Source organism: Triticum aestivum, chromosome 3A (assembly GCF_018294505.1).
Source record: "Triticum aestivum cultivar Chinese Spring chromosome 3A, IWGSC CS RefSeq v2.1, whole genome shotgun sequence".
Classification (NCBI taxonomy): Eukaryota; Viridiplantae; Streptophyta; class Magnoliopsida; order Poales; family Poaceae; genus Triticum; species Triticum aestivum.
This window is the reverse complement of record NC_057800.1, coordinates 171,421,597-171,493,685: the sequence shown is the minus strand read 5'-3', so window position 1 is coordinate 171,493,685 and position 72,089 is coordinate 171,421,597. Positions and strand designations below refer to the sequence as shown.

General features: G+C 46.3%; 2 protein-coding genes across 2 annotated transcripts; one reads left to right on the top strand and one right to left on the bottom strand.

Moving 5' to 3' along the window:
* Positions 1-39,014: 39,014 nt before the first annotated feature.
* LOC123060844 (40S ribosomal protein S15a-5) lies at positions 39,015-44,514 on the top strand. Its single transcript, XM_044483701.1, has 3 exons — positions 39,015-39,319; positions 40,501-40,661; positions 44,113-44,514. Exons 1-3 carry the CDS (start codon positions 39,190-39,192, stop codon positions 44,209-44,211), a joined length of 390 nt encoding a protein of 129 aa, XP_044339636.1. The 5' UTR covers positions 39,015-39,189; the 3' UTR covers positions 44,212-44,514.
* Positions 44,515-45,592: 1,078 nt separating this feature from the next.
* On the bottom strand, positions 45,593-46,617 carry LOC123058187 (CASP-like protein 1C1). Its single transcript, XM_044480993.1, has 3 exons — positions 46,336-46,617; positions 46,132-46,234; positions 45,593-46,042 (listed from the first exon to the last, which is right to left on the bottom strand). Exons 1-3 carry the CDS (start codon positions 46,488-46,490, stop codon positions 45,830-45,832), a joined length of 471 nt encoding a protein of 156 aa, XP_044336928.1. The 5' UTR covers positions 46,491-46,617; the 3' UTR covers positions 45,593-45,829.
* Positions 46,618-72,089: the final 25,472 nt, after the last annotated feature.

The following is a 72,089-nucleotide window of genomic DNA, read 5'->3' as shown; positions in this document are numbered from 1 at the left end:
ATTCCTCAGGTCCAGAAATTTGTTTTAGAATTTTTGGGGTTCCAGATCTTGTGCTAGATACAGATTACTACAGACTGTTCTGCTTTTGACAAATTCTGTTTTTCGTGTGTTGTTTGCTTATTTTGATGAATCTATGGCTAGTAAAATAGTTTATGAACCATAGAGAAGTTGGAATACAGTAGGTATAACACCCATATAAATAAAGAATGAGTTCATTACAGTACCTTGAAGTGGTATTTTGTTTTCTTTCGCTAACGGAGCTCATGAGATTTTCTACTTTAAGTTTTGTGTTGTGAAGTTTTCAAGTTTTGGGTAAGGATTCGATGGACTATGGAATAAGAAGTGGCAAGAGCCTAAGCTTGGGGATGCCCCAGAAGGCATCCCCTCTTTCGTCTTCATTCATTGGTAACTTTACTTGGAGCTATATTTTTATTCGCCACATGATATGTGTTTTGCTTGGAGCGTCATTTTATTTCATTATGTTTTGCTTGCTGTTTGAATAAAATACCAAGATCTGGAAATCTTAAATGTTAGGGAGTCTTCACATAGTTGCATAATTATTCGACTACTCATTGATCTTCACTTATATCTTTCAGAGTAGTTTGTCGTTTGTTCTAGTGCTTCACTTATATCTTTTTAGAGCACGGTGGTGGTATTATAGAAATAGATGAACTCTCATGCTTCACTTATATCATTTTGAGAGTTTTAAATAGCATGGTAATTTGCTTAAATAATCCTAATATGCTAGGCATCCAAGAATAGTAAAAACTTCCATATAGAGTATTGAATACTAAGAGAAGTTTGATGCTTGATGACTGTTCTGAGATATGGAGATGGTGATATTAGAGTCATGCTAGTTGAGTAGTTGTGAATTTGAGGAATACTTGTGTTGAAGTTTGTGATTCCCGTAGCATGCACGTATGGTGAACCGTTATGTGATGAAGTCGGAACATGATTTATTAATTGATTGTCCTCCTTATGAGTGGCGGTCGGGGACGAGCGATGGTCTTTTCCTACCAATCTATCCCCCTAGGAGCATGCGCGTAATACTTTGCTTTGATAACTTGTAGATTTTTGCAATAAGTATGTGAGTTCTTTATGACTAATGTTGAGTCCATGGATTATATGCACTCTCACCCTTCCACCATTGCTAGCCTCTCTAATACCGTGCACCTTTCGCCGGTATCATACACCCACCATATACAAACAGCCACCATACCTACCTATTATGGCATTTCCATAGCCATTCCGAGATATATTGCCATGCAACTTCCCACCGTTCCATTATTATGACACGCTTCATCATTGTCATATTGCTTTGCATGATCATGTAGTTGACATCGTATTTGTGGCAAAGCCACCATTCATAATTCTTTCATACATGTCACTCATGCATCATTGCATATCCCGGTACATCGCCGGAGGCATTCATATAGAGTCATATTTTGTTCTAAGTATCGAGTTGTAATTCTTGAGTCGTAAGAAAAATAAAAGTGTGATGATCATCATTATTAGAGCATTGTCCCAGTGAGGAAAGGATGATGGAGACTATGATTCCCCCATAAGTCGGGATGAGACTCCGGACGAAAAAAAGAGGCCAAAGAAGCCCAAATAAAAAAAGAGGCCATAAAAAAGATAGAAGGCCCAAATAAAAAAAGAGAGAGAAGGCCCAAATAAAAAAATAAAAAAATGAGAGAAAAAGAGAGAAGGGGCAATGCTACTATCCTTTTACCACACTTGTGCTTCAAAGTAGCACCATGATCTTCATGATAGAGAGTCTCCTATGTTGTCACTTTCATATACTAGTGGGAATTTTACATTATAGAACTTGGCTTGTATATTCCAATGATGGGCTTCCTCAAAATTGCCCTAGGTCTTCGTGAGCAAGCAAGTTGGATGCACACCCACTTAGTTCTTTTGTCGAGCTTTCATACACTTATAGCTCTAGTGCATCCGTTGCATGGCAATCCCTACTCACTCACATTAATATATATTAATGGGCATCTCCATAGCCCGTTGATACGCCTAGTTGATGTGAGACTATCTTCTCCTTTTCGTCTTCTCCACAACCACCATTCTATTCCACCTATAGTGCTATATCCATGGCTCACGCTCATGTATTGGTGAAGTTGAAAAAGTTTGAGAACATCAAAAGTATGAAACAATTGCTTGGCTTGTCATCGGGGTTGTGCATGATTTAAATATTTTGTGTGGTGAATATGGAGCATAGCCAGACTATATGATATTGTAGGGATAGCTTTCTTTAGCCATGTTATTTTGAGAAGACATAATTGCTTAGTTAGTATGCTTGAAGCATTGTCATTTTTATGCCAATATGAACTTTTATCTTGAATCTTATGGATCTGAATATTCATGCCACAATTAAGAAGAATTACATTGAAATTATGCCAAGTAGCACTCCACATCAAAAATTTTGTTTTTATCATTTTCCTACTCGAGGACGAGCAGGAATTAAGCTTGGGGATGCTGATACATCTCCAACGTATCTATAATTTTTGATTGCTCCATGCTATATTATTTACTGTTTTGGATGTTTATTGGCTTTATTATACACTTTTATATCATTTTTGGGACTAACCTATTAACCCAGAGCCCAGTGCCAGTTTCTGTTTCTGTTTTTACCCTATTTTAGGGTTTGAAGAAAAGGAAAACCAAACGGAGTCCAATTGACCTGAAACTTCATGGAACTCATTTTTGGAAGGAAATAAGCCCAGAAGACTTGGAGTGCACGTCGGGGGATCTGCGAGGAGGTCACGAAGCAGGGGGGCGCGCCCACCCCCCTGGGCGCGCCCTCCACCCTCGTGAGCCCCTCATGGCCTCCCTGACGTACTTCTTCCGCCTATATATATCCATATACCCTAAAAACATCCGTGAGCACAATAGATCGGGAGTTCCGCCGCCAGAAGCCTCCGTAGCCACCGAAAGCCAATGTAGACCCGTTCCGGCACCCTGCCGGAGGGGGCAATCTCTCTCCGGTGGCCATCTTCATCATCCCGGTGCTCTCCATGACGAGGAGGGAGTAGTTCTCCCTCGGGGCTGAGGGTATGTACCAGTAGATATGTGTTTGATCTCTCTCTCTCTCGTGTTCTTGAGGTGATACGATCTTGATGTATCGTGAGCTTTGCTATTATATTTGGATCCTATGATTATCTGATTGAGTCTTTAAAGATTTGAGAGCACTTGATGTATGTCTTGCCGTGGATATCTGTGGTGACAATGGGATATCACGTGATTCACTTGATGTATGTTTTGGTGATCAACTTGCGGGTTCCGCCCATGAACCTATGCATAGGGGTTGGCACACGTTTTCGTCATGATTCTCCAGTAGAAACTTTGGGGCACTCTTTGAGGTCCTTTGTGTTGGTTGGATAGATGAATATGAGATTGTGTGATGCATATCGTATAATCATACCCACGGATACTTGAGGTGACATTGGAGTATCTAGGTGACATTAGGGTTTTGGTTGATTTGTGTCTTAAGGTGTTATTCTAGTATGAACTGTAGGGTTGTTTGTGACACTTATAGGAATAGCCCAACAGATTGATTGGAAAGAATAACTTTGAGGTGGTTTCGTACCCTACCATAATCTCTTCGTTCGTTCTCTGCTATTAGTGACTTTGGAGTGACTCTTTGTTGCATGTTGAGGGATAGTTATGTGATCCAATTATGTTAGTATTGTTGAGGGAACTTGCACTAGCGAAAGTATGAACCCTAGGCCTTGTTTCAACGCATTGCAATACCGTTTACGCTCACTTTTATCATTCGTTACCTTGCTGTTTTTATATTTTCATATTACAAAAACTATTATCTACTATCCATATACCACTTGTATCACCATCTCTTCGCCGAACTAGTGCACATATACAATTTACCATTGTATTGGGTGTGTTGGGGACACAAGAGACTCTTTGTTATTTGGTTGCAGGGTTGCTTGAGAGAGACCATCTTCATCCTATGCCTCCTCTGGATTGATAAACCTTAGGTCATCCACTTGAGGGAAATTTGCTATTGTCCTACAAACCTCTGCACTTGGAGGCCCAACAACGTCTACAAGAAGAAGGTTGTGTAGTAGACATCACCGGATAGTGTTCGGGAGATAACACCTGTGGCAACTCCGGCCCTTGATCTGGAGCAGATCGCACCGTCCGAGGACGGGTTGATGGACCCCGCCACGGAGTCCGCACACTCAGCGGCGATAGAGCCTAATACTGACTTCACCTCCTACGAGACCTGTGTTGCCGGATCCTTGGATTCGTCCCCGGCCAGGGGCTCCGAACTGCCTGCCTCCGTGCCTATCGAATCTGATTGGGCACCGATCATGGAGTTTACCTCCGCGGATATCTTTTAGCACTCACCCTTGGGCGACATGCTAAATTCATTGAGGTCTCTCTCCTTGTCAGGAGACCCTTGACTGAACTATGTCCGGCTTGAGTGGGAAGCAGACGACGAAGAAATTCGTTCCCCACCCACCACCCGCTTAATAGCCACTGTCGATGACTTAACCGATATGCTTGATTTCAACTCCGAAGACATCAACGGTATGGACGATGATGCAGGAGAGGAACAGGAACCACCGCCCACAGGGCGCTGGACAGCCACTTCATCACACGATATATACATGGTGGATACACCCAAAGAAAACAATGACGAGGAATGGAAGGATGCAGCGGAGGATAATCCCCTCGAGAACAACCAAAGCGATGACGTAGGCACCGCTCCAAATCCCGCCTCGGCAAAAACAACAATAACACTGCAAGAAAGAATAATACCCCGATCGACTCCAAAGCAAACGACGACCACATGGACCCAGCAACAGAGCAGGATGAACCAGCGGACGGCGAACATAGTACGGAGCCGCTGTCCGATCACGGCGACGCCGAGGGTAAAGCTCATCAACCTGTCTCCCGAGAGGAGAACAGTCTGGACGACGATGCACACATCATCCCGGAAAGGCACTTGGAGCAAGAGGACCTCCATAGAAGGCTTATTGCCACCGCGAGGAGTCTGAAGAAGCAGAAGCAAAGGCTTAAGGCCGCGCAAAATACACTCAACAATAGATGGAACAAAGTGCTCGACACTGAAGAAAAGTACGGTGGCAGCCGCCACACAAAGAGCTATCCAAAGTGCAAGCTGCTTTAGGGCCTATACAACCGAAAAATAAAACGGTCGATTAGCCGGATCGACCACCCCGTGGCCGCGATAGGGCGGCTAACGATGTCGCACTTAAGTCAGCACACGATTTACGTGAGGACATGCGCCAAAAAGCCGGTATGACCAGGTCCATCTACGGATCTAGGAAGCGTGCTCTGACACAGAATCAAAACCGAACACTACAACCGTCAGAATGCCATGACACATCCAAATACAGGGGTGTCGCGCACCCCTATGCTTCACCGATGAGGTTCTGGATCATGAATTTCCAGAAGGATTCAAACCCATGAACATAGAGGCATACGATGGAACGATAGACCCTGGGGTCTGGATTGAGGACTTTATCCTTCATATCCACATGGCTCGCGGAGATGATCTCCACGCCATCAAATACTTGCCCCTCAAGTTGAAAGGACCAGCTCGGCACTGGCTGAAGAGCCTCCCCGAAAACTCAATTGGAAGTTGGGAAGAGCTCAAAGATGCTTTTAGGGCTAATTTTCAAGGGACCTATGTTCGACCTACGGATGCAGACGATTTAAGTCATATAATTCAACAGCCCGGAGAGTCAGCCCGAAAGCTTTGGAACAGATTCCTCACTAAGAAGAATCTAATTGTTGACTGCCCGAACGCCGAAGCCTTAGCGGCTTTCAAACACAGTATCTGAGACGAATGGCTCGCCAGACACCTCGGCCAGGAAAAACCGAGGACAATGGCAGCCCTAACAAGCCTTACGACCCGCTTTGAGCGGGCAGAGATAGTTAGCTGGCCCATAGCGGCACCAGCAACCCAGGCACATCCGAAGTCAGGGATGGCAATGGAAAACCACGATACAATAAAAGCAAGCGTCGAAACAATGAAGACAGCCCAGACAACACGGTGGTAAACGCCGGATTCAAGAGCTCTCGACCCGGTCAACAGAAAAAGCCATTTAAAGGCAGCAGAGATGGACCGTCCAGCCTAAACAAGATTCTAGACAGATTATGTCAGATTCATGGCACCTCCGACAAACCCGCAAATCACACCAACAGAGAATGCTGCATCTTCAAGCAGGTCGGCAAGCAAAATGCCGAACACAAGGGGAGGGAGACACCACGCAAAGACGAGGATGAGGCTCGCCAGCTGAACACTGGGGGACAGAAAAAATTCCCACCAGAGGTCAAAACAGTGAACATGATTCATGTAACGAAGAGGAGGAGCAAACGCGCACTCCGAGATGTATGCACCGTCGAGCCCGTCACCCCCAAGTTCAACCCTTGGTCGGCCTGCTCGATCACTTTTGATCGCAGGGATCACCCGACAAGTATCCGGCACCAATAACTGACTGCCGCCGTCCATAAGGACTCGGGTGAGATGGTATCTGTCAATTATTGGGTCTAGTACCAAGGCAGCTGATCCTCCGTGCCGGAAACTGACTGTCATGATAAAGCGCGAGACTGGTCAACCACTCGAGGACTCAGCGGAATCTTCGCGATTCCTCGGCATTAACGAAGGACCGGTTTCCCGGTCATGTATGTACGGCACCGTATTCGGATAAGCGCAGAAGTACCAGGGGCTATATAGTTGCCCCACTGTCAAGCTCCTATGCCTAAGTGAAAGTGTTAAAGCAATATAGTCCGATTGCCTTGTTCGTCATGCTATCACCTCCTTAATGGACCAAGACGTTGGATCAAGTGTGAATACGCGCTTTTCCGAACACCCTCGCATTATATGTGTGGGGGCTGAAGCCGAAGACAGCAAACTTTCAGGTTATATACATACATAAAACGGCCGCACAGGAGGCATCATAATACTTTCAGGCAAAAGTATAAACACAGCCTTTATAATCCAAATAGCATTGTTTTTACAATTGGGATACATGTCACTCGAACATGATACTCTTCGAGCACTGAGCCTCTATTAAACGAGCGCCTTCTAGGACTTCTACAAAATAGTGCTCGGCCGAGCCCTGCTCTACGGCCGGACCCTGGGTTGCAATAGCGGTGGCATCCATCTCAGCCCAGTATGTCTTAACTCAGGTAAGAGCCATCCGCACATCCTCTATGCACGCCGACCTCTTTACAGCATCGATATGCGGCACAACACCAAGGAATCGTTACACTAAACCAAAATAACTATTCGGCCTTGGTCCTTCCGGCCAAAGATGATCCACGACAAACCTCATGGCAATCCCGGACAACCTATGGAGCTCATCCCACTCGGCCATTTGCTCATTTAACAGCAGCAGACGCGTTGGAGCACTGAACTGCGACTAGAACAACTTTTCCACTTCGTGATCTTTTTGATCTTTGAAAAACTCAGTCGCATCAACAACACTCATTGCCAGGTCCGAATACGCGTCTGCAGCACTCCATAATTGATCCAGAGGGGCATACTTCGGATCTCCGAACTTCGTCCGCAACAAAAGGGCTTCCCAGCCGTGATATCTCCGGCTTGACAAAGCTCCTCTTTCGCCGCTCTGATTTTAGAGCGGGTCTCCTTGGATGCTACCATGGTTTTCTCCAGGTCCGCTGCTTTCGCTTGGCTTTCCTTTTCAAGAATCTCATACCGGTCGGTGGCATCCTTCAGCTCAATGGCCATCTTGGCTATTTTATCTTCGCTCTGGCGATGAGCATTCCGTTCAGCTCTTAACTCTTCGGCCGCCTTTAGGGCGGACGCATCACTCCTCCTGGCTTGTTCCTTGGCTCGGGCAAGTTCTGCCCGAAGGGTCTCCACGGCGGTAGCTCCATCTGCAGTCATAGCATATTATAGATACTAGCATCATGCTCCTCTTAATATTTGTTAACCACCCAAAAATACATACCCTGTGCCTCATCAAGCCACTTGTTCACAAGCGCGATGTCAGCATCTGCCGCTTCAAGTTGCCGGCTAAGTCCGGCAAACTCAGCAGTCCGGCCAGCCATCGGACCGTCAGCCGCCTGCACATGAAAGCAGCGCGATGATTACTTGGGACTACGATCCTCTGTTTGCCGCCTCTAGACAGCAACCAGAATCTCAGGGGCTACTATCTGTATAGAGCACACCTAGCGTGTGTGGTACCGTCAATTTTTTATATATATATTACTTTGCGTACCTCAAAGCCTCTTAGCAGGCTCATAAAAGCTTCATGCAACCCACTTTTGGCGGATGAGATCCTCTCAACCACCGTACCCATTAAAGTACGATGCTCCTCTGAGATAGCCGGTTGCTCCAAAAGACCCATCAGCACGTCCGGTTGTGCACCGGACAATCCCAGACTCTTTCGGTTGCTCTCCTTAGAAGCCGAATACTCCAGACTTCAGGTGGCCAAAGGGTTACCTTCTGGCCTCGGCGGATCAGGAGAAATCCTCCGTGATGACACCTTAGGGTCGTCCGCCCCAGGAGGTGGGGAGACAGGGGGAGGCGTTTCGCTCTCCATCATCTCCGGAAGAAGATTCCCCGAAGACGAACTCTATTGAGAAGGGCTACGAGCAGGACTAAAAGATATATGTCTTGGTTATTGTCCTCGGAGATAAAGCATGATATATTTACCAAAAGTACTCTTGATTCACTTACAGCTTGGTGGACGGCTGGCCCCCTCGCGGGCACTGTGCCGTAAGGACGCCCTCTGGGGTAGGGCCCCCTAGCAAAGGTTTCTTCCCTCATTTGGAAACTTTCGTTTCCGAGTCATCAGAGGCAGTCCTTTTTCTTCCTTGGGGAGAGGGGATTCTAGATTCTTCTCCCCGACTATCCTCCTTCGTAGAGACACTAATTCCCTCGGTTTGGATGAGTAATGCGTGAGGCCCGCTTTTGGCTTCTTTATCCCTCCCTTTATCTTCCCCTGATGGCACTTGATAAAGTGCGTGCTCAAGCATCCTGGCTAGTACAGGATCCGGTGAGCCTTCGGGAAGGGGGGCCGAACACCTGATCATCTTCGCCTTTCTTATCCAGTCCTGGCCAAGAGCAATTTTTTCAGAATGATGTTATGACAAATGAAAAGACGACGTGTTCGGCCACAGAATTACTTACATGGGTATCTGGACGATTGCAGTTTAGACCCGCATCCTCAGTGGTGTCCGGACACTTTATTCATGATCCGGAAAGCAATCCATACATCCCTTCAAGCGTCATGCCGAAGAATTGCTGAATAGTTCGCGGTCCTTCCGGGTTGAACTCCCACATATGGAGAGATCGACGTTGGCATGGCAGGACCCGACAAACTAGCATAACTTGCATTACCTTGACGAGACTGACATCCCTCCTGAGGAGATCTCGGATGCGACTTTGCAATGTCGACATGTCATTAACTGGCCCCCAGTCCAGCCCCTTGTTGACCCATGACGCCAGTTGTGGCGGGGGGGCCGAATGGAAGGCGGGGGCGGCTACCCACTTAGTACTTCGGGGAGCTGTGATGTAAAACCACTCCCGCTGCCATAAGTTGGACACCTCCGGGAAGGAACCCTTTGGCCATGGGGCATCGGCGCCTTTGCTTATTATGGCACCTTCGCATTCTGCGTGTCGCCCATCGATCATCTTCGGCTTCACATTGAAGGTCTTGAGCCATAAGCTGAAGTGTGGGGTGATGCGGAGGAAGGCCTCGCACACGGCGATAAACGACGAGATGTGAAGGATGGAATCTGGGGCTAGATCGTGGAAATCGAGCCCGTAATAGAACATAAGCCCTCTAACAAAGGGATCGAGACTAAAGCCTAGCCCTCGGAGGAAGTGGGAAACAAATACGACACTCTCGTTGGGTTCGGGAGTGGGGATGAGCTACTCTTGAGCGGGCAGCCTGTGCGAGATTTCGGCGGTCAGATACCTGGCTTCTCTTAGCTTCTTGATGTCCTCCTTTGTGATAGAAGAGGCCATCCACCGGCCTTGAAGGTTGGATCCGGACAAGGTTGAAGGTCCGAAGCGCTTAGCCTGAGCCTTGGGTGTTGGAACAAGGTGGGGGAAGGTTGAAGGTGGGGGAAGGGAAGGATCGAGCGCGAGAAGAAAAGGACAGGATTTGGCCCCTTTATAAAGAGCATGAATATCAAGCGTCCTCCGCGTGGCCGTTCAGAACTTGCGTAAAATCGAGGAGTCATACCTGCAGGCGCGGTTGGGTTACCCATACCCGTATTGATGAGAATCCCGTGATAAGGGGACACGATCTCTGCTTCGACAAGACATGCCAAGAAAATTGCCTCGCAATATGTGTAGTAGCTGGTTGAGAAAAACGGTTCGAATAATGACCGAGCCATGGCGCGATGTCACGCTATGAAAAGTTGTCAGCAGATTAGATTTGTGGAAATAATATACTCTCTACAGTGGTATGTGGAATTTGTTTTGCGGAGCTGGACACGATCCTTGTGTTCAAAAACTTCTATGGAGTATTCGGAGAAGGAACCCGCCTTGCAATGCCGAAGACAATCAGCGCGTTGGACTCATCGTCATTGAAGCCTGGTTCAGGGGCTACTAAGGGAGTCCTGGATTAGGGGGTCCTCGGACAGCCGGACTATATCCTTCAGCCGGACTGTTGGATTATGAAGATACAAGATTCAAGACTTCGTCCTGTGTCCGGGTGGGACTCTCCTTTGCGTGGAGGCAAGCTTGGCAATTCGGATATGTAGATCTCCTCCCTTGTAACCATCTCGGTGTAACCCTAGCCCCCTCCGGTGTCTATATAAACTGGAGGGTTTAATCCGTAGGACAAAAACAATCATAATCATAGACTAGCTTCTAGGTTTTAGCCTCTACGGTCTCATGGTAGATCAACTCTTGTAATACTCATATCATCAAGATCAATCAAGCAGGAAGTAGGGTATTACCTCCATCGAGAGGGCACGAACCTGGGTAAACATTGTGTATCCTGCCTCCTATTACCATCTGCCTTAGACGCACAGTTCATGACCCCCCACCCGAGATCCGCCGGTTCTGACACCGACAGGTACGTGGACACACTCTCCCCTCTCGTTGCTATGCATCACCATGATCTTGCATGTGCGTAGGAATTTTTTTGAAATTACTATGTTCCCCAACAAATATTAGAGACCTATTCTACACAGCTCCAAAATTCCTAAAACTTCACGGAAGTTATTTTTGGAATTAATAAAAAAATACTGGAGAAAGAATCCACCAGAGGGGGCCCACAGCATGGCCACGAGGGTGGGGGCATGCCCTACCCCTTGGGCGCGCCCCCTGCCTCATGGGCCCCCTGGTGGTCCTCTGATGCCCATCTTCCGCTATATGAGGTCTTTCGTCCGGAAAAAATGATAAGCAAGCTTTCGAGAAGAAACTCCTCCGCCACGAGGGGAACCTTTGTGGAACCAATCTAGGGCTCCAACGAAGCTGTTCTACCGGGGAAACTTCCCTCCGGGAGGGGGAAATCATCACCATCGTCATCACCAACGATCATCTCATCAGGAGGGGGTCAATCTCCATCAACATCTTCACCAGCACCATCTCATCTCAAACCCTAGTTCATCTCTTGTATCCAATCTTTGTATCCAAACCTCAGATTGGTACCTGTGGGTTGCTAGTAGTGTTGATTACTCCTTGTAGTTAATGCTAGTTGGTTTACTTGGTGGAAGATCATATGTTCAGATCCATTATGCATATTAATACCCCTGAACATGAATATGCTTTGTGAGTAGTTACGTTTGTTCCTGAGGACATGGGAGAAGTCTTGCTATAAGTAGTCATGTGAATTTGGTATTCGTTCGATATTTTGATGAGATGTATGTTGTCATCCCTCTAGTGGTGTCATGTGAACGTCGACTACATGACACTTCACCATTGTTTGGGCCTAGAGGGAGGCATTGGGAAGTAATAAGTAGATGATGGGTTGCTAGAGTGGCAGAAGCTTAAACCCTAGTTTATGCGTTGCTTCGTAAGGGGCTGATTTGGATCCATATGTTTCATGCTATGGTTAGGTTTACCTTAATACTTCTGTTGTAGTTGCAGATGCTTGCAATGGGGGTTAATCATAAGTGGGATGCTTGTCCAAGTAAGGACAGTACCCAAGCACCGGTCCACCCACATATAAAATTATCAAAGTACCGAACGCAAATCATATGGACGTGATGAAAACTAGCTTGACGATAATTCCCATGTGTCCTCGGGAGTGTTTTCCTTTATATAAGAGTTTGCCCAGGCTTGTCCTTTGCTACAAAAAGGATTGGGCCATCTTGCTGCACCTTATTTACTTTTATTACTTGCTACTCGTTACAAATTACCTTATCACAAAACTATCTGTTACCGATAATTTCAGTGCTTGCAGAGAATACCTTACTGAAAACTGCTTATCATTTCCTTCTGCTCCTCGTTGGGTTCGACACTCTTACTTATCGAAAAGGCTACGATAGATCCCCTACACTTGTCGGTCATCAAGACTCTTTTCTGGCGCCGTTGCCGGGGAGTGAAGCGCCTTTGGTAGGTGGAATTTGGTAAGGAAAATTTTATATAGTGTGCTGAAATTTACTGTCACTTGTTACTATGGAACATAATCCTTTGAGGGGCTTGTTCGGGGTATCTTCACCCTGACCAGTAGAGCAAAGAGTTGCTCCTCAACCTACTGAACCTACTGAAAATGCTTTGAAATTCCTTCGGGTATGATAGAGAAACTGCTAGCTAATCCTTTCACAGGTGATGGAACATTACATCCTGATTTGCACCTAATCTATGTGGATGAAGTTTGTGGATTATTTTAGCTTGCAGGTATGCCCGATGATGTTATCAAGAAGAAGGTCTTCCCTTTATCTTTGAAGGGAGAGGCATTGACATGGTATAGGCTATGTGATGATATGGGATCATGGAACTACCAACGATTGAAAATGGAATTTCATCAGAAGTTTTATCCTATGCATCTTGTCCATCGTGATCATAATTATATATATAATTTTTGGCCTCGCGAAGGAGAGAGCATCGCTCAATCTTGGGGGAGGCTTAAGTCAATGTTATATTCATGCCCCAATCATGAGCTCTCAAAAGAAATGATTATTCAAAAAATTTATGCTCGGCTTTCTCTCAGTAATCGCTCCATGCTCGATACTTCTTGTACTGGATCTTTTATGATGAAGACTATTGAATTCAAATGGGATTTATTGGAAAGAATTAAACGCAACTCTGAAGATTAGGACCTCGACGAAGGTAAGGAGTCAGGTATAACACCTAAGTTTAATTGTGTCTTTTATGGATACCGATGCTTTCCGTGAATTTAGCACTAAATATGGACTTGACTCTGAGATAGTAGCTTCTTTTTGTGAATCCTTTGCTACTCATGTTGATCTCCCTAAGGAGAAGTGTTTTAAATATAATCCTCCCATTGAAGTAAAAGTAGTTGCACCTATTAAAGTTGAAGAAAAGACTATCACTTATAATGATCCTGTTGTTCCTGCTGCTTATATTGAGAAACCACCTTTCCCTGTTAGAATAAAGGATCATGCTAAAGCTTCAACCGTGGTTAACAAAAGTAATATTAAGACACCTAAACCCCCTGAGCAAATTAAAGTTGAACCTAGTATTTCTATGGTTAAAGATCTCTTGGCCGATAATATTGATGGGCATGTTATTTACTTCTGCAATGAAGCTGCTAGAATTGCTAGACCTGATGCTAAAAATAAACATAGACCTGTTGTAGGCATGCCTGTTATTTCCGTTAAAATAGGAGATCATTGTTATCATGGCTTATGTGATATGGGTGCTAGTGAAGTGCAATACCTCATTCCTTATACAAAGAAATTATGCATGATATTGCACCTGCTGAGATAGAAGAGATAGATGTTACAATTAAGCTTGCCAATAGAGATACTATTTCACCAGTTGGGATTGTTAGAGATGTTGAAGTCTTGTGTGGGAAAGTTAAATATCCTGCTGATTTTCTTGTTCTTGGTTCCCCACAAGATGACTTTTGTCCCATTATATTTGGTAGACCCTTCTTGAATACTGTTAATGCTAAGATAGACTGCAATAAGGATATTGTTTCTGTTGGTTTAGGGGATATGTCTCATGAGTTTAATTTTGCTAAATTTAGTAGACAACCCCGTGATGAGGAATTGCCTAGTAAAGATGAAATTATTGGTCTTGCTTCTATTGTCGTGCCTCCTACTGATCCTTTAGAACAATATTTGCTAGACCATGAAAATGACATGTTCATGAATGAAAGAAGGGAAATAGATGAAGTATTCTTTAAACAAGGACCTATTTTGAAACACAACTTGCCTGTTGAAATCCTAGGGGATACTCCTCCACCCAAGGGTGATCCCGTGTTTGAGCTTAAACCATTGCCTGATACTCTTAAATATGCTTATCTTGATGAAAAGAAGATATATCATGTTATTATTAGTGCTAACCTATCAGAGCATGAAGAAGAGAAATTATTGAAAACTCTGAAGAAGCAATGTGCTGCTATTGGATATACTCTTGATGATCTTAAGGGCATTAGTCCCACTCCATGTCAACACAAAATAAATTTGGAGAAAGACGCCAAACCAGTTATTGATCACCAATGACGGCTAAATCCTAAGATGAAAGAAGTGGTAAGAAAGGAAATATTAAAGCTCCTTGAAGCAGGTATAATTTATCCCGTTGCTGATAGTCAGTGGGTAAGTCTTGTCCATTGTGTCCCTAAGAAGGGAGGTATTACTTTCGTTCCTAATGATAAAGATGAATTGATTCCACAAAGAATTATTACAGGTTATAGGATGCTGATTGATTTTCGCAAATTAAATAAAGCTACTAAAAAGATCATTACCCTTTGCCTTTCATTGATTAAATGCTAGAAAGATTATCCAAACATACACATTTTTGCTTTCTAGATGGTTACTCTGGTTTCTCTCAAATACCTGTGTCAGCTGATGATCAAGAAAAGACTACTTTTACTTGCCCTTTCGGTACCTTTGCTTATAGACGTATGCCTTTTGGTTTATGTAATGCACCTGCTACCTTTCAAAGATGCATGATGGCTATATTCTCTGACTTTTGTGAAAAGATTTGTGAAGTTTTCATGGATGATTTCTCTGTTTATGGATCATGTTTTGATGATTGCTTGAGCAACCTTGATCGAGTTTTGCAGAGATGTGAAGAAACTAACCTTGTCTTGAATTGGGAGAAGTGCCACTTTATGGTTAATGAAGGTATTGTCTTGGGGCATAAAATTTCTAAAAGAGGTATTGAAGTTGACAAAGCTAAAGTTGATGCTATTGAAAAGATGCCGTGTCCCAAGGACATCAAAGGTATAAGAAGTTTCCTTGGTCATGCCGGTTTTTATAAGTGGTTCATTAAGGACTTCTCAAAAATTTCCCGGCCTCTGACTAACCTATTACAAAAAGATATTCCTTTTGTCTTTGATGATGATTGTGTAGAAGCATTTGAAATACTTAAGAAAGCCTTGATTTCTGCACCTATTGTCCAGCCACCTAATTGGAATTTACCCTTTGAAATCATGTGTGATGCTAGTGACTATCCTGTAGGTGTTGTTCTAGGACAAAGAGTTGATGAAAAATTAAATGTTATTCAATATGCTAGTAAAACTCTAGACAATGCCCAGAGAAATTATGCTACTACTGAAAAGGAATTCTTAGCAGTTGTATTTGCTTGTGATAAGTTCACACCTTATATTGTTGATTCTAAAGTAACTATTCACACTGATCATGCTAATATTAAATATCTTATGGAAAAGAAAGATGCTAAACCTAGACTTATTAGATGGTTTCTCCTGCTACAAGAATTTGATTTGCATATTATTGATAGAAAGGGAGCTGAGAATCCCGTTGCCGACAACTTGTCTAGGTTAGAGAATGTTCTTGATGACCCACTACCTATTGATGATAGCTTTCCCAATGAACAATTAAATGTCATAAATGCTTCTCATACTGCTCCATGGTATGCTGATTATGCTAATTACATTGTTGCTAAATTTATACCACCTAGTTTCACATACCAGCAAAAGAAAAAGTTCTTTTATGATTTAAGACATTACTTTTGGAATGACCCACACCTTTATAAAGAAGGAGTAGATGGTGTTATTAGACGTTGTGTACATGAGCATGAACAGGAACAGATCCTACGCAAGTGTCACTCTGAGGCTTATGGAGGACACCATGCTGGAGATAGAACTGCACATAAGGTATTGCAATCCGGTTTTTATTGGCCTACTCTCTTCAAGGATGCCTGTAAGTTCATCTTATCTTGTGATGAATGTCAAAGAATTGGTAATATTAGTAGACGTCAAGAAATGCCTATGAATTATTCACTTGTTATTAAACCATTTGATTTTTGGGGCTTTGATTATATGGGACCTTTTCCTTCCTCTAATGGGTATACACATATTTTAGTTGCTATTGATTACGTTACTAAGTGGGTAGAAGCTATTCCAACTAGTAGTGCTGATCATAACACCTCTATTAAGATGCTTAAAGAAGTTATTTTTCCGAGGTTTGGAGTCCCTAGATATTTAATGACTGATGGTGGTTCACATTTTATTCATGGTGCCTTTCGTAAAATGCTTGCTAAGTATGATGTTAATTATAGAATTGCATCTCCTTATCATCCACAGTCTAGTGGTCAAGTAGAGCTTAGCAATAGAGATCTTAAATTAATTTTGCAAAAGACTGCCAATAGATCTAGAAAGAATTGGTCCAAGAAACTTGATGGTGCGTTATGGGCTTATAGAACTGCATACAAAAATCCTATGGGTATGTCTCCGTATAAAATGGTTTATGGTAAAGCATGTCACTTACCTCTTGAACTAGAACATAAGGCATATTGGGCCATTAAAGAGCTCAATTATGATTTCAAACTTGCCAGGGAGAAGAGGCTATTTGACATTAGCTCACTTGATGAATGGAGAACCCAGGCCTATGAAAATGCCAAGCTGTTTAAAGAAAATGTTAAAAGATGGCATGACAAAAGGATACAAAAGCGTGAGTTTAATGTAGGTGATTATGTATTGCTATACAACTCTCGTTTAAGATTTTTTGCAGGCAAACTTCTCTCTAAATGGGAAGGTCCTTATGTTATCGAGGAGGTCTATCGTTCTGGTGCCATAAAAATCAACAACTTCGAAGGCACAAATCTGAAGGTGGTGAACGGTCAAAGAATCAAACATTACATCTCAGGTAATCCTATAAATGCTGAAACTAATGTTATTGAAACCGTAACCCCGGAGGAGTACATAAGAGACACTTTTCGGAACATTCTAGACTCCGAAAAGGAATAGGTACGTGGTGCGGTAAGTAAACCGACTCCAAGACAGTTCTGATGGCAATTTTTCTCCGTTTTGGAATATTTAAGAAAATAGGAAAATAAGAAGTATTCCAGGAAGGACACGGGGCGTCCATGAGGGTGGAGGGTGCGCCCTACCCCCCTGGGCGTGCCCCCTGCCTCGTGGGCACCTCGTAGACTCTCCGGACTCTGTTTTCTTGCACGATACTTCTTTTGATCGGTAAAAATTCATTATATAATCTCCCGAAGGTTTTGACCACCGTATCACGCAAATATCTCCTGTTTTTGTTTCGAGCTGTTTCAGCTGCAGATATAGAGCAAAATGTCTTCTCAAGAGTCAGTTGGGGAGAGCCGGGTGTCTCATCCGACACGGGGGCCAAGAGTAAACAGCTATGCTGACCACTTTGGGCCATCAACTGAGGAAGAGATGGAGGCCAACTTGAAAAGGATAGATGCCATGGTGGAGGATGAAGAAGTTACTTCTTGTTTCCGAGCCGGATTCATGATGAGGGAACTACAGAGCTCAGCTATTCCAAACTCAGCCATCCCTTCCAATGTTAGATTTCTTTCTTATGAAAATATGAAAAAGAGTGTTACTTGTTCTCCCGTAGCTATGCAACATCCTTGGGTGAAAGGAGCTTTAGCCGTCACGGGCAAGCTCCATAAAGAAATAATGGGCCTCAAGAAGCAAGTCAATAAGCTCGAGGAAGAGAATCGTATCCTGAAGGGCATCATCGCCAAGAATATCACATCACCAACCCCGAAGAAGGAGACATAAACACATGGGTATGGGCACTCCCCTTGGCAACTGCCAAGCTTGGGTGAGTGCCCCGATATTGTATCACCATCAGTTTTATCTTTACCATTTTTTCTTAGTTCAATCCTTTTGATAATATCTTGATCTAGTAGAATAAAGTTTTAGTATGATCTAGTTGTGAGTTTTGCTTTATGATCTTCTTATGTAATCGAGTCCGTGAGCTATATATAATAAAGATTAGTGTTGAGTCAAGGGCTTGATTATTTTGCTATGATCTTGAGGGAATAGAATAAAAGAGAAGAAATAGAAAGAAATAAAGAGATCATATGGATCTTATGGAGAGTAGTGACTTCACATATAAAGAGTATGATGAATAAAAGTTGTTGAGAGTTGACAAACATAGTTTTGGCCATCGTTGCAATTAATATGAAGTAATAAAGAAAGAGAGGTTCACATATAAATATACTATCTTGGACATCTTTTATAATTGTGATCACTCATTAAAGTATGATATGCTAAAGAGTTGACGTTGGACAAGGAAGACAACGTAATGGGTTATGTTTTCTTACATCTAAGATAAATTATATTGTCATGGATCATCCAACATGTTGAGCTTGCCTTTCCCTCTCTTGCTAGCCAATTTCTTTGCACCAAGTAGAGATACTACTTGTGCTTCCAAATATCCCTAAACCTAGTTTTGCCATGAGAGTCCATCATATCTACCTATGGATTGAGTAAGATCCATCAAGTAAGTTGTCATCGGTGCACGCAATAAAAATTGCTCTCTAAATATGTATGATCTATTAATGTGGAGAAAATAAGCTTTATACGATCTTGTGATATGGAAGAAATAAAAGTGACGGACTGCATAATAAAGGTCCATATCACAAGTGGCAATATAAAGTAACGTTCAAGATTTTGTGCATTCAACCATAAAAGTGCATGACAACCTCTGCTTCCCTCTGTGAAGGGCCTATCTTTCACTTTTATCTTACACCTTATATAAGAGTCATGGTGATATTCACCTTTCCTTTTTACATTTTATCCTTTGGCAAGCACAATGTGTTGGAAAGATCTTGATATATATGGCTAATTGGATGTGGGTTTTCATGAACTATTGACATTACCCTTGAGGTAAAAAGTTGGGAGGCAAAACTATAAGCCCCTATCTTTCTCTGTGTCCGATTAAAACTCCATACCCATAAGTATTGCGTGAGTGTCAGCAATTGTGAAAGACTATATGATAGTTGAGTATGTGGACTTGCTGAAAAGCTCTTATATATTGACTCTTTCCTATGTTATGATAAATTGCAATTGCTCCAATGACTGAGATTATAGTTTGTTAGTTTTCAATGAAGTTTACAATTCATATCTGAAATTGTGATTGAATTATTACTCTAGCATAAGAAATCATATGACAAGAATTATGTAAGTTGTTGTTCTAAGAATGATCATGATGCCCTCATGTCCGTATTTTACTTTTATCGACACCTCTATCTCTAAACATGTGGACATAATTTTTGATTTCGGCTTTCGCTTGAGGACAAGCGAGGTCTAAGCTTGGGGGAGTTGATGCGTCAATTTTGCATCATGCTTTTATATTGATATTTCTTGCATTATGGGTTGTTATTACACATTATGTCACAATACTTATGCCTTTTCTCTCTTATTTTACAAGGTTTACATGAAGAGGGGGAATGCCGGCAGCTGGGATTCTGGGCTAGAAAAGGAGCAAATATTAGAGACCTATTCTGCACAGCTCCAAAAGTCTTGAAACTTCACGGAAGTTATTTTTGGAATTAATAAAAAATACTCGAGAAAGAATCCACCAGAGGGGGCCCACACCCTGGCCACGAGGGTGGGGGCGTGCCCTACCCCCTGGGCGCGCCCCCTGCCTCGTGGGCCCCCTGGTGGCCCTCTGATGCCCATCTTCCGCTATATGAGGTCTTTCGTCCGGAAAAAAATGATAAGCAAGCTTTCTGGAAGAAACTCCGCCGCCACGAGGCGGAACCTTGGCGGAACCAATCTAGGGCTCCGACGAAGCTGTTCTACCGGGGAAACTTCCCTCCGGGAGGGGGAAATCATCACCATTGTCATCACCAACGATCCTCTCATCAGGAGGGGGTCAATCTCCATCAACATCTTCACCAGCACCATCTCATCTGAAACCCTAGTTCATCTCTTGTATCCAATCTTTGTATCCAAACCTCAGATTGGTACCTGTGGGTTGCTAGTAGTGTTGATTACTCCTTGTAGTTGATGCTAGTTGGTTTACTTGGTGGAAGATCATATGTTAGATCCATTATGCATATTAATACCCCTCTGATTATGAACATGAATATGCTTTGTGAGTAGTTACGTTTGTTCCTGAGGACATGGGAGAAGTCTTGCTATAAGTAGTCATGTGAATTTGGTATTTGTTCGATATTTTGATGTGATGTATGTTGTCATCCCTCTAGTGGTGTCATGTGAATGTCGACTACATGACACTTCACCATTGTTTGGGCCTAGAGGGAGGCATTGGGAAGTAATAAGTAGATGATGGGTTGCTAGAGTGGCAGAAGCTTAAACCCTAGTTTATGCGTTGCTTCGTAAGGGGCTGATTTGGATCCATATGTTTCATGCTATGGTTAGGTTTACCTTAATACTTCTGTTGTAGTTGCGGATGCTTGCAATGGGGGTTAATCATAAGTGGGATGCTTGTCCAAGTAAGGACAGTACCCAAGCACCGGTCCACCCACATATCAAATTATCAAAGTACCGAACGCAAATCATATGAACATGATGAAAACTAGCTTGACGATAATACCCATGTGTCCTCGGGAGCGCTTTCCTTTATATAAGAGTTTGTCCAGGCTTGTCCTTTGCTACAAAAAGGATTGGGCCATCTTGCTGCACCTTATGTACTTTTATTACTTGCTACTCGTTACAAATTACCTTATCACAAAACTATCTGTTACCGATAATTTTAGTGCTTGCAATGAATACCTTACTGAAAATTGCTTATCATTTCCTTCTGCTCCTCGTTGGGTTCTACACTCTTACTTATCGAAAAGGCTACGATAGATCCCCTACACTTGTGGGTCATCAATTATCGAGGTGGATTATGGTGGAGGGGGGCACCGCACACGGCTAAAAGATCAATGATCAACTTGTGTGTCCATGGGGTGCCCCCTCCCCTGTATATAAAGGAGTGGAGGAGGGGGAGGGCCGGCCCTCTCTATGGCGTGCCTTAGGGGAGTCCTACTCCCTCCGGGAGTAGGATTCCCCCCTTTCCAAGTAGTAGTAGGAAAAGAAGGAAGGAGGAGAGAGGGAGGAAGGAAAGGGGGGTCGCCCCCCTCCCAATTCGGATTGGGCTTGGGGGTGTGCCTCCCTCTTTTCCCTTCCCTCTCCTCTATTCCACTAAGGCCCAATAAGGCCCATATACTCCCCGGGGGGTTCCGGTAACCTCCCGGTACTTCGGAAAAATGCCCGAACCACTCGGAACCATTCCGATGTCCAAACATAGGCTTCCAATATATCGATCTTTACGTATCGACCATTCCGAGACTTCTCATCATGTCCGTGATCAAATCAGGGACTCCGAACTACCTTCGGTACATCAAAACACATAAACTCATAATACCGATCGTCACCGAACGTTAAGCGTGCGGACCCTACGGGTTCGAGAACTATGTAGACATGACCGAGACATGTCTCTGGTCAATAACCAATAGCGGAACCTGGATGCTCATATTGGCTCCTACACATTCTACGAAGATCTTTATCGGTCAAACCGCATAATGGTATACGTTGTTCCCTTTGTCATCGGTATGTTACTTGCCTGAGATTCGATCGTCGGTATCTCAATACCTAGTTCAATCTCATTACCGGCATGTCTCTTTACTCGTTCCGTAATGCTACATCCCATAACTAACTCATTAGCTACATTTCTTGCAAGGCTTATTGTGATGTACATTACCGAGAGGGCCCAGAGATACCTCTCCGACAATCGGAGTGACAAATCCTAATCTTGATCCATGCCAACTCAACAAACACCATTGGAGACACCTATAGAGCACCTTTATAATCACCCAGTTATGTTGTGACGTTTGGTAGCACACAAAGTGTTCCTCCAGTATTCGGGAGTTGCATGATTTCATAGTCATAGGAACATGTATATTTATGGAGAAAGCAATAGCAACAAACTAAACGATCATCGTGCTAAGCTAATGGATAGGTCAAGTCAATCACATCATTCTCTAATGATGTGACCCCGTTAATCAAATGACAACTCATGTCTATGGTTAGGAAACATAACCATCATTGATTCAACGAGCTAGTTAAGTAGAGGCAAACTAGTGACACTCTGTTTGTCTATGTATTCACACATGTACTAAGTTTCCGGTTAATACAATTCTAGCATGAATAATAAACATTTATCATGATATAAGGAAATATAAATAACAACTTTATTATTGCCCCTAGGGCATATTTCCTTCACCGGACACTGACCAATCATGAAATTTCGACCTAGACGGGCACCTCAAACGGACCTCGAACGACCGGGCTGACCGACACCCCTCATATCCAGCCTGAAATCTAGGGTGGATATGGGAGCGCCCTGGCGCGTCCGCTAAGTCGGACTTGGCCCACGATGGCCCACCCGACCCCACATATATTCCTCCCCATCCGCTTGCCGGACCAAAACCTAGCCACTTCACTCCACTCCCCTCTACTCCCATCTACCACCCAAGCTTCCGTCTGGCGATCTACGGCATCACAGGCACCGGAACTCAGACCATTCCAGATCCATCGAATGGGGTGTCATCTTATGACGCCCCCGATTTGACCGTACACTAATCATACACGCAAATGTGTACAATCAAGATCAAGGACTCACGGGAAGATATCACAACACAACTCTAGACACAAAATAAATAATACAAGCTTTATATTACAAGCCAGGGGCCTCGAGGGCTTGAATACATAAGAGTCAGCGGTAGCAACCATATCTGAGTACAGACATGAGTTAAACAAGTTTGCCTTAAGAAGGCTAGAACAAAAACAACATCGATCGAAAAGGCAAGGCCTCCTGCCTGGGAGCCTCCTAACTACTCCAAGTCATCAGCGGTCTTCACGTAGTAGTAGGCATCCTTTGGGTACTAGTAGTCATCAGTGGCATCGTCTGGCTCCTGGGATCCGTCATCTGGTCGCAACAATCGGGTATATGGGAAAAAGAGGTAGCAAAGCAACCGTGAGTACTCATCCAAAGTACTCGCAAGACTTACATCAGATCTAAACTAAGTATGCATCTGTATCAAAGGAATGGGTTGTATCTGTGGACTAAACTGCAGAATGCCAGAAGGGAAGGGGAAAGCCTAGCCTATCGAAGACTAGCATCTTCTGGAAAACCACCATCTTGCAGCAACAGGAGGGAGTAGAGTAGCATAAAGTAAAGTAGTAGAAGTGTTATCAACCTCGACCAGAGATCCTTTCTCGACTCCCTGCAAGAAAGCAATCCCAGAGCCATACTATCCAAGTGTCAACACATTCCAATTCCCATCACCATCCAGTTCTCATCACAAGTATCCAGTTCTAGTTGTATCGATCGGGATACAACTCCAAGTGTCCGTTACCGCAGGACAGGCTATCGATAGATGTTTTCTTCCCTGCAGGGGTGCACCAACTTACCCACCACGCTCGATTAACTCCGGTCGGACACACTTTCCTGGGTCATGCCCGGCCTCGGCCAAACAATATGCCGCAACCTGGCCTAGGCTTAATAGAGAGGTCAAGCACGCCGGACTAAGCATGTACCCCAGGGTTCATGGGCCATCTCCCCGGGAACTCCTGCATGTTGCGTACGCGGCCGGTGAGCAGACCTGGCTACCTCCTTCAACAAGGCAGGAGCTTACGCAGTCCAACCCGGCACACGCCGCTCAATCGCTGACGTCTATTAAGCTTCGGCTGATGCATACGACACAGAACACCCATACTATGCCCACGTGATGGTTAGTACTATCAGGCCAGAGGCCCCTCAGATCAAATATCCAAATCGTAGTGGATTAGGAGCACGCGGTAACGAGCAGAGACTCACGATCGATGTGACCCCGTCGCCCCGTCTCGAGTACTTGCAGCAAGGGCTAAGAATGCCCGGCCACGCCTCGTAAGTATCTCGCGGGCACCTTCCAGGTCAACCCGACTCCACATCACTCTCAACTAATCTCACACGGGTACCCCTCAAGGCCGACCCGTCTTTAATAACATGGCTCAGTGCAAAGTCATAGTAACCATAGTAACTGTGTGTCTAACACCAAGGGGAAACCCCGAGGAATCACCCCCGGTGAATTCCACTCGATGTAATCATCAAGGTGAACGTAAGAGGATCCACCCTCGAGGTCACACTTGAGGGGTTGCACGACAGAGTCGTATCGGAAGTAGTTAAGGAGGAAATCACCCTCGATGACCACGACCGGATAGCAACACTACAGAGATCTCATCAGGAGTGATGTAAGAGGTTCCACCCTCGGCACTCGATGGTAACTCTGTAGAGTCGTACAACTAGGGGGGTGATGTGTGGTGTCAGGGCCTGGACGTCGATCACGTTGATCGAGTCATCGAACATAAAGCGATGCAACTGGGACAAGGTGGGGTCACTGATGGATCTCTAACCAACCTATACTAAACAGTTTAGGATAAGCAGGCAAGGTATGAAAGCAGGTAACAACAACAGGCTATGCATCAGAGTAGGATCATACAGAAAGCAGTAGCAGTTCTAATGCAAGCATGAGAGGGAAGAAATGGGCGATATCGGAATGCTCAAGGGGGGTTTGCTTGCCTGGTTGCTCTGGCAAGGAGGGGTCGTCATCGACGTAGTCGATCACAGGGGCAACATCGGTCTCGGGGTCTACTGGAGAGAAGAGGGGGAAGAAACAGTAAATACAGAGCAAACAATGCATCACAAGGCATAACAAGACGGTAGGCAGAGCAAGGGTTGTCCTAACGTAGTACTACACATTGCAGACGGAGGGAATAAACATTCAAGGATGAATTCCCAATGTTAGTTGGATTTCGGACAGAGGAAAAGAGGGGGAAAGTTCCATGTTCAGCATGCCATGGGCATGTGATAGATGAACTGACCGCGTATTCGGATTCTTTGGATTTTTCTGAGCAACTTTCATGTAGAAAACATTTTCATCGGAGTTACGGATTATTTTCTATGATTTTTCAAAGATTAAAGCAATATTCTGGAATTATTAAATTAACAGAAAATAGAAAAAGACGTCAGCAGAGTGTCAGCATGACATCAGTAGGTCAACAAACCCGCTGACTGGTCAAACTGACCAATGGGTCCCACCTGTCATAGACAGAGGGCTAATAGTGGGTTATTTTAATTAAACATGGTTAACTAGCAGCTGGGCCCCACATGTCAGTGTCTGATTAGGTTAACTAATTAGTTTTAATTATAAAATGTTTTCATTAACTTAATTGTGTGGTGGGGCCCGCTTGTCAGGGACACGGGGCTGCCCACTGGTAGTGGCACTGGGGTGGCCCCAGGCCAACCACGTAGGCGGCGGCCGGCGTTTCGCCGCCGCCGATGTTAGAACACGGCCGGGGCACCCGGGCCTCGTCGGGATTTCGCTACACAGCGCCATTCGGCGTGCGACTTGGTCCATTTGAACGGCCACTCGTTGTCGTGTCGAGTGGTGGTGGTGGTATGGCTGGACTTTGCCGGAAACGCCGGCTGCGAGCGGCGGAGCGGACGTCGGAGTTCGGCCATCATCGGATACGGTGTTGCATGGCACGAGAAGGCGCGCTAGGGGTCACGTTGGACTCGCACGAGCTCCAGGAGCTCGTCTACGAGCTCGGACACGAGCTCGGGCTACGGTGGTCACGGCGGCGAGCTCGTCTACGGCGACGAGTATAGCCATGACGTGGTCGGCGGCTACAAGCGCGGGGATGAGCAGGGAATGAGGGGAGAAGGAGAGGAGCTCATAGCGCTCCTGCAGATGTGCAAAGCGGGCTCGGGGAAGGCTCGATGTGGCTGGAATTCGACGGCGGCGATGATGGAGGCCAGAGGTTAAAGAAGGGGGTCATCCACATCGATGCAAACGGAGGAGGGCCTCCCAGCTTGTTCCAGCGGGAGAAGGCGAAGCAGTCGACGTTGAGGAGGCCGGTGAACTCGTCGAAGGGGAGTGGGGGCGACGCTCGCCGCGGTAGTGCTAGGTGGAGGGCGGCGATGGCGCTCGGGTGAGGTGGTGAGAGAGACAGAGTGGAGGAGGAGCGGGTGGATCTGGGAGGCGAGAGAGGGGAGTGGAGGTAGGTGGGGAGGAGTCGAGGCGTCCGGGGCCTTATCCTCTTGTCGGACGTCGCCGGCGAGGTGGTTGGACGGCGACGGATGCGCTCTGTCCCGCTCGGTCGGAGGAGCAGTGCGCGGGGAAGGAGGCGACCAGGGGGGAAATGGGGGGAGCGGGCCGGCCTGCTGGGCCAGCTGGCTCGGGTGGGCCGAAGCCCAAGTGGGGCAGGGGCTTTCCCTCTCCTTCTTTCCTTTTCCTTTTTCCTTTTTTAAAGCTTTTCTGTTTTAGCTATTTTAGGCCACATAGGTATTTTGCAAAAATGTTGGATCACCACCAATATTACCAGGAGAATATTTTACACATGATGAACATTTTAGTTTTCATGTTTGAGCATTTTGAATTTCACTCTTAGTTTGAAAATGAATTCAACTGGAATTTGAAAGAGAGAGGATGCAATGATGATCAAACACTTGTTTAGCAAAATGATTAACTTAACCCCAGGGGTTACTGTAGCATCATTACACCGGGGTGTTACAACTCTCCTCCTCTAAAAGAAATTCTCGTCCCGAGAATTAAGAAGTAGAAGGGAACAGGTCGGGGTATTCAGCACGGAGGCTATCCTCGCGTTCCCAAGTGGCTTCATCTTTAGAATGATTTGGCCATTGTACCTTGAGGAACTTGGTAACCTTCTGGCGTGTTCGACGTTCAGCTTCTTCAAGAATGCAAATCGGATGCTCCTTGTATGTGAGATCATCTTGAACTTCAATCAATTCTAGATCCACTTCACGTTCCAGATCCTTGAAGCATCGACAAAGTTGCGACACGTGGAAGACATCATGGACGTGAGAGAACTGAGGTGGCAACTCCAATTGATAAGCCACCAGTCCACGACGGGCGAGGATGCGGAAGGTACCAATGTAGCACGAAGCTAGCTTGCCCTTGACTCCGAACCGATGAGTGCCTCTCAAAGGAGTGACACGCAGATAAGCTTGTTCACCAAGTTGATAAGTTGAACCCCAGTGTTTTCGGTCATAGTTGCTCTTCTGGCGGGACTGGGCCGTCTTGAGATTATCCCAGACAACGGAACCTGCTCTTCAGCTTGTTGAATAATGTCTGGACCAATGAGCTTCCGTTCCCCAGTTTTTGACCAATTCAGAGGGGTTGGGAACTTACGTCCATAAAGCACTTCGAAGGGTGCCATCTTCAAGCTGGCTTGATAGCTTTTGTTATAAGAGAACTCCGCATAAGGGAGAGATTCTTCCCACTTCTTGCCGAAAGAAATAACACAAGCTCGAAGCATGTATTTAAGAATTTGATTGACTTGCTCGACTTGGCCTTGGGATTCGGGATGATAAGCAGTGCTCCAGGTAATATGAGTTCCCATTGCCTCTTGGAAACTATCCCAGAACTTCGAAGTGAATATACTGCCACGGTCTGAACTAATCTCCTTCGGGATGCCGTGGAGTGACACAATTCAGGAGATATACAAGTTTGCTAATTGACTAGCAGTGATAGTCTCCTTGACTGGCAGAAAGTGAGCGACCTTCGAGAATTGGTCGATGACGACAAAGATAGCATCGTTACCTTTCTGAGACTTGGGAAGGCCAGTGACAAAGTCCATCTGAATCTTAACCCATTTCCATTCAGAAATAGGGAGAGGTTGTAGAAGTCCAGCCGGTTTCTGATGTTATGCTTTGACGCGATGACAAACGTCACATTCTTCGATATATCGAGCAATATCTTGCTTCATCTTGGACCACCAATACTTTTGACGAATGTCTAAGTACATCTTGGTACTTCCCAGATGAATAGAGAGAGGGGTGTCATGGCGCTTCTTTCATCACCTTCTCTGTCATAAGCTCTAACCGAGGTACTACAATGCGATCTCTGAAGTACAAGGTTCCTTCTTCACCAAGTGAGAAATCTCTTGATTTCTCCAAGGCAAGATCCTTTTTCATCAAATCAACATGAACATCCTTGGCTTGTGCAGACTTAATTGCTTTTAGAAGAGTTGGTTCCAAGACAAGGTTATTCAGAGAACCCTGTGGAACTAGTAGAAGGTTCAGCTTGCATAGCTCTTCATAAAGGCGGGGTTGAGCTTTGTAGACCATGTGATTATTGCAATAAGACTTACGGCTCAGTGCATCGGCCATTACATTAGCCTTACCATGGGGTATAGGATATACCGCAGTTGTAGTCAGGAATAGCTTCCATCCATCGTTGCTGACGGAGGTTCAGATTTGGCTGAGTAAACAGGTACTTCAGACTCTGATGATCAGTGAAGATCTCGCAACGATTACTGAGAAGGTACTGTCGCCATAGTTTCAATGCATAGATAACCGCAGCAAGCTCGAGGTCATGAACTGGGTAGTTCTCTTCATGAGAACGCACTTGACGAGAGGCATAAGCAATCACTCTGCGCTCTTGCATTAGGACACAGCCTAATCCTTGACGTGAAGCGTCGCAATAGATGACGAAGTCCTTGCGAGAATCAGGGGGAGCAAGCACTGGGCAGATGTCAGCTTGTCTTTGAGTGCCTAGAAACTTTCCTGACATTTGTTTGTCCAACCGAACTTAATGCCTTTGTGAAGCAGATTGATCAGTGGCTTGGCGATCTTGGAGAAGTTCTCGACAAAGCGGCGACAATAGCTGGCTAGACTGAGAAAGCTTCTGACTTGCTTGACAGTCTTTGGAGGGGTCCAGTCAAGAATAGCCTGAACTCGCTCTGGGTTGACGGCAATACCATCCTTGGAGATGACATGACCAAGGTAGGTGACTTCGGGTAACCAAAATTCGCACTTGGAATACTTGGCATAAAGTTGATGTTCTCGAAGCTTCTCTAGAACAAGTCGAAGATGTTCAACATGCTCTTCTTTGTTCTTCGAATATACCAGAATATCATCCAGATAGACCATGACGAACTTGTCGAGGTAATCCATGAATATATAGTTCATCAGACGGGAGAATGTAGCTGGAGCATTGGTTAAACCGAATGACATGATGGTGTACTCGTAAGAACCATAACGAGTGACGAATGCGGTCTTGGGAATATCCTCTTCACGAACACGGATCTGGTGGTAACCCAACCTCAAGTCGAGTTTAGAGAATATTGATGAACCAACAAGTTGATCATACAGATCATTGATCCGAGGAAGCGGATATTTGTTCTGAATTGTAGCTTGGTTGATAGGACGATAGTCTTGGACCAAACGGTTCGTTCCATCCTTCTTCTTTACAAAGAGAGAAGGTGCTCCCCAAGCAGAGGAACTTGGACAAATGAAACCACTGCGAAGAGATTTGCCGATTTCCTCCTTAAGTTCAAGGAGTTCATGAGGTGGCATCTTGTAGGGTCATTTGGCAATAGGAACGGTGCCTGGTTTCAAGTCGATGACGAACTCGACAGCCCGGGCAGGGGGTATTCCTGGAAGTTCTTCTGGAAAGACATCTAGGAAGTCGCGAACAACTGGAATCTTTTCAATTCCCTCAAGAGGTGATGTGTTCAACGCATTCAAGACATAAAGTCGTGCTTCAGCGTTTTGAACAAGTTGAGCATGGTAGCTTACTATCTTATCGGAAGGATGTAGGAGATGAACGACTTTGGTGGCACAAACGATAGAGGCAGTATGTGCTTTCAACCATTCCATTCCTAGAATGAGGTCAATATTGGAAGACTCCAGAATAATGGGGGGAAACAAGAAATTCCAACCCTTCAATCTCAATGGGAACGTCGCGACCAATCATGGTAGTTTGACATCGGTCCGCAGGGGTGCGTACCACAATCGGAGTGTTCATGGGCTTGCATCGAATGTCGTGTGCATATGCAAAATTTTCTGACATGAATGAATGCGATGCTCCTGAATCAAATAAAACAAATGCTGGTACTGAATTAACAAGGAGAGTACCCATCACAGTAGCAGGTTGGTCTTGAGCTTCATTCAGATCAACATGATTAGCCTGACCACGACCAAATGGTCTGGCATTGTGGTTGCGGGGTTGATTGATACCACGAGCATTAGAAGGCAGAGCCAGCTGATTCTGATTTTGAGGGCAGTTCCTGGAACGATGGCCTGGAAGGCCACACTTGAAGCACAGACCATCATTGGGGTTGGGAGCAGAAGCTTGGGGTGGTACAACCCGAAGGGGCTGCCTCTGCGATGGAGGAGGCAGACGAGGTGCGGCATAGGTCTGTCTTGGTGTAGGTGCAGCTGGACGATACATGTTGTGGGGAATCCATATCCGACGCTTTTGCGCTGACGGGCCCGAAGATGAGCCAGCGTCATGGCTGCGCCTAAGGGATCCCTGGTGTTCCTGAACACCAGTCTCAACCTAAATATCCTTGTTCACCAAGGTGGCGAAGTTGGCAAAGTCATGAGCGAGCAGTGCTAGCTTAATATCAGGGTGAAATCCATCACGGAACTTTTCTTGCCTACGAGCATCAGTTGCAATGTTCTTCAGCATAACGAGACAAGTCCAGAAATTCCCGCTGATAAGCATCTATAGTATTGTTGCCTTGGGTGAGGTTGCGGAACTCACGCTTCTTCTTGTCCATGATTCCTTGAGGAATGAAGCGGGCACCGAAAGCAGCTTGGAAATCCGGCCAAGTGATGACCATTCCAGCAGGCAGGGTACGCCTATGGCTGTCCCACCATTGAGCAGTGAGACCCTTCAGAAAGAAAGATGCAAAGGTGACATAGCTAGCAGGGCTACACTAGCAGACTCCATTTCATATGTGATGTCGCGGAGCCAGTCATCAGCATCAAGGGGTTGAGTTGAGCTGCGGTAAATAGTTGGGTTGAGACGCATGAAGTCCTGTAGAGTTACTAGGGTTGGCTGTTGATTCATGTTCGGACGAGGAAACTGAGCCATCATTCCTTCCATGAACTGACGGTTCAGCTCAAATTGTTGCATGATTCCAGCAAAGAATTCGGGCGGTGGTGGATCGTTGGCGCCACGGCCACGACCAGCGGGTCTAACAATCCTGCTAACATATAATAGAGGGTAGTTCAGCATTGAGCATTTGTAAAAACAAGGATCATTCATGATGAAACATGCATAATGGAAGAGGTACGATGGATACCACTTTGTTGTCATCACGACAGTGTGTGTACTATCCAGAATACTATTCTAAGGAAAAACTATGGCTTATCCAGCTTTGGGGTGAATGTGGTCACGGGATCCTAATGTTAGAGTTAGTAAAACCACTTTAACCCGAATAGAAGAGAGATCAGAGTCCCATAGTATAGACGAGGAATAAAAGATGCTAATACCACCCATATGGCAAAGTGGGCCCGTAAGACACATATCCATGTTAGTAAAAGTTTTTGTAGTGACTAGACTCAACTTCGGCCAAGGAGTTGGAAAGGGGGCTACCTACAGGCAGTCGGCTCTGATACCAACTTGTGACGCCCCTGATTTGACCGTACACTAATCATACACGTAAATGTGTACGATCAAGATCAAGGACTCACGGGAAGATATCACAACACAACTCTAGACACAAAATAAATAATACAAGCTTTATATTACAAGCCAGGGGCCTCGAGGGCTCGAATACATAAGCTCGAATACACAAGAGTCAGCGGAAGCAACCATATCTGAGTACAGACATGAGTTAAACAAGTTTGCCTTAAGAAGGCTAGCACAAAAACAACATCGATCGAAAAGGCAAGGCCTCCTGCCCGGGAGCCTCCTAACTACTCCAAGTCGTTAGCGGTCTTCACGTAGTAGTAGGCATCCTCCGGGTAGTAGTAGTCATCAGTGGCGTCGTCTGGCTCTGGGATCTGTCATCTGGTCGCAACAATCGGGTATATGGGAAAAAGAGGTAGCAAAGCAACCGTGAGTACTCATCCAAAGTACTCGCAAGACTTACATCAGATCTAAACTAAGTATGCATCTGTATCAAAGGAATGGGTTGTATCTGTGGGCTAAACTGCAGAATGCCAGAAGGGAAGGGGAAAGCCTAGCCTATAGAAGACTAGCATCTTCTGGAAAACCACCATCTTGCAGCAACAGGAGGGAGTAGAGTAGCATAAAGTAAAGTAGTAGAAGTGTTATCAACCTCGACCAGAGATCCTTTCTCGACTCCCTGCGAGAAAGCAATCCCAGAGCCATACTATCCAAGTGTCAACACATTCCAATTCTCATCACCATCCAGTTCTCATCACAAGTATCCAGTTCTAGTTGTATCGATTGGGATACAACTCCAAGTGTCTGTTACCGTAGGACAGGCTATCGATTGATGTTTTCTTCCCTGCAGGGGTGCACCAACTTACCCACCACGCTCGATTAACTCCAGTCGGACACACTTTCCTGGGTCATGCCCGGCCTCGGCCAAACAATACGCCGCAACCCAACCTAGGCTTAATAGAGAGGTCAAGCACGCCGGACTAAGCCTATGCCCCAGGGTTCATGGGCCATCTCCCCGGGAACTCCTCCACGTTGCGTACACGGCCGGTGAGCAGACTTGGCTACCTCCTTCAACAAGGCAGGAGCTTACGTAGTCCAACCCGACGCGCACCGCTCAATCGCTGACGTCTATTAAGCTTCGGCTGATGCATACTATTGGAAATATGCCCTAGAGGCAATAATAAATTTGTTATTATTATATTTCCTTGTTCATGATAATCGTTTATTATCCATGCTAGAATTATATTGATAGGAAACTCAGATACATGTGTGGATACATAGACAACACCATGTCCCTAGTAAGCCTCTAGTTGACTAGCTTGTTGATCAATAGATGGTTACGGTTTCCTGACCATGGACATGGGATGTCATTGATAACGGGATCACATCATTAGGAGAATGATGTGATGGACAAGACCCAATCCTAAGCCTAGCACAAAGATCGTGTAGTTCGTATGCTAAAGCTTTCCTAATGTCAAGTATCATTTCCTTAGACCATGAGATTGTGCAACTCCCGGATACCGTAGGAGCGCTTTGGGTGTGCCAAACGTCACAATGTAACTGGGTGGCTATAAAGGTACACTATAGGTATCTCCGAAAGTGTCTGTTGGGTTGGCACGAATCGAGACTGGGATTTGTCACTCCGTGTAAACGGAGAGGTATCTCTGGGCCCACTCGGTAGGACATCATCATAATGTGCACAATGTGATCAAGGAGTTGATCACGGGATGATGTGTTACGGAATGAGTAAAGAGACTTGCCGGTAACGAGATTGAACAAGGTATCGGGATACTGACGATCGAATCTCGGGCAAGTATCGTACCGATGGACAAAGGGAATTGAATACGGGATTGATTGAATCCTCGACATCGTGGTTCATCCGATGAGATCATTGTGGAACATGTGGGAGCCAACATGGGTATCCAGATCCCACTGTTGGTTATTGACCAGAGAGTCATCTCGGTCATGTCTGCATGTCTCCCGAACCCGTAGGGTCTACACACTTAAGGTTCGATGACGCTAGGGTTGTAGGGAAAGTATGTACGTGGTTACCGAATGTTGTTCGGAGTCCCGGATGAGAACCTGGACATCACGAGGAGTTCTGGAATGGTCCGGAGGTAAAGATTTATATATGGGAAGTCCTATTTTGGTCACCGGAAAAGTTTCGGGTGCTATCGGTAACGTACCGGGACCACCGGGAGGGTCCCGGGGGTCCACCATGTGGGGCTACCTACCCCAGAGGGCTGCGTGGGCCAAGTGTGAGAGGGGACCAGCCCCAGGTGGGCTAGTGCGCCCCCCACCAGGGCCCAAGGCGAAGAGAGAAGAAAAAAAGGGGAAACCCTAGGCTCAGATGGGCCTAAGGCCCACCTAGTGGTGCGCCCCCCTCTCTCCCCCCTTGGCCGCCCCCTTAGATGGGATCTAGGGCTGGCCGCCACCCTAGGGGTGGAAACCTAGGTGGGGGCGCAGCCCCTCCCTTCCCCCTATATATAGTGGGGTTTTGGGCTGCCATACACACGAGAACATCTCCTTCTTGGCGCAGCCCTACCCCTCTCCCTCCTCGTCTCTTGCGGTGCTTGGCGAAGCCCTGCTGGAGTACCACGCTCCTCCACCACCACCACGCCGTCGTGCTGCTGCTGGACGGAGTCTTCCCCAACCTCTCCCTCTCTCCTTGCTGGATCAGGGCATGGGAGACGTCACCGGGCTGCATGTGTGTTGAACGCGGAGGTGCCGTCCGTTCGGCACTAGGATCATCGGTGATTTGGATCACGGCGAGTACGACTCCATCAACCCCGTTCACTTGAACGCTTCTGCTTAGCGATCTACAAGGGTATGTAGATGCACTCTCCATCCCTTCGTTGCTAGATTACTCCATAGATTGATCTTGGTGATGCGTAGAAAATTTTGAATTTCTGCTATGATCCCCAACACATACGACGTAGAACGCCCATACTATGCCCACGTGATGGTTAGTGCTATCAGGCCAGAGGCCCCTCGGATCAAATATCCAAATCATAGTGGATTAGGAGCACGCGATAACGACCAGAGACTCACGATCGATGTGACCGCGTTGCCCCGTCTTGAGTACTTGCGGCAAGGGCTAAGAATGTCCGGCCACGCCTCGTAAGTATCTCGCGGGCACCTTCCAGGTCAACCCGACTCCACATCACTCGCAATTAAGCTCGCGTGGGTACCCCTCAGGGCCGACCCATCTTTAATAACATGGCTCAGTGCAAAGTCATAGTAACCATAGTAACTGTGTGTCTAACACCAAGGGGAAACCCCGAGGAATCACCCCCGGTGAATATTCCACTCGATGTAATCATCAAGGTGAACGTAAGAGGATCCACCCTCGAGGTTCACACTTGAGGGGTTGCACGACAGAGCCGTATCGGAAGTAGTTAAGGAGGAAATCACCCTCGATGACCACGACCGGATAGCTACACTACAGAGATCTCATTAGGAGTGATGTAAGAGGTTCCACCCTCGGCACTCGATGGTAACTCTGTAGAGTCGTACAACTAGGGGGTGATGTGCGGTGTCGGGGCCTGGACATCGATCACGTTGATCGAGTCATCGAACATAAAGCGAGGCAACCGGGACAAGGTGGGGTCACTGATGGATCTCTAACCAACCTATACTAAGCAGTTTAGGATAAGCAGGTAAGGTATGAAAGCAAGTAACAACAACAGGCTATGCATCAGAGTAGGATCATACAGAAAGCAATAGCAGTTATAATGCAAGCATGAGAGGGAAGAAATGGGCGATATCAGAATGCTCAAGGGGGGTTTGCATGCCTGGTTGCTCTGGCAAGGAGGGGTCATCGTCTACGTAGTCGATCACAGGGGCAACATCGGTCTCGGGGTCTACCGAAGAGAATAGGGGGAAGAAACAGTAAATACAGAGCAAACAATGCATCACAAGGCATAACAAGACGATAGGGAGAGCTAGGGTTGTCCTAACGTAGTACTACACGTTGCAGACGGAGGGAATAAACATCCGAGGATGAATTCCCAACGTTAGTTGGATTCCGGACAGAGGAAAGAGGGGGAAAGTTCCATGTTTAGCATGCTAGGGGCATGTGATAGATGAACTGATCGCGTATTCGGATTCGTTGGATTTTTCTGAGCAACTTTCATGTAGAAAACATTTTCATCGGAGTTACGGATTATTTTCTATGATTTTTCAAAGATTAAAGCAATATTCTGGATTTATTAAATTAACAGAAAAGAGAAAAAGACGTTAGCAGAGTGTCAGCATGACATCAGCAGGTCAACAGACCCGCTGACTGGTCAAACTGACCAATGGGTCCCACCTGTCATAGACAGAGGGCTAACAGTGGGTTATTTTAATTAAACATGGTTAATTAGCAGCTGGGCCCCACATGTCAGTGACTGATTAGGTTAACTAATTAGTTTTAATTATAAAATGTTTTAATTAACTTAACTGTGCGGTGGAGCCCGCTTGTCAGGGACACGGGGCTACCCAGTCAGCAGTTGACTGGGCCAACCCAGTCAACTGGGCCCGTGGGGCTCACTGGCAGTGGCACTGGGGTGGCCCCAGGCCAACCACGTAGGCGGCGGCCGGCGTTTCGCCGCCGACGACGTCAGAACGCGGCGGGGGCACCTGGGCCTCGTCGGGATTTCACTACACGGCGTCGTTCGGCGCGCGGCTTGGTCCATTCGAACGGCCACTCGATGGCGCGTCGAGTGGTGGTGGTGGTATGGCCGAACTTTGCCGGAAACGGCAGCGGCGAGTGGCGGAGCGGACGCTAGAGTTCGGGCATCGTCGGATACGGCGCTGCATGGCACGGGAAGGTGCACTAGGGGTCTCGTTGGACTCGCACGAGCTCCAGGAGCTCGTCTACGAGCTCGGACATGAGCTCGGGCTACGGTGGTCATGGCGGCGAGCTCGTCTACGGCGGCGAGTACGGCCATGACGTGGTCGGCGGCTACGAGCGCGGGGATGAGTAGGGAATGAGGGGAGAAGGAGAGGAGCTCACAGCGCTCCTGCAGATGTGCAAAGCGGGCTCGGGGGAGGCTCGATGTGGCTGGAATTCAATGGCGGCGACGATGGAGGTCAGAGGTTGAAGAAGGGGGTCATCCGCGTCGATGCAGACGGAGGAGGGCCTCCCAGCTCGTTCCAGCGGGAGAAGGCGAAGCAGTCGACGTTGGGGAGGCCGGTGGACTCGTCGAAGGGGAATGGGGGCGACGCTCGCCGCGGTAGTGCTAGGTGGAGGGCGGCGATGGCACTCGGGTGAGGCGGCGAGCGAGACAGAGTGGGGGGAGGAGCGGGTGGATCTGGGAGGCGAGAGAGGGGAGTGGAGGTAGGTGGGGAGGAGTCGAGGCGTCCAGGGCCTTATCCTCTCGTCGGACGTCGCCGGCGAGGTGGTTGGACAGCGACGGACGCGCTCTGTCCCACTCGGTCGGAGGAGCAGTGCGCGGGGAAGGAGGCGACCAGGGGGGAATGGGGGGTGAGTGGGCCGGCCTGCTGGGCCAGCTAGCTCAGGTCGGCCGAAGCCCAAGTGGGGCAGGGGCTTTCCCTCTCCTTCTTGCCTTTTCCTTTTTCCTTTTTAAAGCTTTTCTGTTTTAGCTATTTTAGGCCACATAGGCATTTTGCAAAAAGTTGGATCACCACCAATATTACCAGGATAATATTTTACACATGATGAACATTTTAGTTTTCATGTTTGAGCATTTTGAATTTCACTCTTAGTTTGAAAATGAATTCAACTAGAATTTGAAAGAGAGAGGAGACAATGATGATCAAACACTTGTTTAGCAAAATGATTAACTTAACCCCAGGGGTTACTATAGCATCATTACACCGGGGTGTTACACATCTCGTGCAGGTTGGAGGAGGCAATGGCCGTCCGCATTGCACTCCGCCGCTCCCGGGAGGACAACGCCCGGCTGACGGCAAGATCTGTCCGGCACGACTCCATAGCGTCGACTCAACTGGCGCTCAGATCCTCTGGGGCTGGATCATCGCGGGCCTGGCAACCTTCAAATCTCTCCTTCCCCATCTCCAAGCGGGTGGAGTTTGAGTCCCACCGGGACCGGAGTGTCTGCCGCAGGAAGGAGAGGATAAGGGCCACTCACCAAAGTCACTACAGACATGGCGTCAGCGGAGGCGGCTGATGCAGCGACGCGGGCGGTCGCGGAGGAGGAAGCCATCCGCGCCCGCATTATGAAAAAGCGACAACGGAGGAACACGTGCGCCCTCACACGCGAGCAGAAACTGGGCGGTCCATGCCATGGCCGGACTGCCATCGAAGGAGGACAACGACAACGGCTCCGGCGACGAGATGATCCGGCTCGATCCCTACCGTGTCTTCGACTGATACTTCCGTGACAAGGGCAGTAAGGGCGCGTGAAGGGCAAGGGCAGTTGTGGATGATCTTCTCCACCATAGCTAATGTTTAGTGATGTAGTAGCCGGACGATGTGTGTAATGCTTTGACGTAGTTGCATGTGTTTGTATGGATTTGAGGCATGGTAATTGAGGTGTCCGGTTGTAAGAAGGCAAATTTGAGGCTTGACCGGTCAGTGTCCGCAGACATGACCGGGCGCGTCCGCGGGCGTTTGAAGGCTCAGATCTGCCCATCACGGCTATAAATGCTCTTAATGGATCCAAACAATATGGATCAGAGGGCGAGACGATATTGAGAATTCGCTCGTGAGGTGATCTTGGCCAAGTCAGTTGGTAGTGGTGGCGATGACAATTGTGATGGTGGCAATGGTGGTGACGGCGACGATGGCACGAGTGCTTGATACCCTTGTAATTGATGATGCCTTCTGATCAACCATCTGCTTGTTGGTTTTTTTGGAATGAACTTGTTCATTCGGTGCCTTTTGTGACTCAAATATGATTATGTTTTAGTTTTTTTGGGATGAATGAATTATGCATATGCTCGTAGTTGAATTATGACGTGGTGCATTTTAATTGTTTTTCTTTTGCGAATTGATTGTTTAAGTTTGTGTTTAAATGTGATGCATTTATTTACATTGTTTGTGAATTGACATTGTTTTTGAGGAATAGGTGAGATGCATTTTTTTAATATCTCAATAAATAAATAAATAAAGGATAAGTTTTTTTGAAGGGGATAAAGGATAAGCATATATAATAAGATTATATAAAAAATTTAAAAAAGAAAGATGGACCAGAGATGCCTCATGGACATCCAATCGTTTAAACAGCGTCACAGTGCTCGTGGAACCAAGCCCAAGAGCATCCAGGTCCATGAGAAAACACACACATTCGGCCACGGGCAGGCTCTCTCCCGAAAGCCAGGCCCATTCCTAACGCTTCCCACCCTTCTCTTCTCCATCACGACTCACGAGCGCCGGCGGCGGCTGGTAGAGAGGCGAGCCGAGAGGTGCGGCTACGAGCGGAAGAGGCGAGGAGATCGAGCGAGCGATGGGGCGGAGGATCCTCAACGACGCGCTGCGCACGATGGTGAACGCGGAGCGGCGGGGGAAGGCGACGGCGCAACTCCAGCCCATCTCCGGCGTCATGATCTCCTTCCTCAACATCATGAAGCACCGAGGTATCAGCTACTCCGTGCTCCCTCTCATCAGGCTCCTTTCAGCAGCTGCTGCACAAACCCCCTCGTCCCTCGCATCTCATCTTATCTTCTGTTACGTCCAAAAAGAACCCGAGGGTTTCATCCATGATGGGAGAGGAGGTTGCTGGTGGTAACTTGACGCACTGGTAGTGTATACATCCGGTGGTTTGGAAGGGATGGGCTACTAAGGAGGTGTGATTTTACAGTTCTGAGTTTAACTGAGAGAGCAGCAGAAATGATCTGCCCCTCTCATGTTAAGATAAACTTCAGATTACAAGCACCTGATTTTTAACATTTCAGAGTAGCGTGGGTTTCTTCGACAACTTGCGAGTTTTTATTGTCAGTCTAGATTCTGGATGCATTTGTGTTAAATGTGTTAACATGTGAGTTGGCATTGGAAAGATGAAGGCAAGTTGATATATTCATCAGATATGCATATTTGTTGGTAGTTTTGTGTTCTTCATACAACAACAGCAAAGCCTTTCAGTCCCCCAACTTGTTCTAGTTGTATGAAAACACAAAGCTACCCAATAAATATGCATATCTTTGTGTACTTCATAGCTTGGACGCAATTATGCCATCTCTTTTAACCGTTGAAATAATCGTGCAAGTATTCCACTCTAAGAATAAATTTCAGGGAAAATGGTATTGTGTACTGGAGCTAGTTATACTTGCCTCATCTGCTTACCTTCAAGAATGTCTTCTAGTTACATCGCGAGGAACTGTCGCACTGAAATTGTGACCACTCATAATTTAACATCCTTGGGTAGGAGAGAAAGGTGCAGTAGAGTGTTGTATGGATCAACTCCACCTGCTTGGAGGAGTAGGTTATGTGTGAGAATAGCATGCTTCTTTAATACCCTGTTTTTGTTTTTTTAAGAATGGTGTTACCTGGTAATGTAATAATCTTGTATTTGAATCACCAGGCATTATACATCTTCATTTATCAAAAACAAGTGAAAAAATAAGTTATTTGGGGTAGTGCCAGCCTTTCCTTTCTCATTTTGACTTCAGCATTTGAAAAGAAAGGGGAAAAAACTTTACGAACATGTAATGTTGTTTAGTCTCCTCCCCACTGCCGTTACAAATTATTGAGAGGGTATGAGAACATTTCTTTTACGGTGGTAATTTTCCCTGGAATTTACTCTGCGGACATTTTTCAGGTTACATAAAAAATTTCGAGGTCTTCGATCCACATAGGGTTGGAAAAATCACCGTGGAACTTCAGGGAAGGATTAAAGATTGCAAAGCTCTCACTTACAGGCAGGACCTCAGAGCTACAGAAATAGAAAAATACAGAACTAGGATGCTTCCAACACGGCAGGTATTTATCAACTCATATTTGATATTTGTGAATATTCATATCTTCTGTTAGTTGAGGGATACAGTTATCTTGATACTGTTATTCATACCGTGAGAATCAGGAAGGTGAGATATGGTGTGCCAGACCTTTGCTAGTTTAAATGCTTATTTCTGAATCCATTCTGCTACTTGCAGTGACAACATATGCAATACTGATCATGAAATGTACATTATGGTTACGGGCTACTAAATATTGACTAGATCAGACAGTATTTTACTTTTACTACTCCCTCTGTTTCTAAATATTTGTCTTTTTAGAGATTTCAAATGGACTGCCATATACGGATGTATATAGACATATTTTAGAGTGTACATTCACTCATTTTGCTTGGTATGTAGTCACTTGTTGAAATCTTGAGAAAGACAAATATTTAGAAACGGAGGGAGTAGTACGCAAACTTTTGAAAACATTCTAATCAACATGCCATTGCGGGTTGTGGCAGATTTTTGAGTAATTGAGTAAATATAAACCAAGCCTTGGAAGAATGTAGTATAAATGTTCATCTGTCCCTGTTGCAAATAGCACTTTTGGAAGCAAGTGAAAAAGTCCACAGGTAATCTCTTTTTGATGACAGACCATAGAAAGTTTGCTAACTTGGTTGATGTTATGAGCGGCATATATTACAGCCCAGGCAGTTAGGGGCCTGGCCCAGTTATCTTATCGTGTTAGGGGCTTAGCCCAATTATATCATTAGGAGGATTATATAAACTCATGTAAGGACCCATTTTGAGATTAAGCAAGAAGCAATCATTATTTGCTTGGCTTCCCGAAGGGAGCCGGGAGACCTAACCCTAGCCACCTCCTGCCAACGCCGCCGCCTCTTCCATCGCGCACGACGGCGCCCAGCCGCCGGCGACCGTGAGATCGCCCACGTCCAGCCCCTTCCTTCCCCTACAATCTCCGCCCTAGACCCGGTAGAACCCTAGTTTCTACTACTTTGGTATCAGCTAGCTCGGTTCCGGTCATGTCTGCGCCGCCGCCCACCCCACCCGCGCTGCTGCCCATCACCACCGCGCCGCTGCCCATCACCACTGCGCTGCTGTCCTCCCCACCCGCGCCGCTGGTCCCCACCTCCGGCGCCCCCATCGCCCAGCTGTCGGCGCCCTCCACTGCGCCGCCCGCCGCCGTCTACACCCCGGAGGAGGTCACCGGGGTCCTCCACGACCTCGTCACAGCGATCCAGGAGATCCGGCTATACTTGGCCAGCCCCTACGGGCCTCTGCCACCCCCGCCGCCGGCTGCCGCCATCGGTCCGCCGGCCCTGCCGTGGTACTTGCCGCACTCGGCAGCCTCCGCAGCGTTCGCTGGGCCGCTGCAGCCCCAGCTGCCGCTGCAGCCGCCGCCCGCCACCACCCTACAATGGCCGCAGTGGCCGTCGCCGGCTCTCACGGCGCCCCCGCCCCCATGCAGCAAGCCGCCCCCCGCCAGCACTCCACTCTGGCCTCAGTGGCCATCGACGGCCCTCGCGGTTCCCGCCGCGCCCGTCGCCCACATGCTGCAGCTGCTGTAGCTTCATCCCGCCGCGCCCGTCGCGCCCATGCAGCAGCCGCTGCAGCCACAGGCACCCCCGCCGCTCAGCACCGGGCCAGCGATGACCGCGTCGGCGGGCGTTCTGATCCAGCAGGTCCGGTTCCCACCCTCACCATCACCGCTTCCGGCCTGGTTGGCCGGGTCGACGCCGCAGCCGGTCTACACTATGGCCGGGGAACAGCCGGCGCCCACCCTGCAGTACGGCGGGCCCTCCGGCTCCGCGGGTGCCTACGTGGGCCACGATGGACCGCCGTTTCACGGGGGACCCCCGGTGCCCACCGACCCGGCGTCATCCTCTTCGCTGCCCCGTCCCGCCGAGTTGTACGCCCATGGCGGTCAGGCCCCGACCCCGCCGCGCTTCGCCAAGCTCGACTTCGCCACCTACAACGGCACCGAGGACCCCCTCAACTGGCTCAACCAGTGCGAGCAGTTCTTCCGGTGGCAACGGATGCTCGCGTCGGACAGCACCTGGCTCGCCTCTTATCACCTCCGTGGTGCCGCCCAGACGTGGTACTACGCCCTCGAGCAGGACGAGGGCAGCATGCCCCCATGGGAGCGTCTTCGCGAGCTCTGCCTCCTTCGCTTCGGACCACCAATACGCGGGAGCCGGCTGCCGGCTCCCCTTCACCTCTACGGTGCAGGACTTCACCGACCGCTTTCAGGCCCTGGCGTGCCATGCGCCCGGCGTGACGGCTCGCCAGCGGTCCGAACTCTTCGTCGGCGGTCTGCCAGATCATATTCGCGTGGGCGTGGAGCTGCAGGGACCCCAGGACCTCTAGACGGCCATGTACTACGCATGCGCGTTCGAGCGCCGCGCGGTGGCCATCCAGCAGGCATCACCGTCTCGGGCCACTGGGCCGACACCCTGGTCGGATGTTCCCGTGCAGGGTCGGCTTGCTCAGGCTTCCGCGGCACCCCTCGCCGCGGCCGCGGCGCGCCCGTTCCGCCGGTTCACCTCGGCCGAGCTGCTCGAGCGTCGCCGCCAAGGGTTGTGCTTCAACTGCGACGAGCCCTACGTGCCCGGCCATGTCTGCCCACGCCTCTTCTACCTGGAGGTTGCGGACTACATGGAGGAGGACGCCGCCGCCTCCGGGCTTGGCGACCTGCACGCCCCAGCTGCCGCGGAGGTGTTTGGCGACGGGTGATCACCTCGAGGAGTTCCGCAAGCGCTTCCCCGCCTTCCAGCTCGAGGATGAGCTGTTTGTGCAGGCAGGGAGAAATGTTATGAGCGGCATATATTACAGCCCAGGCAGTTAGTTGCCTGGCCCAGTTATCTTATCGTGTTAGGGGCTTGGCCCAATTATATCATTAGGAGGATTATATAAACTCATGTAAGGACCCATTTTGAGATTAAGCAAGAAGCAATCATTATTTGCTCGGCTTCCCGAAGGGAGCCGAGAGACCTAACCCTAGCCGCCTCCTGCCAACGCCGCGGCGTCTTCCCTCGCGCACGACGGCGCCCAGCCACCGGCGACCGCGAGATCGCCCACGTCCAGCCCCCTCCTTCCCCTACAATCTCCGCCCTAGACACGGTAGAACCCTAGTTTCTACCAGTTAAATTATTTTTGTCGCAATATGAGTCCTCCATCTTTTTCATTTAGAGATGACTTGGCAAGTGAGAAGAAGCAAACATTCTCAGGGAAATTACATAAAACAACAACTAACTGATAATGTTACCTAGTGTAAGCTTTCTTGTCGTTACTTTTATTATTCAGATGTCTTTCGATCACATCTCTGGCGTGGATGTCAAGCGAAGCACTTATAGCTAAACTAACTTCTGAATGCTTATTTGTCCTGCTTTATTATGTGCTATTCATTTATTTGTAGAGCTAGTGTGTTATTTCTAACACATTTCCTTTTCGTGTTCTTATTTGCTTTGCAGTGGGGCTATGTTGTGGTGACCACCCCAAATGGCGTTTTAGATCACGAGGAAGCAATTAGGCAGAATGTGGGTGGCCAGGTGCTCGGTTACTTCCATTGAGAAGGAAACACAGTTATCCCATGCTGGGTCAGCCCTGGGTTGCATTGTTATCTTTCTGTTATGATGACTGAAGTCATTTTATTTGGACATTTAGAGCTTGCTGCTTTTGTTCATGGCCAGCAGAAAATGCGATTACATCTCAGAAGTATGTCTCGCAACACTGACATAAATATTGTAATCCTTCTTTGGGACAGGTATTTCTGTAGGTGTAATACACCCATGTACTTCGAGATACACGATTAAGGCTCTAGTTTGAGCATCTATGATCTTGCTGAGAACCTTGTTGCAGCCACTTTTCCAAAATCTTGCATGCACTGGGGATTTAAAACACACTGTTAATTTGGGGTATGTTTATGTTCTTGCTTGAGGCAGTATTGACCATTATTGTTGCAAGATTATGCAAGTTAATGCACTTGTTGTTTATATATGTAGGTGGTGACATGTTAGCAACCCCAGGATCTTGTTTCTGCTAGAATATGATGCGCTTGGTCTTTCTAACCTGCATTTGCATATATATCTTTTAATCTGTCACTGACTAGCTGGCTGTAGCTATCCTCGTGGGCATTTTCCTGATTCCTCTCATCATGTAAAGTCGTTTTTTATTTGCAAGGCGAAGACCCCAAATGTCAAATGGGTCTTGGCATCACAAGACCCCTTGTCAACACATTTTTTTTTTACTCATCCAAAAAGTCGCATGTAAATCGTAACACATTTTAACCAAGAATAACGAGATCACCCCTTTAATTTTAGGGTGAGGGAGGGATCGAAGTGATTTGTGAGCTGAAAAAAACCTATGCCTTCTTTCCCAGTACCTAAATATGCTATTCCAGCTCAATTTTTTTTCAACCAAACTGCAAATCAACATTTTTTCCCGCAAAAACTGGACGTTTAACAACACCTAACTCAGTCTAATAAATACTCCCTCCATTCCAAATAATTGTCTTATTCTGGGATGGAGGGAGTACTCCCCTTCAACACCTTTTGATTTGGAACCTTGTGTTGTGTTATCTTATTATTAAATTCACTTGTGAATTGTGTGACTCTTAAATATTTGTACAATCGATGTGCATTCGAATACATGTTCGGACAATAGCTTCACCAGTCTGCTCAGGGTAGCTGTACATGGGCTAGTTAGTACGTGCTCTTGATTGTGTGTATCATGACTTGAACACTGGACCTTGCTAGTTAATCCAAAAGGAGATCCTGCCATCCCCCCCGTTGACTCAACTGAAAATTTATAATGACAAAATAATGTGGTTTAAACAAGAATATGGTAGTGACATCTCAACTAACTCTCGCATTACTCGCTCATGTTCATACATAATCAAATGAAGAATTGATCTTGGCCAACTCAAAGTGACAATAAACATTGTTTGTCTCATGGATCAAAGAACATTTGCTTATTTATTTCACAGAATTACCTTCAAATTAATTTACATAGTCTGGGTCAATGAGACTTTAGTTCTACCAAAGCAATACTAGCATAATTATGAAGTCTAAAAAGTTGCAAGTAATTTCAGAATATCACAAATATGCCACTGAGAGAGCGTGTATATTCGAATTTATTCTCTCCATGCAATAAAAAACCAGCGACAAATGGCACAAAAGGTCACATGCCCTAGCTGTTCATGGTGTAAATGGAATGGAGAACGACGAGTAAGTGGAGGACGACCGCAACGAAGCCACATGCGAGAGCCCCCGTGACATGGTCGCAGAAAGTGGGTACTAGCCCGCAGATCGGCTGCCAGCCGGCGTGGCTGTTCCCGTTCTTCCCCAGGGCCGATATGGCGGCCGCGGCCGCGCCGGCGCCGGTGAGCACCATGCCCAGCACCTGCAGCTCATGACAACGAGTTCAGCAAAAACGACCTAATCAGAGACGTGGCCATATTGGCCGGGCAGCGTGGTGCGCCGTGAACTCACCGCGTCGGCCACGAGGACGTGCCTCGCGGCGGGGCTCGCCGGCGGCACGAGGATGGCGAGGAGGCTGTAGGCGCACGCGACGACATTGGCGGCCACGAAGAACCTGCAAGGCACGCGCGCGCGCGCGGCGTTTCGTTCGTTCTTGGTGACACAGCCGGCACGATGACATGGAAACAGCTGGGAGCAGCAGCTATAGATACTTACACGAACGACGGCGTGTATTGGAACTTGGCCTGCACCTGTACGCCGAAGACGGTGGTCGTCTTGTGGCTCGTCGCCATGACAATCGCCGCGACGCCGGCCGCCGCCGCCGTCGCGATCCTGAGCGCGAGGACGACGAACCGCCGTGCTTTCGCCATGGTTGTCTAGGCAATTATGACGAGCACTTGTGCTTAGGCTGAAATATGTTCGGTAGAACGCGGTCTCATGCACGGAGCAGCTTGTAGAAGGGAGGGAACTGAATACGTGTGTGCGACTAGGTGTGGTTTGTGATGAATTATATACTCCTACTACGATTCCAGTCAACGTAGTCGTTATTATCTTAAATTGCGAAGTTGATGGACTACCTCGTTTCCTGGGACTTGAACCAACAAATCTCAAGAATGATGGGGAAGGGGCTCGGAGTTGAAATTGTGCAAAGATAACCAACCAGGAACAAAAACCGTGCTTACTTCCATCTAAAGAAAGAGTGAGGTATCGTAGACCTGTCATCGAGGAATAGCACTAGTAATTACAGTACGATTTTTGACGGAAACGAATATATTTCGAAAGGAGGGAATACCCCTCGGCCTCTACATCGGGTGGTTCATATAACCTTTTATCGATTATTTCAGAGGTCAATATCTGATCATAATAACTGCCACACATAGTTGCCAAAGGGCAAATAAAAAGCAATAGTAGAAAAATGAATCTCATACATCACAAATCCTACTAGTAGCCCACCAACTAAATTGGTTGAACAAATCCCGAGAGACCATCTCGTATCAATTGCACCCAAAGACCGTGGGCTCCCAATCCTCTTCCTTGCATAGTAACGGTCACGTATGGATCCAACTGATGGCCTTGAAGATAATCTGCAATTTTTTTAGAACTTTCCTTCTGCTAAAAATACAATCGTTACAAATGTTCTCAATGGCCCAAAGTAAAGCCCAAATTTTCATACCGATCCGAGACTTGTGACTGGAGGTAGATTAAAAACTATATGAACAGATCGCCATAATAGCTTGGCAAGTGGGCGGTGAAGCAATAGACACTGAATGGACTCCTCACCACAAAGCAACGCTTACTTTCACCACAAAAGCAACACTCTGTGCAAGTGCATCTTTGCCAATCTTTTTTTATATTATCTTTTGTCAAGATGATCTTGCCATCTAAATGCCACATGAAGATTTTTATTTTCAATAGGACTTCCATTTTCCAAATATATTTGTGGTGGAAAGGTTGTCCGTCATTGATGAGGTTTGTATACATGGATTTGACTATGAAGGCACAAGAAGTAGTCGACTTTCAATGAAATGTGTCCGATTCATGTGAAAGGTTGACCGTCATCAACCTTTTAACAAGGTTTAACCGGATTGTCCATTTTCCCCAATCAGTGGCCTTCTGAAGGCAAAATTCAACCGCAGCTGACCCATCACAGGGGCAACAAGGACATCCTTTAGCTGCACAATGTCATAGACACGAGGGTATTGCATGGCTAGTGGCATGTCTCCTAGCCTTGTATCTTCTCAAAACCTAGTAGATAGGCCATTGCCTAGGACAAACATCCCTCTGTGAAAAAATAATCATTTTCGACCTCCATCAGGACTTTACAGAAAAGCAAGTCAGTTGGTTTTGCATGAACCTCAAAGAAGGATTTAAAATGAAGGTACTTGTTCCTAAGTGATTCTTGCCAAACTTCGTCCTCGTAAGTATCTTGTATAGCCATTTGCTCAACACACTTTTTTCAATCTCGAAGTCTTGCACCCCAAACCCCCCTTGGTATTTAGGGCAACAGATGGCATCCCACCTCGTCGGACCGTATTTATGTTTCTGTTCATCAAATTTCAGGAAAAATCTAGATCTGTAGTAATCCAATATTTTCCTTACCCCTTTAGGCATTTCAAAGGAAGATAACATGAACATAGGTAAACTTGCGAGAAAAACATTGATTGGAGTGAGCCTTTCCCCATAAGACATATGCTTATCGATCCAAAAAATCAACCTTTTCTCGAAGCGATCCTTAATACATTCTATTCCTTATTAAGAAGTTTACGTAAATGCATTAGGATACTAAGATATCTAAAGGGGAAAGATCCCCACTCACAACCAAACAGTTGTGTGTAGTAATTCTGTTCTTCTTTGGCATTTTTGAAGTAGAAGAGTTCACTCTTGTGGAAGTTAATCTTGAGACTGGATAACTGCTTAAATAAACAAAGAAGATATGCCACAATGTTGAAAAGAATAGGATACAAAGGGTCTCCTTGTCGGAATCCATTTTGTGTTTGGAAATAGTGACCAATGCCATTATTTACCTTGACACCCACTTTGCCTCCTGTGACTAATGAGTCAATCCACCGACACCATTTTATCGGGAAGCCTTTCATGCGCATACATTGTTGCAAGAATTGACATTTAAATTTTTTGTAGAATTTTTAAAAATCCACTATTAAGATAACTCCATCAAATTTCTTCGAGTGTAGCTCATGAATCTTTTCATGTAAGACAACAATCTTCCTCGATTCTCACACGCGCCCTTTGGTCCGCCTCCTTGGGTTTGTGTCCAGCCTCCTCGATGCCCCCCTTTTATGGTCTGGGTTGCGGTATCTTCATCGGCTTTGGGTGGGTACTGGTGCAAATAGTTTGGATCAAGACTAGTGCCCTATATGTCTATGTAATGTTTATGCATCAGTCGCAACCATCATTATTGTAGTCGTGTTTGGCTCGTGTTGTTGCGTCTCGAGCTTTATAATGAATGAGTCTCACTTTCACGTCTCATATTGTTTCTTTTGCTCTAATCTAGGCTGGGTTTGGTTGTCATCTTTTAGAATCGCTGAATTTTGTGTTGATGATCCTTATACCAATTAGATTTTAAGTCGATTCATGCAGGTATGGCGTGCTATCATCTTATTTCTTAATGAATATATATGCAACTCTAATATCCTACATGGATTAATAAAATCCCAACTGCAACTTTACCACTTAATTGAGCACATATTGTCTCCACTTGCCACTATACTAGTGCCGATTCGTCCTGTCACTAGCTATTAACCTTTGTTGAGCGGGGAGAAAAGGAAAATGAAGGTGCAAATGGAGCAAAGAAAAATATAGTCAAGGCTTGGTTGGAATATTTGTACTTTTAGTAAAGTTTCATTATTTATTTCACTACTAAATAAAAAATATCAGATTTTTTTCTAAGTTATATATTTCAAAACATCTAAAAAGGGTACATTTTATTTATTTGAAAAGACAATTTAGAGCTAACAAACAACGTTTAGTTAGATGGTTCAAATGTACAATGGATATGGGTCATTGTTAGCCCGACCCACTCATTGTGGTAATACCCAAGTGGCTAGTGATGTGTATGAAGGAAATATGCCCTAGAGGCAATAATAAAGTTATTATTTATTTCCTTATTTCATGATAAATGTTTATTATTCATGCTAGAATTGTATTAACTAGAAACATAATACATGTGTGAATACATAGACAAACAGAGTGTCACTAGTATGCCTCTACTTGACTAGCTTGTTGATCAAAGATGGTTATGTTTCCTAACCATAGACATGAGTTGTCATTTTGATAAATGGGATCACATCATTAGGAGAATGATGTGATTGACTTGACCCATTCCGTTAGCTTAGCACTTGATCGTTTTAGTTTACTGCTATTGCTTTTTTCATGACTTATACATGTTCCTATGACTATGAGATTATGCAACTCCCGATTACCGGAGGAACACTTTATGTGCTACCAAACATCACAACGTAAGTGGGTGATTATAAAGGTGCTCTACAGGTGTCTCCGATGGTACTTGTTGAGTTGGCATAGATCGAGATTAGGATTTGTCACTCCGATTGTCAGAGAGGTATCTCTGGGCTCTCTCGATAATGCACATCACTATAAGCCTTGCAAGCAATGCAACTAATGAGTTAGTTGTGGGATGATGCATTACGGAAACGATTAAAGAGACTTGCCGGTAACAAGATTGAACTAGGTATTGAGATTTCGACGATCGAATCTCGGGCAAGTAACATATCGATGACAAAGGGAACACCATATGTTGTTATGCGGTTTAACCGATAAAGATCTTCGTAGAATATGTAGGAGCCAATATGAACATCCAGGTTCCGCTATTGGTTATTGACCGGAGACGTGTCTCGGTCATGTCTACATAGTTCTCGAACCCGTAGGGTCCGCACGCTTAACGTTCGGTGACGATCGATATTATGAGTTTATGTGATTTGATGTACCGAAGGTAGTTCCGAGTCCCGGATGAGATCGGGGACATGATGAGGAGTCTTGAAATGGTCGAGACGTAAAGATCGATATATTGGACGACTATATTCGGACATTGGAAAGGTTCCGAGTGATTCGGGTATTTTTCGGAGTACCAGGGAGTTACGGGAATACGGGGAAGAAGTATTGGGCCTCATGGGCCAAGTGGTGGAAGAGAGGAGGTAGGGCGTGCGGCCCCGCTAGCCCAAACTGAATTGGACTAGGGAGCCGGCCCCCTTTCCTCCCTCTCTTTCCTTCTCCCTCTCCTCCTTCCTTTCCCCCTCCTGGCGCGCCCTGCAAGGGCCGGCCGGCCTCCCCCTTGCTCCTTTATATACGTGGGCAGGGGGCACCCGAGAACACACAAGTTGATTGTTCCAAGCCGTGTGCGGTGCCCCCCTCCACCATAATCCACCTCAATCATATCGTAGCGGTGCTTAGGCGAAGCCCTGCGTTGGTAGCAACATCATCACCATCATCACGCCGTCGTGCTGATGGAACTCTCCCGTAAAACTCTGCTGGATCAGAGTTCGTGGGACGTCATCGAGCTGAACATGTGCTGAACTCGGAGGTGCCGTGCGTTCGGTACTTGGATCGGTCGGATCGTGAAGACGTTCGACTACATCAACCGCATTCTCATAACGCTTCCACTTATGGTCTACGAGGATACGTAGACGATAGTCTTCCCTCTCGTTGTTGTGCATCACCATGATCTTGCATGTGCGTAGGATTTTTTTTGAAATTACTACGTTCCCCAACAGTGGCATCCGAGCCAGGTTTATGCGTAGATGTTATATGCACGAGTAGAACACAAGTGAGTTGTGGGCGATACAAGTCATACTTCTTACCAGCATGTCATACTTTGGTTCGGCGGTATTAATGACGCGGCCCGGACCGACATTACACGTACACTTATGCGAGACTGGTTCTACCAACGTGCTTTGGACACAGGTGGCTAGCGGGTGTCAGTTTCTCCAACTTTAGTTGAACCGAGTGTGACTATGCTTGGTCCTTGTTGAAGGTTAAAATAGCACTAACTTGACGAAATATCGTTGTGGTTTTGATGCACAGGTAAGAACGGTTCTTGCTCAGCCCGTAGCAGCCACGTAAAACTTGTAACAACAAAGTAGATGACGTCTAACTTGTTTTTGCAGGGCATGTTGTGATTTGGTATGGTCAAGGCATGATGCTATAATTTATTATATGAGATGATCATGTTTTGTAACGGAGTTATCAGCAACTGGCAGGAGCCATATGGTTGTCGCTTTATTGTATGCAATGCAATCGCCCTGTAATTGCTTTACTTTATCACTAAACGGTAGCGATAGTCGTCAAAGCAATATTTGGTGAGACGACAACGATGATACGATGGAGATCAAGGTGTTGCACCGGTGACAATGGTGATCATAACGGTGCTTTGGAGATGGAGATCAAAGGCACAAGATGATGATGGCCATATCATATCACTTATATTGATTGCATGTGATGTTTATCCTTTATGCATCGTATTCTGCTTGATTGACGGTAGCATTATAAGATGATCTCTCACTAAATTTCAAGGTGCAAGTGTTCTCCCTGAGTATGCACCGTTGCCAAAGTTCGTCATGCCGAGACACCACGTGATGATCGGGTGTGATAAGCTCTATATTCACATACAACGGGTGCAAGCCAGTTTTGCACACGTAGAAATACTCAGGTTAAACTTGACGAGCCTAGCATGTGCAGATATGGCCTCGAAACACCGAGACCGAAAGGTCGAGCGTGAATCATATAGTAGATATGATCAACATAGTGATGTTCACCATTGAAAACAACTCCATTTCACGTGATGATCGGTCATGGTTTAGTTGATATGGATCACGTGATCACTTAGATGATTAGAGGGATGTCTATCTAAGTGGGAGTTCTTAAATATGATTAACTGAACTTTAATTTATCATGAACTTAGCACCTGATAGTATTTTGCGTGTCTATGTTGTTGTAGATAGATGGCCCGTGTTGTTGTTCCGTTAAATTTTAATGCGTTCCTTGACAAAGCAAAGTTGAAAGATGATGGTAGCAATTACATAGACTGGGTCCGTAACTTGAGGATTATCCTCATTGCTGCACAGAAGAATTACGTCCTGGAAGCACCGCTAAGTGCCAAACCCGCTGCAGGAGCAACGCCAGATGTTACGAACGTCTGGCATAGAAAAGCTGATGACTACTCGATAGTTCAGTGTGCCATGCTTTACGGCTTAGAACCGGGACTTCAACGACATTTTGAACGTCATGGAGCATATGAGATGTTCCAGGAGTTTAAGTTAATATTTCAAGCAAATGCCCAGATTGAGAGATATGAAGTCTCCAATAAGTTCTACAGCTGCAATGTAACGCCAACGATGCGGCTATATCTCCCACGTGTCGAAGCATGACTTAGAGGCATAACCGCATTGTAAGCAATGTCGCAAGTAAGGTAATCTTCACAACAACCCATGTAATGAATAAGGAAAAGGAGTACATAGTTGGCTTACACTCGCCACGTCACACAATAGCATAAAAATCATTACATTCATCCAGATACACTCAAGGTCCGACTACGGAACCAAAATAAAGAACAACCCCAAATGCGACAAAGTCCCCGATCGCCCCAACTGGGCACCACTACTGATCGTCTGGAAAGGAAACGTAGTATCGTCCTGAGTCCTCACCGAACTCCCACTTGAGCTCAGTCGAATCACCTAGAGCGGTATCATCGGTCGCCGCGTCTGGTTTTGGAAGTAAACTGTGAGTCACGGGGACTCAACAATCTCACACCCTTGCGATCAAGACTATTTAAGCTTATAGGAAGGGTAAAAGTATGAGGTGGAGCTGCAGCAAGCGACTAGCATATATGGTGGCTAACATATGCAAAAGAGAGCGAGAAGGGAAGGCAAAGGCACGGTCGATGAACTATGATCAAGAAGTGATCCTAGAACAACCTACGATCAAGCATAACATGAGACCGTGTTCTCTTCCCGGACTCCGCCGAAAAGAGACCATCACGGACACACACTCTGTCGATTCATTTTAATTAAGTTAAGCTTTAGGTTTTCTACAACCGGACATTAACAAATTCCCATCTGCCCATAACCGTGGGCACGACTTTCTAAAGATCAAATCCCTGCAGGGGTGTCCCAACTTAGTCCATCACAAGCTCTCATGGTTAACGAAGGATATTCCTTCTCCCAAGACAATCCGATCAGACTCGGAATCCCGGTTACAAGACATCTCGACAATGGTAAAATAAGTCCAGCAAAGCCACCCGAATGTGCCGACAAATCCCGATAGGAGCTGCACATATCTCGTTCTCAGGGCACACCGGATTAGCAATTCGTACAACTAAAACCAGCCCTCGAGTTTCCCCGAGGTGGCGCTGCAAGGGGCTCTAGTTTGGACCAACACACAGAGGAGCACTGGCCCAGGGGGGGGGGGTTTAAATAAAGATGACCCTCGGGCTCCGGAAACCCAAGGGAAAAAGAGGCTAGGTGGCAAATGGTAAAACCAATGTTTGGCATTGCTGGAGGAGTTTTATTCAAGGCGAACTATCAAGGGGTTCCCATTATAACCCAACCGTGTAAGGAACGCAAAATCAAGGAACATAACACCGGTATGACGGAAACTAGGGCGGCAAGAGTGGAACAAAACACCAGGCATAAGGCCGAGCCTTCCACCCTTTACCAAGTGTATAGATGCATTAAAGTAGACAAGATATAATAATGATATCCCAACAATAAACATGTTCCAACAAGGAACAAACTCCAATCTTCACCTACAACTAGCAACGCTATAAGAGGGGCTGAGCAAAGCGGTAACATAGCCAAACAACGGTTTGCTAGGACAAGGTGGGTTAGAGGTTTGACATGGCAATATGGGAGGCATGAACGCAAGTGGTAGGTATCATAGCATAGGCATAGCAAAAGAGCGAGCATCTAGCAAGCAAAGATAGAAGTGATTTCGAGGGTATGGTCATCTTGCCTGCAAAGTTCTCCGAGTTGACGTTAGCTTGATCCTCGTAAACGTACTCAACGGGCTCCTCGATTACGTACTCGTCTCCCGGCTCTACCCAAGCAAGAACAACAAGCAAAGGGAGACACAATCAACCACATGCAATGCACAAGCAACATGATGCAAAACATGACATGACATGCGGGATGCGATATGCGATGCATATGCATGTTTCGGAAAGGAAAGATTGAACCTGGCCTCAACTTGGAAAACCAAGAGTGCCACTGGAAAGAGGAGTTGATTTTGGTCAAAATTGATATAAAGATCACCGGAATCGGATGCACGGTTTGGAAATGACAAACAAAACAAATATGGCACCGATCTGCGATTAACAACATGAGGCCTCCTAAATGCATCAAGAACAACATGCTACAACACTCTAACATGACAAAAAATACATGGCAGGGATCCACTCAAGATGCTTGACAAAAGATGAACACTGAGCTACGGCTAATTCACTCAATAGCAGGTTCAAACAAGCATGGCAAAAGTGCAAAAGATATCATGTTACAGACTTAGTGAAAATAACATGTCAGGAATTTAACATCAGGAAGCAAAGTTTAGAGCACGAAAACAACATGCTACAGGAACATATCATGGCAAAGCAAGGCATGGCATGAAGCTACTCAAAGCATACAACAAAAGTCCCTTACTGACCATAAGCCAAAAGGGATCAGAAAATATAATGGCAACCATGTGAACATAGCAATTATCGTTAACAGATTCAGACTTAGTAGAAAACTGAAACATGGCAAAACAGATATTAAGTAGGCAAGTTTACGAGCTCGATGCACTCACCACAAGGCATTGCATGTCAAACTAAGCATACACCCACCAAGTAGACATGGCATAGAAACTAAACATGGCAAGAACAACATCATAGCATGCACGGATCAACTACAACAACCTGAGCAAAAATGCTTAACATGTAAACATTCTGCCAGGAACATTTTATAGCAAAAGTAGAGCTCGATTGAGTCAAGCTAGGGTGCTCCATAATTTCAAACAAAGACATGGATGGATAGAGCACCACAATATCTACAAAACATCCTTACTGATCATGCTCAAAAGAGGCATAGATCACTCTCTAGCAACATGAATACATGGCATAAAAATATAAACAGGGCAATGACTTATAATATTTCTAAGTCCCTGAAATCAGCAACATTAAGAGGGCTACTTTGCATGCTTGTGCTAGTCATCACAGAGATCAAAAAAATACATGGCATACACCCCTGTAAAGATGGCATGGCATACTTCAAAACTCATGTAGAGCTCAAGATCATAGGAGGCACACATCAATCATGGCAAAAATGACAAATGATCAATTACTGATATGAATCTGAAACTAACAGAAACTAGCACTCTACCAACAGCATTTAGGGCATCAAGATGAGCTCAAATGAACATGATGCAATGATATGAAATGAAGTACTCGTCGAGACGGACAATTTGATATGCTACACGCCCAAAATGGAGCCATGGTTGCGGAGATATGATGCAATGAAAAATGCACAAAATATTAGGGTTTGGGCATAAAGTCAACCAAGGTGGATCCAGATCTGGATCCGGATCGGCCGGCATGGACTTCGAGGATGCTCGCCGGGGTTCACTATTCACCGGAGTTGGAAACGAGGTCAGCAGATTTGCGGGGCCGGCCGGAGTGGACGACGCTGACGACGGGGCGGCGCCGGCGCGGCGGACTTGGGGTGCGCGGAAGCCGAGGCGCGGATGGCGGCGTCGGTCAGTGAGAGGAGGCGGCCGCCGGAGTGAGGAGGCGGCGAGCCGGCGCGCGGGTGGCGCGGCGGACCTCGGTGACAGCGGGCGGACGAAGGCGGCGGGGCGAGGCGCGATGGGCTCGGGGGCTCATGGTGGGCCGAGCGGGCCGGCGTGGCTGCGGGTGGCGGCGCGCCACGTGGCGGCCCCCGGTTGGCTGCGGGCGGCGGCGGGGAGGTGTCTGGTGCGGGCCGGACACGTCCGGTGCGCGGAGGAGCGGATTTGCTAGGATTAGGGGTGGAAAACCCGAAAATTTCGGGGAGGAGCTATATTTATAGGTAGGAGGAGCTAGAAGGCTCCAATTGAGCATGGTTTTTGGCCATGCGATCATGATCGAACGATCTAGATGATGGAGAGGGTTTAGGTGGGTTTTGGGTCACTTTGGAGAGGTGTTGGGCTGCAACACACACGAGGCCTTCTCGGTCCCTCGGTTAACCGTTGGAGTATCAAACGAAGTCCAAATGGTACGAAACTTGACAGGCGGTCTACTGGTAGTAAACCAAGGCCGCTTGGCAAGTCTCGGTCCAATATGAGAACGTTTAACACCCACACACGAAAAGAGGTAGAAAGGGACACCGGAGGACATAGGAGCGCCGGAATGCAAAACGGACAACGGGGAAAATGCTCGAATGCATGAGACGAACACGTATGCAAATGCAATGCACATGATGAGATGATATGAGATGCATGACAAAGACAAAACAACACGAAGACAAAAAACCGACAACGAGGAAATATCATAACTTAGTGCCGGAAATGGCAAGAGTTGGAATACAAATATGGCATGTTACATACGGGGTGTTACAACACTCCACCACTACGAAAGGATCTCGTCCCGAGATCTAGGACTGGAAAAACTCCGGGTACTCAGAACGGAGGTGATCCTCGCGTTCCCAGGTGGCTTCACGGTCGGAATGATGTGACCACTTGACTTTCAGGAATTTGATAGACTTGTTGCGAGTCTTGCTCTCAGTTTCTTCAAGAATAGCAACTGGGTGCTCATGGTAAGACAGGTCTTCTTGGAGATCAATCTCTTCGAAGTTGACGGTGCGGTCAGGAGTCTTGAAACACTTGCGGAGTTGAGAGACATGAAACACGTCATGCACGTTTGCAAAGTTGGACGGAAGCTCAAGTTGATAGGCGAGATCGCCTCTTCTGCCAATGATCTTGAAAGGACCCATGTGTCTCGGGGCAAGCTTCCCTTTGATACCGAAGCGACGAGTACCTTTCATTGGAGAGACGCGGAGGTAGACATGGTCTCTGATCTCGAAAGCCAAGTCACGATGCTTGCTATCATAGTAACTCTTCTGGCGCGATTGCGCGGCTTTGAAATTATCACGAATGACTTTGCACATTTCTTCAGCCTCTGTGATTTAGTCATTTCCAAGAAGTTGACGTTCACCAGTCTCTGACCAATTAAGAGGAGTACGACACTTCCTGCCATAGAGAATCTCGAATGGGGCCTTGCCCGAACTCGCTTGGAAGCTGTTGTTGTAGGAGAACTCGGCATATGGAAGACAATCTTCCCACTTCAAACTGAAAGAAATGACACATGCCCTGAGCATATCTTCAAGAATCTGATTTACTCGTTTGACTTGGCCACTGGTTTGAGGATGAAAAGCTGTGCTGAAGCGAATGTTGGTGCCCATGGCCTTCTGAAAAGAATCCCAGAACTTAGAGGTAAAGATGCTGCCACGATCTGAAGATATCAACTGCGGAATGCCGTGCAGAGAGACAATCCTGGAGGTATATAGCTCTGCCAACTGAGCTGCTGTGATGGATTCTTTGATAGGAAGAAAATGAGCCACTTTGGTGAGCTTGTCGATGACAACAAAGATAGCATCATTGCCACGCTTGGACTTGGGAAATCCAGTCACGAAGTCCATCTCAATATGGTCAAACTTCCATTCTGGAATGGCAAGAGGTTGGAGGAGACCAGCTGGTCATTGGTGTGCTGCTTTCACTCTTCTGCAGACATCACATTCATTCACGAACTGAGCAATCTCGCGCTTCATTCGAGTCCACCAATACGACTGCTTGAGGTCCTGGTACATCTTTGTACTTCCAGGGTGAATAGAGAGGAGTGAATTGTGAGCCTTGTTCATAATGACTTTACGAAGGTCGCCTTTAGGCACAACAATGCGATCCTCGAAGAATAGAGTATCCTTTTCATCAAGGCGATAGCACTTGTACTTGGGTTGACTCTTGGCAATCTCAATCTTCACCTTCTTCACCATAGCATCAAGAAGTTGAGCCTCGTGAATCTGATCTTCCAAAGTAGGAGAGACTTGGAGGTTGGCAAGAAATCCTTGAGGAACAACTTGTAGATTGAGTTTGCGGAAAGCTTCACAAAGCTCGGGTTGGTAAGGCTTGATAATCAAACTGTTGCAGTAAGCCTTCCTTCTCAATGCGTCAGCAATTACATTGGCCTTCCCTGGAGTATATTCAATACTCGGATTATACTCTTGAATCATCTCGACCCAACGAGTCTGCCTAAGGTTGAGGTTTGGCTGAGTGAAGATGTACTTGAGACTCTTGTGATCAGTGAAGATGTCCACTTTTCTTCCCAACAAGAGATGTTTCCGAGTTAAAAGAGCATGGACAACTGCCGCCAACTCGAGGTCATGAGTGGGGTAGTTCTTTTCATTGGGCTTCAACTGGTGAGAGGTATAGGCCACAACTTTCTTCTCTTGCATCAACACTGCACCAAGACCTTGAAGGGAAGCATCACAGAAGACCTCAAACGGTTTGGATTCATCAGGAGGAGTCAGAACTGGAGCAGTGACTAACTTCTCTTTCAGGGTGTTGAAAGCGATGTCACATTCAGGTGACCAGACGTACTTCACATGCTTCTGCAGGAGGTTGGAAAGAGGCTTCACGATCTTAGAGAAGTTCTCAATGAACCTTCGACAATAGCTTGCGAGCCCAAGGAAGCTACGGAGTTTCTTCACATTCTGAGGCGGTTCCCAATTCACAATTGCAGACACCTTCTCAGGATTAACAGTTATGCCCTTGGCGGAGATGATATGTCCAAGGTAGAGAACCTCATCAAGCCAAAACTCGCACTTTGAAAACTTCGCATAGAACTGATGTTCTTTGAGTTTATCCAGCACCAATCTCAAATGCTTGGCATGATCCTCCTTGTTCTTGGAAAAGACCAAAATGTCATCAAGGTAGACCAAGACGAAGTCATTTGTGTAGGCGTTGAATATGAAATTCATCATGCGAGAGAATGTTGGAGGTGCATTGACAAGGCCGAAAGACATGACAGTGTATTCATATGAACCATAGCTTGTTCTGAACGTTGTCTTGGGGATATCTTCTTCACGAATGTGAATCTGATGATAGCCCATACGGAGATCAAGCTTGGAGAAAACTTGAGCACCTTTGAGTTGTTCAAAAAGCTCATTGATGTTGGGAAGTGGGTACTTGTTCTTTATGGTCTTCTTGTTCAATGGACGGTAGTCGACACAAAGTCGGTCCGTTCCATCCTTCTTCTTGACGAAAAGAACACCACAACCCCATGGAGAAGAACTTGGTCGGATGAGACCCATACGCTCTTGAGTATCGAGTTGCTTCTTCAGCTCCTTCAACTATTTAGGTCCAAGCTTGTAAGGACGTTTGCAAACAGGTTCCGTGCGAGGCTCAAGATCGATGATGAATTTAACTGGCTGGTGCGGAGGCATTACTGGAAGCTCTTCTAGAAAGACGTCTTGAGATTCACAAACGACTGGAATCTGAGAGATGGCATCCAGCTCACCCTTCTCATTGAGAGAAAACAGTCGAATGGCATCATCCTGAGCAGCAAAGACGATTACATCCTCAGACGAATATGTCAATTGAATCTGTCTGGCAGCACAATCAAGCCGAGCCTTGTGCTTAGTAAGCCAGTCCATTCCGAGAATAAGATCAATATCCGAGTCACCAAGGACATTAGGAGAAGACAATAACTTATAGTCGCCCAACGTGATAGAAACATCCGGGACGAAAACTCGAGAAGTAATTTGTCGGGCCGGAGAAACAATAGCCAAAGGTTTCGGCAAAACTTGAGTAACCGAATCATGCTTAGATGCAAAAGGTCTCGAGATAAAACATTGTGATGCACCAGTGTCAAAAAGAACTTTTGCAGGAATATCGTTAACAGGAAGGTTACCCATAATCACATCTGAGGAGTCCTCTGCCTGAGCTGCATTCAACAAGTTGACCTTGGCATGCTTGGGATTATGCTTGACCACTGCGGTGCTAGCAGATCTCACAGGAGGAGGAGGAAGACGCCTCTGATTGAAGCATTTGTTGGCATAGTGACCCTTCTGTTGACACTTGTTGCACGTGACCTCCGAGAGCGGACGGCGATACAGAGCACTTGATCTTGGAGCATGAGACGAAGTCTTATTCTGAAAGCCTGGGTTGTTTGGGTGGGAAGATCCATTGCCATCTTTGCTCTTCTGTTGATAAGGCTGACGAAACAGAGGAGGAGGCAGCCAATACTTTTGCTTCTTAATTGCCACTTGAGTTGAGGAAGAAGGAGTTGCATCTCTGACTCATTTCTTGGAAGCATCGCACTTGAGTTGAGAAGTCTCTTGTTTCAGTGCCATGATGTAAAACTCATCGTACTTCTGCGGCTCGAAAAGCACAAGAGCTAGTTGGAGATCTTTGTAACGCCCTCGATGCGGCTATATCTCCCACGTGTCGAAGCACGACTTAGAGGCATAACTGCATTGAAAGCAATGTCGCAAGTGAGGTAATCTTCACACAACCCATGTAATACATAAGGGAAAAAGATACATAGTTGGCTTACAATCGCCACTTCACACAATTACATGAATATAACATTACATCATCCAGATACACTCAAGGTCCGACTACGGAACCAAAATAAAAGAAGACTACCAAGCTACATAGATTCCCGATCGACCCCAACTAGGCTCCACTACTGATCAACTAGAACGAAACAACACAAAGGACAAGATCTTCATCGAGCTCCTCCTTGAGCTTGGTTGCGTCACCTGCACGGTTCAATGGCATCTGCAAGCTGGTTTTGGAAGTATCTGTGAGTTACGGGGACTCAGCAATCTCACACCCTCGCGATCAAGACTATTTAAGCTTATAGGTAGGATAAAAGGTATGAGGTGGAGCTGCAGCAAGCGAGTAGCATATATGGTGGCTAACATACGCAAATGAGAGCGAGAAGAGAAGGCAAAGCACGGTCGAGAAAATATGATCAAGAAGTGATCCTAGAACAACCTACGTCAAGCATAACTCCAACACCGTGTTCACTTCCCGGACCCCACCGAGAAGAGACCATCACGGTAACACACATGGTTGATGCATTTTAATTAAGATAAACTTTAGGTTTTCTACAACGGACATTAACAAATTCCCATCTGCCCATAACCGCGAGCACGGCTTTCGGAAGTTCAAATCCCTGCAGGGGTGTCCCAACTTAGCCCATCACAAGCTCTCACGGTCAACGAAGGATATTCCTTCTCTCAGGACAATCCGATCAGACTCGGCATCCCGGTTACAAGACATCCTCGACAATGGTAAAACAAGTACAGCAAAGCCACCCGGATGTGCCGACAAATCCCGATAGGAGCTGCACATATCTCGTTCTCAGGGCACACCGGATAGGTCAAGCTACGAGTAAAACCAGCCCTCGAGTTGCCCCGAGGTGGCCCCGCAGGCTGTCCATTTCGGACCAACACTTAGAGAAGCACTGGCCCCGGGGGGGGGGGTGGGGGTTAAAATAAAGATGACCCTTGAGTCCACAAAACCCAAGGGAAAAGGCTAGGTTGTTAGTGCAAATGGTAAAACCAAGGTTGGCCTTGCTGGAGGAGTTTTATTCAAAGCGAACTGTTAAGGGGTTCCCATTATAACCCAATTGTGTAAGGAACGCAAAATCCGGGAACATAACATTGATATGACGGAAACTAGGGCGGCAAGAGTGGAACTAAACACCAGGCATAAGGCCGAGCCTTCCACCCTTTACCAAGTATATGGATGCATTAATTAAATAAGAGATATTGTGATATCCCAACAAAATATCCATGTTCCAACAAGGAACAAACTCCAATCTTCACCTGCAACTAACAACGCTATAAGAGGGGCTGAGCAAAGCGGTAACATAGCCAAACAACGGTTTGCTAGGACAAGGTGGGTTAGGGGCTTGGCTTAACAATATGGGAGGCGTGATAAGCAAGTGGTAGGTATCGCAGCATAGGCATAGCAAAAGAGCGAGCATCTAGCAAGCAAAGATAGAAGTGATTTCGAGGGTATGGTCATCTTGCCTGAAATCCCGCAAGGAAGAAGAACGAGTCCATGAAGAAGACAAACGAACATAGTCGAACGGTTCCTCACAAACGCGACGTTATTGGAACCAACCCGAAGAAGCAACACCGGAAAGTAGCAAACAACATAGTAAACATCCCTCACATAAGCATGGCATGATGCACAACCAAGTACGATGCATGTCCGGTTTAATGAAGCATGACATGGCAAAGTGCACAAACAATCCTACAAATTAAGTGGAGCTCAATATGCAACAAGTTGCATATTGACGGAACACCACATTCAAGTTATTTAGTTCGATCTCGTTTATGTACCCAACAATGTTAAATGTTGATTAACATGGCAAGAGGGTGAAGCAAAGAAAACTACCTATCTAGGCAACTTTAAATGAGGCCGGATATAGCAAACAACAAATCCGGAAAATCCCCATGTGCAATATTTGAATTTGGTACTGTTCTATCCTAAACACCATTTTAGAGTTATTAAACATGCAAAGTAATGCCACCATGTTAAAGTAGGCATTTTCCACCCCATTTACATATAAAGATTATTTAAAACCGATCTACGGTTATTTAGTTATGAATTAAACCGTTTTAGCAAGTTATTTAAGAAAATTTAAACAAACAACATTTTAAACATTTTAAACATAGATGAAAGTTGCATATTTTTAAACTAGATGAAATTCTAAGCAAGTTTCATATTAAGTTTGTTTTAATCCAATGCACGGTTGGAGAGTTATAAAATGCATGATGTTTAGGGGCTATACTGTAAAACTGGCAAAACTTTGGATAATAGACAGAATCGTCTAGAGGAAAAAAACATGACATGGGCCAAAACTATTGGGCCAGATGCACAGGAGGCTGGAGGGAGGGCCTGCTCACCCATGGGCTTGGCCCGTTCGGTGGTGCGGTTAGGATCTAGCAGCGGCTGGGCTAGGCCTTGCTCACGCGGCCCACGATGACACTGGAGGTGGGCCTTGAGCGCGGGGTCAACGCACGCGATCTTCTCGCTCGCTCGATCTGGAGCAGGGAACTGAAGCTGACGACGCCGGCAAACTCCGGCGACGAGGGAGGGCGCTGGGAGGCAACTGGGGCCAGAGATGAAGCGGGAATAGATGGATCCGGTCCCGTGCGACCGAATCCGGGCGATGCTGCGATGGACGGAGCTCCGGTGACAGATGAAGGATCCGAGGCGGCGGCGGTCATGGCTTCGAGCTCCCGGCTTCCTGAAGGAGAGAGGGAGATGGTGAACGGGCGAGGGCGAGACGAAAGGGAAGGAGAGGGGGCATCGAGGCAGGCCTGCACGTGGAGTCCGGCGAGTCGGCGGAGTCTGACGCGGTCGCTGGCGAGGCGCAAAATCCGGCGAGCGGCAGTGGAGCGAACAGGGATGAGTGGGATGAACGGGGGTCGAGGAACGGGCGCTAGGGACGGGCGGGGCGAGGCGCGGGCGCCTCGGGCCCAGATCGGCCTGGGGCGGGCCTCGGATAGGCCTGCGCGGTGGAGGAGGAGGCCTGAGACGCGTGGCATGAGGGGATAGGATGCGGGCGCGGTCAGGTGGCAACGTGGCGCCGCTGGGTTGGTTAGGGAAGGTGGCATTGGTGGTGGCTGGCGGCGGCTGGCCCTAGGGGCGGCGACAAGTGGCAAGACAGGGGTGGTGTGGCGCGGAAATGGAGGTGGGAGGCGGCTAGAGGTAGGTGGGGGGCTAGGGATGCCAAAAAATGGAAGGAGGGGTTTATAAATAGCAAGGGGCTAGGGTTAGGGGAACTATCATCCATTTTCAGGCATCGGATCTCGATCTGACGGTCCGGAGCGGAGGGGGTTTTAGGTGGGCTGCAGGTGGCTGTGTAGAGGGGGTTGGGCTGAGAGAAGAGAAGAGAGAGAGGCCCGGCGACTGTTTCCGGAGACCGAAAACGTCCAACGTTTTGACCGACTAAAATGCCGCTACAGTTAACCGTTGGGGCCTCAAACGAACTCCGATTGCGATGAAACTTGGCAGACGGTCTACCTACACTATAACAAGACCGCATGCCAACTCTCATCCCATTCCGAGGACATTTTCCAGCCACTTATAAAATACTATTTCGGACATGCCGCGGGCGCGTGCGAGTGTGTCTGGACTCAGAACGGACAACGGAAGGAACGGGGAGAACCCGAACGGATGCAAGTTTTGAAAACATGATGATGCAATGCACATGATGACATGATGAAATGCAACACGCAAGCAAATGATAAGGCAACAACAGCGAATAACTGGAAGACACCTGGCGCAACGGTCTCGGGGCGTCACAACCCTCCACCACTACGAGAGGATCTCGTCCCGAGATCTAGGATGGCACCAGAGGGAAACGAAAGAGGAGAGAAGAGGTAAAACTAAGTTGCTTCTTCGACAAACGAGTGAAACCAAAGAACCTTGAGATGTTGAAAAAATTGAAAGAAGGAATTCAATGGATATGAACGAAGTTGAAAACAATCCGTTAGAAAAGAGGAACAAGGAACATACGAGAACCTTGTAGGTTGAAAGACACAATAAAAAGTGTTACAATGGACAAGAAGTAGATGCAAGCACCTCGGTTGACACGAGATGTACAAGGAATGATAAAAGATCAAATACGGCAACACTCCGGTTGGAATGGCAGGTAAAGAATATGAGCTTTGCAATATGAAAGCACTTGGATGAGACTCCGGTTAGAAGAGTAATGATAGACACAACACTCCGGTTAAAACCAGATAGAGAAGGAATAAGACTGATATAATTTGGACAGCACTTTGACTGTAAATGGAAGAATTTGAGCATGAACTAGACAAGATGAGAGGACACTTGATGAAAACAACAAAACACTGCCTCCGAAACTATAGAAATAATGGCACAAGGGGTAAGAAAGATTTCAGACAACACTCCGGTTGAGAAGGGAGGTAAAACTTGATAAGATGAGAGAACTTGAACAGAGGGCGCGATACTCCGGTTAAATGGATAAGCAAAGGAAAGAGCATGAACTTTGACAAAAAAACGAGATGATGAGTTGAATAGAACAACATCACCAAACCTCCGGAAGAAATGATAGAATGCAATGAAAAGAACGGAGAAGAAAAAACAACATGTTCTACATCAAATGAATCTGAGAGAGCATCCTTAAAGAAGGATTGAACGGAGTTGTTGGGAAATCAACAATGAAAAGAACATGCTTGTTGAGGGCTTATGGAAAACATCTCAAAAACTTGAGGTGAAAACCTGCCACAAACGAAAACAATTGCTTGCTTGAGAGCGACCGAGAGATGAAAACATCTTTCATCGCGAGAATAGGAGGAAACTTGGATTATTGATAAGCACCCCAATAGCAACATTCCTTAGGGAAGGTTTTAGGTGAAATATAACCCAAGATAACTCCAATGAAGAGATTGATGGATTTAAGATACCTCATTCTTGACAACATGTGAATCATGAAACATGAACTCAAGTTATGAAGAATGACATAGCACCACCTCAAATGATACGGTAGAAGGAATTGCACTTCGGAATGCAAGATGAAGAATGCTTGAGCTCCTTTGAAAAGAATCTCGATGAACACTTTGAGAAGGGATTAAATCCTTGGTGAACCATCATGTAGAGCCTCCATGAAGAACTCCAGTAAACAAAGGAATGATCAAACGGAAGGAAAGAGAAGTTGAAAACACAAGGTTAAGACTTGCAATTATTAGATGGATCTTCGTGACGATATAATTGAGAGAGCTTGGAACTCCGGGAAAGAAAAGATGAAACAAATGAAACCGAGAATTTGATGAGCCTCCGGAATAAGGAATTAAACACTTGGGTGAAACAAGAGTAAGAATTATGTTATGCGTATCCTTCACCAATTAAATTGATGACAAACAAAGGATTTGGCATACTACCTACTCTCTTAGAAAGGATTAAGATAGATATTGCGCAAACTTGAAGAGGCCTTCAATGATCCACTGGTAGGATTTGAAAGAACGAAAGAATTGATATGATAACGAAGGAAGAAGAATCTTGAACAAACCACCGTAAGAATTGAAAAAGAACGGAGTAAAGGGATGAATCACCAGTGAGAATTTGAAAACGAACAAGGATACTTGGGGAAAATTTAGATACAAGAGAATGAAGAGATCACGAGCTAATTAGATAATACTTGAATGAAGCACTGGTAAGATTTGGAGAATGAGAGCTGAAGTCTGAGAACGAGTAAGTCTTTTGAAAAGATGGGCTCCGGAGAATCAAATTGAAAAGAATCTTGAATTGCTCTGAATAGGTGAAAAGAATTCTCATAATCAAAAACAATTATGAGAGTATGGCATCAATCTAGAATCACGAATCTTTGAAAGAACGTATATGATTGCAGAGAAACTCTTCTTCGGTCTTCAAATGTTGATAATGATGATGAGAAGCACCACCAAGAATTGTTGAGGCACTCCGGAATGAAGAACAGAAAAGGTTGAGCCAATGATGAAAATAATTTGACAGATCTTAGAGAAAAGCATTTGACTAATGAAAAATTCATTCTTACGTCAAACTTTAAAAGATTTGAGAATAGCTCCGGTAAAATTAGAAGAGTCAGGTAAGATCCTGGGAAAAAACCTGTGGGTTAGGGCCCACTCAAAAGAAACACCGTTGAAAGATTTAAAGAGAGAGATTACACCGGTTGAATTAAAGGCTTGAATTAGATAACAACCTCAAAAGATCTTGAACGAATGCAGAGTGGAAACACAAATCTTCGAGATATCTTGAGCACTCCGGAACAATTGAATAGCAAGAAATGAATGAATATGAGGAGCACCGGCAAGAGAAGGTATTTGAAACGAGGAAAAGGGATATGATCAACACCAAAAGCTTGAATTGGTTCCACCGGAGAAGATAAAAGAAATGAAGAATGATGAACTAGAAGCTCCGTTAGAATCTTCCTGAGAATCACCGGATAAGAAGATTGAAGGGAAAAGAATGGAGAGACCTCTCATCGATAAAAGGATACTTGAATAAGAAATTTGAGTCCTTGAAGAAAAAGGGTGGGAGGGTGGGAAAACAAAGACAACTTGGAGATGGAAGAAACAAACAACATTGAGAAGACTTTAGTTGATCTCGCGAATGTTGGAATGATCGGATCCACTTGAAGAGAAACACGCAGGTTGAAAAGGATTGACATAACAATCTCGATGAACAATAAGGATTGGTATTCGCATAGGAGTATGAGAACACCGCTTAGGAAAAAGGAATGGAATCACACTTGACTTCGAAGCAACTCGAATACCACAACTCAAAACAAAACAAAGGATTGACTTGCAGAATAAGCCGGAAAAAACATATGATAGAGATTTCGTCCGAAGTTTTCGTGGTGGGGCCTACACGGGCTCGATCGTACATCACCATCATGTACAAGGCAGTGCACATGACATACGAAGCGTCCCTGAGTCAGCATAGCCAAGGACTCTTTAAGACACAACGAGACCACTGTAAAACCAACCGTGGATAGGCGGACCACTAGACATCGAACCCCAATTTCATATCATACATCTGTCGGAAAGATCCTAAGAGCTACTTGAATTCCCACTTATAAACTCCCGAAACTTTCTGGTTATGCAATCAAGTGTTGGGGATATAGGGAAAGCATAATATCTCACCCAAAACTAACAAATCCTACATCTAGCTGTATCCATCCTTCAACACATAACCAAGAAACCTTCAGAAATTGTTTACCTCAACCTTCGAAAAGCATCCGTTATACGAATTATGGCAATACTCCCGAACTCCCGCCCCAGTACTGGGTGGCATCGAGGTTATCTCACCAACAACTGCATAAAAGAGATTTTCGATGTCGGCGAAACTCAGGTATTCCAGAATTGCAACGATAAAATTGTGACGACAACACCTCGGAGCTCAACTCCCTGGGACACTGCCACAACCCCTAAATATCAGGAGGCACCAAGAACAATGTTCTCGTCACAAAACCATCGGAACGATTCCAAGATACCCGCGTGATCCTAAACTTTTTTAGTGAAATTTGAGAAGAGAAGAGTCAAAACTCTATGTCAGGATGCCTCACCAGAGCGACGAAGGGGCTGAGGAGTAAAAAGAATTACTAACTCTCCGATATATAATTCCTAAATGACTGAAAACACTTTTCTAGACTCAACAACGCCAAAGATTTGATCAAGCAGGGGGCTCCTAAGGTCGGGGAAGGCTCTGATTACCAACTTGTAACGCCCTCGATGCGGCTATATCTCCCACGTGTCGAAGCACGACTTAGAGGCATAACCGCATTGAAAGCAATGTCGCAAGTGAGATAATCTTCACACAACCCATGTAATACATATGGGAAAAAGATACATAGTTGGCTTACAATCGCCACTTCACATAATTACATGAATATAACATTACATCATCCAGATACACTCAAGGTCCGACTACGGAACCAAAATAAAATAAGACTACCCCAAAAGCTACACAGATCCCCGATCGACCCCAACTGGGCTCAACTACTAATCAACTAGAACGAAACAACACAAAGGACAAGATCTTCATCGAGCTCCTCCTTGAGCTTGGTTGCGTCACCTGCACGGTTCAACGGCACCTGCAAGCTGGTTTTGGAAGTATCTGTGAGTCACGGGGACTCAGCAATCTCACACCCTCGTGATCAATACTATTTAAGCTTATAGGTAGGATAAAAGGTATGAGGTGGAGCTGCAACAAGCGACTAGCATATATGGTGGCTAACATACGCAAATGAGAGCAAGAAGAGAAGGCAAAGCACGGTCGAGAAACTATGATCAAGAAGTGATCCTAGAACAACCTACGTCAAGCATAACTCCAACACCATGTTCACTTCCCAGACCCCGCCGAGAAGAGACCATCACGGTAACACACACGGTTGATGCATTTTAATTAAGATAAACTTTAGGTTTTCTACAACCGGACATTAACAAATTCCCATCTGCCCATAACTGCGGGCACGGCTTCCGAAAGTTCAAATCCCTACAGGGGTGTCCCAACTTAGCCCATCACAAGCTCTCACGGTCAACGAATGATATTCCTTCTCCAAAGACAATCCGATCAGACTCGGCATCCCGGTTACAAGACATCCTCGACAATGGTAAAACAAGTCCAGCAAAGCCACTCGGAAGTGCCGACAAATCCCGATAGGAGCTGCACATATCTCATTCTCAGGGCACACCGGATAGGTCAAGCTACGAGTAAAACCAGCCCTCGAGTTGCCCTGAGGTGGCCCCGCAGGCTGCCCATTTCAGACCAACACTTAGAGAAGCACTGGCCCGGGGGGTGGGGGGTTAAAATAAGGATGACCCTTGAGTCCGCGAAACCCAAGGGAAAAGGCTAGGTTGTTAGTGCAAATGGTAAAACCAAGGCTCGGCCTTACTGGAGGAGTTTTATTCAAAGCGAACTTTTAAGGGGTTCCCATTATAACCCAACCGTGTAAGGAACACAAAATCCGGGAACATAACACCGATATGACGGAAACTAGGGAGACAAGAGTGGAACAAAACACCAGGCATAAGGCCGAGCCTTCCACCCTTTACCAAGTATATAGATGCATTAATTAAATAAGAGATATTGTGATATCCCAACAAAATATCCATGTTCCAACAAGGAACAAACTCCAATCTTCACCTGCAACTAACAACGCTATAAGAGGGGCTGAGCAAAGCGGTAACATAGCCAAACAACGGTTTGCTAGGACAAGGTGGGTTAGGGGCTTGGCTTAACAATATGGGAGGCGTGATAAGCAAGTGGTAGGTATCGCAGCATAGGCATAGCAAAAGAGTGAGCTTCTAGCAAGCTAAGATAGAAGTGATTTCGAGGGTATGGTCATCTTGCCTGAAATCCCGCAAGGAAGAAGAACGAGTCCATGAAGAAGACAAACGGACGTAGTCGAACGGTTCCTCACAAACGCGACGTTATCGGAACCAACCCGAAGAAGCAACACCGGAAAGTAGCAAACAACATAGTAAACAACCCTCACATAAGCATGGCACGATGCACAACCAAGTATGATGCATGTCCGGTCTAATGAAGCATGGCATGGCAAAGTGCACAAACAATCCTACAAATTAAGTGGAGCTCAATATGCAACGAGTTGCATATTGACGGAACACCACATTCAAGTTATTTAGTTCGATCTTGTTTATGTACCCAACAATGTTAAATGTTGATTAACATGGCAAGAGGGTGAAGAAAAGAAAACTACCTATCTAGGCAACTTTAAATGAGGCCGGATATAGCAAACAACAAATCCGAAAAATCCCCATGTGCAATATTTGAATTTGGTATTGTTCTGCCCTAAACACCATTTTAGAGTTATTAAACATGCAAAGTAATGCCACCATGTTAAACTAGGCATTTTCCACCCCATTTACATATAAAGATTATTTAAAACCGAGCTACGGTTATTTAGTTATGAATTAAACCGTTTTAGCAAGTTATTTAAGAAAATTTAAACAAACATCATTTTAAACATAGATGAAAGTTGCATATTATTAAACTAGATGAAATTCTAAGCAAGTTTCATATTAAGTTTGTTTTAATCCAATGCACGGTTGGAGAGTTATAAAATGCATGATGTTTAGGGGCTATACTATAAAACTGGCAAAACTCTAGATAATAGACAAAATCGTCTAGAGGAAAAAAACATGACATGGGCCAAAACTGTTGGGCCAGATGCACAGGAGGCTGGAGGGAGGGCCTGCTCACCCACGGGCTTGGCCCGTTCGGTGGTGCGGTTAGGATCTAGCAGCGGCTGGGCTAGGCCTTGCTCACGCGGCCCATGATGACGCTGGAGGCAGGCCTTGAGCGCGGGGTCAACACGCACGGTCTTCTCGCTCACTCGATCTGGAGCAGGGAACTGAAGCTAACGATGCCGGCGAACTCCGTCGACGAGGGAGGGCGCTGGGAGGTAACTGGGGCTAGAGACGAAGCGGGAATAGATGGATCCGGTCCCGCGCGACCGAATCCGGGCGATGCAGCGGTGGACGGAGCTCCGGCAACAGATGAGAAGGATCCGAGGCGGCGGCGGTCATGGATTCGAGCTCCTGGGTTCCTGCAGGAGAGAGGGAGATGGTGAACGGGCGAGGGTGAGACGAAAGGGACGGAGAGGGGGCATCGAGGCAAGCCTGCACGTGGAGTCCGGCGAGTCGGCGGAGTCCGACGCGGTCGCCGGCGAGGCGCAAAATCCGACGAGCGGCAGTGGAGCGAACAGGGACGAGTGGGATGAACGGGGGTCGAGGAACGGGCGCTAGTGACGGGCGACGGCGAGGCGCGGGCGCCCCGGGCCCAGATCGGCCCGGGGCGGGCCTCGGATGGGCCTGCGCGGTGGAGGAGGAGGCCTGAGACGCATGGCGCGAGGGGATATGATGCGGGCGCGGTCAGGTGGCAACGTG

Excerpts from the sequence above, each read along its gene's own strand:
- LOC123060844 (XM_044483701.1), top strand. The coding sequence starts at position 39,190 with ATGGGGCGGAGGATCCTCAACGACGCGCTGCGCACGATGGTGAACGCG. Across the intron at positions 39,320-40,500 it reads CAACATCATGAAGCACCGAG|GTTACATAAAAAATTTCGAG; the intron begins GTATCAGCTACT and ends GACATTTTTCAG. Across the intron at positions 40,662-44,112 it reads GGATGCTTCCAACACGGCAG|TGGGGCTATGTTGTGGTGAC; the intron begins GTATTTATCAAC and ends TTTGCTTTGCAG.
- LOC123058187 (XM_044480993.1), bottom strand. The coding sequence starts at position 46,490 with ATGGCGAAAGCACGGCGGTTCGTCGTCCTCGCGCTCAGGATCGCGACG. Across the intron at positions 46,235-46,335 it reads CAATACACGCCGTCGTTCGT|GTTCTTCGTGGCCGCCAATG; the intron begins GTAAGTATCTAT and ends CGTGCCTTGCAG. Across the intron at positions 46,043-46,131 it reads ACGTCCTCGTGGCCGACGCG|GTGCTGGGCATGGTGCTCAC; the intron begins GTGAGTTCACGG and ends CATGAGCTGCAG.